We start from the raw sequence: 61,203 nt of genomic DNA on the forward strand, positions 1-61,203 counted from the left end.
CAGTCGCTCGGCTCTCCCATCTCTTCTATTGTCTCCCTCCCTCCTGCTTCTCCCGAAGGTAACTAGCTTCCTGTTTTTAAAAACGTCTGAAAAGGAAGCTGCTTCTGCATGGGTGGAAAATGTTTGAAATCTCAGCAAAGACGCGCGTGCACAATTTTCAGGCTTGAAACCCGAGTCGGCTACAGCTGCACTTGCAGGGCGGATTTTATCCTCAAGCCATCAGGTAGAGAATTAATGATGTGTTACAGCTGACCCGAGTGGAATTAATTCTTCTTAATGCTGTGCAAGGGGTCTGGAGGAGGTGTCACTTTTTAATCCTCAAAGCTGTCGTATATATATATATATATATATATATATATATATATATATATATATATATATTCTGCATTCTGTTTCCCATCCTTCTCACCTACTACCAGGCTCCATTAGCTCTGATTGATCCTCTTGTCAGTGCTTGTGGCTCCTTGATGGTTGCTGCAAGCCGGCCCGCAGCAGCCAGAAGCTCCAGGGCAAATCAGGGGAAAGGCAGATCGCTGCATTCTGCCAATGTAGAAAGTTGGGAGTCACGACACATTTTTTAACACATGTTCAACACTACACACTAAGCAGTCCTCACCTTGGCCCCGCCACTGCACAATTCATCAGGAGAGGCTGCGTGCTGCTCCGAGCGCCGCTACCTGAAATATTCAGGCGCCTGTCAATACGCAGAGTAACACAAAGAGCGGGAACAGGAGGCCACCATTTAATGGCGTGCAAAACATTGAATGCACACGGAGGACAACGTCCTGGGTCTTTGCAGCAGGGAAATGTGTGTAAATTATTAAGCAATCTACGCAAGTGGGCTGGAAGAGCCGCCGCAAAGTAAAATGTATGAATGTAGGTGCAGGCTGAGCGCCTCATTAGACACGGAGACAAGAGGACGAGGATCTGGGAGTATAGCAACCACTGTTGCGAAGTCATATTACCGACTTGCATGGAAACACGTGCAAATTAGGAGCTCTGGGAAAATCTATATGTTTATTTGCATTGCATGTTTACGTGTCTGATGCAAATAGCAGTAATGTTTGGACTACACACAAGGATTTTTCAACATTATCTTTCATGGTGATGGATGTTTGCAGAGAGCTGCTGCGATTTAACAGCTTTCAGAACTTTTTTTTTCTCTCTCTCTCTCTGATGGAAAAGATTTCAAGAGGACCAATAACTTTATTATTTTCTCTTCAATTTGCAGTAAAACCGACGCAGGCAGTCTTGTGTTATTGTTTGATATTATTTCACAGGTTTCACAGTCTGCGGAAATTTATGAGTCATCGGTGCACGGTCCGCTCACAGTGACACCGTGTGGTGGACAGAGGTGTGGCAGCCAGTGGTGAAATCAAATCATACTTCACAGTGCTGCAACTGGGCGTTGAGTGCTTCATAAATCTGGATAGTACACACATGCTTATAGGATGAAGTACTCATCACGCAATCAAATAAGAAGAATGAATTCATTTCTTTTTGATTTGCATTCTGTTGATCAGTCATAAGTTGCTTATATATGGTTCTTTTCAACAAAAAAAAAAAAAACACATTGTAATAACTATTGCCATCGGAGCACTGTCAATAATTGGTTTGGTGTGATTTTAATGGGTAGGCTCCGCCTCCGGTTTGCAGATGATTCTGGCTCCAAATGACGTCATTCGTTGCTTGAGAAACGGATGGTTTGTGTCCGGAAGATGCTGCTCTGCTATTGCTGTTGAAACCAGCACTACAGTGTGTTATCCTGGCATTTACAGAGCACAATGATTGAAATTCAGCTCATAGATTATTTCAGAAACCCTCAAAGAAACATTGCTGAAATCTCTAAAGCATTGGCGCTGAAGCAAATACATAAAAACATTGTTCAGCTCATCCCACATAGTATCTGTCTTCATTATACTGAGATTACAGGCATGAATTTAATTCAAATTCTCTGTGAAAGCTCAGATTCTACAGCAGGTTTCTGCCGGATGAGTTGCTCTTCAGCCATTCTTTCTTTAAATCCACCCTCCTTCCCCCATAAATCTGAATTATTTATTTGTGTTTGTATTGTATCTGTGTTGGTTGGTTTCGATGCGACTGTAACCCTGTAATTATACAGCTTCTGCAGAGCAGAGATTAGTCCCTCAAACACAAAGATCCATTCTAGGGCTCCTTTTCTAGTCGCACCACTGAATATCTTCTGAAAGGGAAAACTCGAGAAAAGGGATAAAGCAAACGTGAAAGGTGATAGTGCGCTTGTATCCACAACTGAGGCGCGAGGTACAAGCGCTCAGGTGCAACTCGAGGCCGCCGTTCTCTCGTGGAATTTGTCACAAGGTGTCACCTTACACGGGTTGGAAATTGAATTTGCTCCTCGTTCTGCGTGCGTCGTCGAACGTGTATAATGGCCGAGAGAAAAATAAAATAATATAATATGATATACACGCCCAACAGACACACAGCAGTAAGAGGTGCAAGAAGCGATTCTACGCCTTCTAAGAGGGGTTTCACATTATCTTGCCACTGATTCGAGCTGCGCGGCTGCTTAATCAGGCTGAAGTGCTGCGAACGGAGAGAAAAGGCGAGAGCACACACTCTGACTGAGCACAGTCCAGGGTATTGAGCTGTGAAAATGATATTCTCTACTCCCCTGTGATCTTGAGACCTCCGAATTCCTGATTGATCTGAAAAGGGGGAAGGGGAAAATTCCCAGAAGCCCCCGGCTCACGGACAAGACAAGTGGACAATTAAACGGTGTCATTGAGCGCCGTTGTAGTCTGGTGGGAATCCAGCTTAGTACATTTAGAAAATTATGCAGTTTTTTTTTTCTTTTTCTTTCGATTTTTGTTTTATCCTCTGTCTTTGCAAGCTCAAACTGAAAGCATTTTCCTAACCCTGTCTACTGGGGTCGAAATCTGGCAATTGGTAATAAAGTCCCACCTTGCCATATTGCTCAGAATCCACTTGACCAGTGGTTTCTCACACGCGTCTGTGTCACCATCCAACGTCATTGGAGGCCATCCTTTGCTTCCTCTGCTTGCTCGACTTCGCCCACCTTTGGATGATCAATCAGGCTATGCTGCTGCACCACTGTAGGAGCCCAATGCAAAACTAAGATCTTTAAATGGGCACAAAAAAGGAACTTTTTTAAGAGAAGAGCAAAGATAGGCGCTAAAAGGCCCTTTTTCTGCTTAAGTTTCTTCCTCAGTGTGTCACGACTCGCCACGGGCCTCTGAATTAAATCTAATTTCGTACCAACGAGAAGCCTCGAGCCGCCTGGATAAACTGGCAGCTTATAATCGAATGTCTGCTTAAACACAAAGGATGGATGGACTTTTATTTAATGGACTTGTTACTAAGTAGCTCCGTGAAATAAAGTGAGTCCCATACATTCCCTCCGGTGTTCCTATAGGGCAAAAAGAATCGCAGCAAGGAAGTTTAAAATGAAGAAGAAACAGAGGGGGGGGAACACTGAAGTATGTAGGCTACGTCGCCCCCTGTAGCCTTGCTGGACACATCTCACTTAGCTGCACTCTAAATGTTCTCGACAAGCGCTACACCTTACACTTGACTGCCCTGCGTGCTGTACGAGCGGCCCTCACACACACACCCGCCATCTGCTTACGCCGCTGAGGAAAGGTTACCGATGCCTCGGAGAGCATGTGCACATTGCGAGGAGGCTGACCAATCGTCGCAATGGGATCGCGGAATGTTTGCGACATCGCAAAGTGATGTCGCAAAGTCCTGCAGTGAAAAAAAAAACACAGCAAAGGTCCTGCGTCCTCATTCTGAATCCCACCCGGTGTGTCGGCATTGATATGCAGACTGCAGCCAAGGGCCACGGAACACTGGCGGAACCCGTCCGAGGATTTCAGCCACAGCCGCAACTTCCATTTCTCTTGAAATTTTGCCCGACGAGGCATTTTTGTACAAAAAAAAAAAAGACATGCTTTAAGATAATGCACTCAAAGTGCACAAGGATCTTGTGAGAATTGCCCCACAGCTTTTGAGCTTCCAGCACATGACACCCATCAGCAGTGCAACACTTGGCATTTAGCGCTTTGCCATTTTTGCTCTCCGAATGATGGATATGGAATATAAATGCTCGGTGGCATGATGACCCAGCAAAATGGCTGCATTTGTCCCCACCTCCTCTCCGCTCTCTCTTTCTTTCTCTCTCTCTTTGCTCTCTCTCTCTCTTTCTTTCACTCTCTCTCCCTTTGCCTCTCTCACACACACACTCGTATATGCACTCACACACACATATACACACATTTTCATTTTCCCCACAGTATAGATCCATTCACGTCAGCTCCATACTGATCACAGACCGTGACGGCAAACAAGCGAATGTAAAACTTTTGTGCTTCTGTATGAAAAATTGAAAAAAGAAAAAATAATAAATGCAAAAAAGAAAAAATTATAACAAAGGCGTCATTGTGATCCTATACCAGAATTAATTAAAAGGCTTCAGCCGAATGCTCAAGGCTAAATTTCATAATTAACCCACAGTTTCTTTTGTTTTGCCAGACGTGGGCAGTAAGCGGCGTTGGATGAATGGCTGTTTGAAACCAAAGGAAAGGTTCATTAAATGCCCAAATGAGGCGTTTCCAGTCGTCGGCTGCACTGTGATATGAATTGAGTTGTTTTTTTTTTGCAGCGCTGACAAAGTAAACCAAAGAAAATCGGTTTTCTGTTGACTTCTGTCTCTGGTCCTCCGCCAAAACAAACAAACAAAGAAAAAACATCTGCACAAAGCCACCAAACTTACTTTTAATTCTGCATCCGGAATCAGTCCAGCACTGTAGGGATAATGGATGAAACGCCCGGATCCCTAAACCCATGTGAACCTGCTGGATTCACTGGAATCCTCTTCCTTTTTTCTCTGCATGGATGGATGCATGGATGGATGGATGGATATATGGATATATAGAATGCTAGCCCTGGTAGGTCGGGATGCAGCTGTTCTTTAGGTCTCCCGGCTCCAAACGGATCCTTTGAGCCGTCAGATTCACCCCTCCGCTGCTCTGTCTGGTGTTCCTCTCCATCTAATTGCACAATTTAGCCGTGGTGCCGCTTTGAGTTTCAGCCTGCAGTAGAGGAACGCATATCTTGGTCAATGACACACCTTCAGCTGTTTGGTTCAGGTTGGTGTGGATTTCATATTTGTATGCAGTGGGGGTTAATAAACCACTGGAAGCTGGACTCAAAGAGTCTGCAAAGGCTGCATGCAACTGAATACAGAGACAGAAAACAATGCTGTGCTTTTGAAGAACAGAAAAGAGAGATGCTAAATATAGAATAAAATTGTTTCAAGTCAAGTCTGAAATATTGAAACATAATTGCTTATGAATGGACGTGTTCATTTAACGGATGGATTAGCAGCAGACTTTCACCAATCGAATGTTGCATATTTACAAATTCCAACCTGCTGGAGTCATCGTGGAGGGTTTGAGGTCCAGTTTTATTTCTTAATGGGGAGCAACTTCACCCTCGACATTGCAATGTTTTCATTTATCATGTGTCATTTCTTGGGCAAAGCCCAACATTCCGCGGCTCACGTCAGTGTTTAAAGGGCAACGGTGAACCAAAAACAAGTTTATTTGTGTACACCCAACCCAAAAGACGCGCGGTCTCTGCATTTGTTGTCATTTATTTATACTCGCGAATCCAACATTTGGGCAACCAACAGTCACTCGAGGTAACTGAGCCCAGATTGATGTTACGCAAACAAGCAGATCGTTCTGGAAGTATATGTGTTCATCATGTGACTCTACTTCGCCATAGTTTATAATGGAAATTATTAAAATATTGAGTATTTGAGTAACATCTCAACCACTTTGTTTTTTAAAAAAAAGAAGAAATGTGTCTTTTCAACACAAGACCACCAGCAGACTTTCAGTCGTCCAACCTGTGACCGTGAACCTCCTGCCAGAAACTGAGGCAGAAACCGAAATTATTCATCAGAGTGCTGGGTGGGAGGGAAGCCTCATTGTTTCATGCACTCCTCCTTTAATGCTGTTCACTGAGACGTGCATTTTTTTTTATCAGTGGGTTCCTGGAGCCGCAGCTCTGCTATTTCAGTGCGAATCAAAGGTACACAGCGCCACCTGCTACCACATGCTGCTTGTCTGAAGTGACCCAATCACAGTCCATTATGCTCCTTGGGATACGACCCATTGATCCTAAAATGGGAGCTTCCCTATTTATCTTTGCACTAAGACAAAAAGACTAGAACAGCCGACACACACACTGCTACTGTACCGCATGTGAAAGCTGCGTCCTCATTATCATGCCACTTGTCTGTAATTGTCTCACTTTGCACTCCCACAAAGTAGGTGAAACCCTTTTCTGCACCTAAGCTGCTAAACCAGCCCGGGCGGAGCTACGCGGCCTTTTGTCCAGCGGCAGATAAGAGATCAGAGGCGGGCGGGTCGATCGGACCATTAGACAAATCAACTCCCCAAGAATTACAGGGGAGAAAAATGCATCGAAAACCTTTTCGCCCTCTTGAGCGCCGGCATGGATGCCAAAGAAAACGGACGGTGCCTCGTCCTGTTGTGTGTCAACAGGTAAGTATTGTGGCTGTCAATATGATACACATCCTGCAGCCTGAAAGCTAAGACTGCAAACTTTTCCGGCACAATGTGGCTGAAAAACAATACCTGACATGATTTACAACGTTTTTTTTTTTTTTTTTTTTTTTTTTTTTTGTATTGTCTTGTCTCGTGGTACATTTCAAGTTTGACTGTGACTGCCTCTCCACCTTGTTTAATAGTTTAATAGTCTCACCACCAACAGTGTAGTGTTGTAGTACTGGAGTACTTGGTCTCAAGACTTGTCTGGAGACCTTTTTTTAAGGTTCTCGGTCTCATCTCAGACTCAGAGGCATTTTTACTGGGTCTTGTCTCGGTCTCGGACTGGGCGGACTCTGGATTTTTGATCCAGACCAGTCGAGACTCAGCCAACACTACGATGATGGATAACAACACAAAAGAATTTGGCTGCTCTGTTTGAGTGACACCCTGCCCATTTATTCCTAGTAAATTTATTTTCTAATTTTATGAAGCAAAGTTGTTTTTTGAAAATGGTTCAAAACAGTTGTAAGTAGCATAATGTTAAAGAAAATTCTTAAAAGACCCCTGCTGAAAAGAGATGTTGCTGTTCCGTTTAGAAACAAACTTGAATTTAAAAAAAGAAACTGGTCTTTTTTCTGTTTCATTGTTATTTTTCTTGGATATACCAAGTCTTGGTCTTGTCTTGGTCTCGATATTCTCTGGTCTTGATAATGTCTTGGTCTCGGTTGGTGGGTCTTGGCTACAACACTCCAACAGTGAGGATGAAGATGATGAGCACTGCGTGGAGCTACCAAACACTGATGCTTGATGATTTTCGTTGGTAAACCTGCACTCTAGGGTGTGCTGGACACATTTCTTGCAATGAAAACTCTGGGACAAGAAAAAACAAACAAAAACAAAATTATGCATGCATCATGCATACATTGTTTGTGGTTGTCTTTGTTGTCAAACAGGCATAACATGATAATAACAACGCAATCAGGCGATAAAAGCAAAAAAAATTAAAATCTGGGTGTCTTCCACGGCTGGTGCCAGTGTTGTTACCAATTAAATGTGCGCCTGTGTGTGTGTGTACAGTAAATAATGGGCATCATGCGGTGTGTTCGTCACCGATCGGCTCCAGACAGGAGTTGCCTTTACACGGGCGGCAACCCTTTTGTCTGCGTGTGTTCATTATTTTTTTTCTTCTACCAAATGTGTGCTGACCGACCCGGAGGAGAGGGCAGTGGATAAGAGGTCAGGGCGGCCCTCGGTGCCAGGCATCCGTGGGCTAAACAACATGTCAGAGCCAAGTCGTGCTTTGTTCTGTGTGCGTGCGTGCGCGTGTGTTTGTGGGCGGAGGGCCGCTCGATGCCTCTGTGGGCGTCAACATCACCTGTCTGTCTGTGGGGAGACCATATAAAAGCTGTCGCAGGTGTGAGCACACGATACAGTGGGAAAAAAAGAAAACCACCACCACCACAGGGGAGGACACACCTGAGAGACAGAGGAGCTCGACACCGGGGATGTTCAGCGGCTGTTTTCACTTTCAATCAAAGAGGTGAGTTCTGTGAGACTGCGTGTTTGTGACGGCAGCGAACGCTTCTGTTATGAACCAAAGGAGAAGGCGAATGCATTTGTCAGTGTCGGTGTTAGATGCTGAGCTGCTCACAGATCCACTTTCTATCTTTTAAAGCTGAACACTTAGGGAGTGTCAGAGGTTGAAGTTATAACATATTAACAAACTTGTTAAAATTTCGAAACATCCAATATGTCTTTGGATTGAATTATTTTCAAAGTTAAAAACAAAACTTCATTATTTTAAAAAGAGAAGGAAAAAAAAAAAGTTGTTTTGGCCCAAACGGGTTCCAGCCTTATTTTTGATTCCCCAGCATCAATTACTTTTATATCTAAAACAGTCAGCTGTGATCAGCATTTGTGATACTGCTGTTTTTTATTCAAATGTGCTGAAATCATGGCAAACTTTATTTGCTGTCTTTCCTCATTACCACCACTGGAAGCTTTTTAAATTGTTTTGTTTGTATTTCTCCTCCCACGTTTCCCCCCCGGGAGGCAAAGTTAATATGACCGCAGATTTTTCTTGGGATAATGAGAGTTTCCCTCAGTAAAGGAATACGAACCCTCGAGTTGAAGTCTTGGATGTCATTTCCATCTTGGCTGAATTTGCCAGTTTGGTTGGCTTAGGCTCACAGTTTTGCCTGGAACCGTGTCTGCAGCGGCAGAACGATACGGGTTCCCTTTTTTTCTCCGACAGCAGGGGAAAACAAAATTTTCCTCTCACATTCCGTTGTATCTGCCTCTATCCTTGCCTTGCAATTTCTTTAAGCTAATGTAGTGTAAAGCTGCAGTCAGCCATGGAGATCAGAGCAATTATCTTGTTTTTAGATTTTCTTTTTGTAAACAGGCAGGTTGTCCTAAATCAAGGTTCTCTCTGCTTTTCAACAAAAGCAAAAGATCTTTTTTCTGCCACGTTGTTACTGTCACAAAGCCTCAGGGTGAGTGCACAGCAGGAGTAACCCAACACCTCTATTCCCATAACTATATGTAAAGAAACGGTGGAGTTGCTCAAGTCAGTAGGGACAGTGTCTCAAAACAGTCAAACGTGTGAGGCATAATTTTGATTTCCGCCTCGTGTCGCGCAACCAGTGGGAACTTAAATCAAAGGCACAAATTAGCCTTGCTTGTGAGAAAATTTCTATTTCCTTCAATTGCATTGCATAATTTGAAGTCGTCGTACGAACTCTGGAGGAAGTCGATGCAAAACAGTCGTTTAAAAGCAACAACACATAATTAAAATGCTGAGTACCTTTTTTTGCCGTTTGCATCTTTATCACTGATGCCACAAGCGCGTTGACCTAATGAATGGGTTGGGGAATGGCCGGGTTTCCTTCCCGGTGCCTAGTAAACAGGCGGTGTGGTGTGATTATCAGATCTCTGCTGGAGAAATGAGTGCGTGCGGGTGTCGCCGGGGGCCTGGGGGGGTCAAAAAAACACCGGCGTAAACTCAGTGCACCGGTGGTTTTGTGCGACTTCACACTCGCTAACAAGCACGCCGGGGCTCCAAATGGGCACTTTGCATGACTTGGCAGGAACAGAGACCATACTTACTTGGAAAGCGGTGTGTGCTGGGGCCAACACTGCCAGTTACCATCCATCACGCCGCAGACTTATGAGAACCTCCGAATAAAGTCAGAGACTGTTATGGCTGCGAGCAGCTGGGCCCCACTGGCCCGGGTGCATGTGCAAATTATTTTAATGCCATGTTTACTTTTGCCGAATTGAAAAGCAGCGAGACAGAGCCAATCCTTGTGTTGAGATACTTGCGCGTGGACCAAAAAGCCCCCCAACTTATTTGCTTTATTTGGGGCGCTCGGCGTTCTTCAACGGAAAAGTTGTGTTTCTCATTAACTGAACCGGTTGTGCGTCAGCCCGCTAACAGAGAGAGTGAGTGGTGGTGACGGGCGCCAAGTGTCCATCCTGGGCACAACAGCTTCCATTCCGCAGATGACAGTGTCATCTTGACAATTTTTATGTCTTTGTCGCATGATTGAGGTAAATTGCAGCATTTTAGGGGCAAAAGGCCCGAGACAACCCGGTTAGATAAAGGACTGGTGCTGTGAGCAAAATTAACCTCGAGACTTCGTCGAGACTTAGTGTCTGCAAGGATTAGTTTGGCAAACAGCATATGCAAAACATTTCATGCCACCAAGACGTTGATAATTCACAGCACTCGCCTAACTATTCTCCTCTTTTATTGTCCTATGTGTTGCAGACTCATCATAGAAAATGTTTGGATTTTTGAACAAACGACTCGGAGACTATTTGGTGGAGCGGAGAAGCCGCAAGACCCGGCTGGTAACCAAAGATGGCCGCTGCAACATTGAGTATGGAAACATCAAGTACAGCAACCACTTTGCCTTCTTGGCCGACTTCTGGACCACCTTCGTGGAGATCCGCTGGCGCTTCGTCCTCTTCCTCTTCATTGCCGCCTTCACACTCAGCTGGTTCATCTTTGGCCTGCTCTGGTACTGGATCGCGCGCAGCAATGGCGACCTCACGTGGCAGGAACAGCCGCAGGACCACACCCCGTGCGTCGACAACGTGGTGGGGCTCACCACTGCCTTCCTTTACTCCCTCGAGACCCAGACGACCATCGGGTACGGCGGTCGGGCCCTAACCCCCGTCTGTCCGGGAGCTGTGGCTCTCCTGGTCATCCAGTCCCTCATCGGAGCCATTATCAACTGCTTCATGTGCGGAGTCATCCTGTCCAAAATCTCTCTGCCTAAAAAGAGGGCAAAGACCATCACGTTCAGCGACATGGCAGTCATAAGTCCCAAAAATGGCTCCCTCTGCCTGTCCATCAGAGTGGCCAATCTGCGCAAGACCCTGATGATCGGGAGCCAGATCTATGGCAAGCTGCTCAGGACCACCAACACGGCCGATGGGGAAACGGTGATCATGGACCAGGTCAACATAGACTTCATGCTGGACGCTGGCAAGGACAACCTCTTCTTTGTGTGTCCGCTCACGCTCTACCACAGGATTGACAAGAGCAGCCCTTTCTTCGAGATGGCGGTGGACACACTCCACAAGCAGGATTTTGAGCTGGTTGTCTTCCTGGACGGCACTGCCGAGTCCACCAGCGCCACCTGCCAGGTCCGGACCTCTTTCATTCCCCAGGAGATAATGTGGGGCTATAACTTCTTGCCCATCATCTCCCGAAGCAAGGACGGAAAGTACCGGGTGGACTTCTCCAACTTCTCCAAGGTGGTGCCGGTGGCCACTTCGCACTGCGCCTACTGCTTCCACAACATCAAGGGTCACCATCACCACTCCAGGGAGGGACACAACAACGAGGGCTTCGAGGTGATTGACGTCATCGAACCCCAAAGTGTCACCAAAATGTGATGGCATGAGGCCAACAAACCTGAAAGGATTGTTGAAGGTTATACCTTTCATTAAAGAACTCCTAAAGACTCTGAAGAACCCAAAAGGTGCTGGAGGCAAACAAGGGGTTACCTCATGGTGCACTGCCTCGCATTTAAATAACAAACAAAAGAACTCTGACTTTCCCCGTTGCTCTATTGTGTTCGACACAGATAAGAAAGCCCTCTTGTTGTCAGGGGAGGTATTGTGAACCTTTTGTATGTAAAAAAAAAAAAAAGAAAAAAAAGAAAGAAAATACAAAAACAAAACCCCACACCTCTGCAGACCAAAAATATTAAACCGGTTCTCAAAACTGGGAGATGCGGTCATGCATAAGTAACAATGCTTCATTTCAGGAGCAGAGCTCTAAAGTACGGCCCATTCAGACAATACATGTGAACTGCAACTCTGAATGAATATGGGTGGCTCTGATTCGCGTCGGGTCCCACACGGCATGCATCGCCTTAAACGATTCTCACAAATACTTGAAGGACTAGTGCTGCATGGGTATGTTTTTCCTTTCTGAAAAATATTTGTTGTGTATCAAGAGACACTTGATCCTGACCCAGTTCAATTAGCACCCAACCTGATTATTGTGATGCTTGACTTGATATATTGTATTTCTACTCAGGGTGAATGAACAGGAGCACATTGAAATGAAGGCAGTTTAAATTTTATTTTTTTTACGTCCACACCACTGTATTGTCGGCCAAACAGAGCTGGAGGAGTGCGATCAAAAAGGTCGAGGTATTGCAGCGACAGGTGTTGGCCCCCATCACCAGGATTTTCATCAGTAAACACAGCGAAGTTGTGACAGCAAACAGCAATTGGCAGCACAACACGCCGCTGGGAAGATAAGAGCGCTCGCCGGCCGCCCCGTTGTTTCGCCTGCAGCGCCTGAACATGAAACCGCAATTCTCCATTTGGGGAAATGACAGCGCACACTGTCCACCAGCATGCAGCTTGACTGGTGGACCCGCCGCCGTGACCTCTCCCACTCAAAGTCTCCTGTCAAAGTCTCCTGTCTCTGCAGGTGCTGCGAGTGATTCATGTTTTCAACTGAGGATGACCAAAAAGCACAGAGACCATGTGTGTGTATATATGTATATTCAAATTCATTTTCAAGGTTCCATATTACCCAAAAATTCACTTTAGCAGTGTTTTCCAACAGTGATGTTTGAGAAAAGTTTTTGTCAGTTTTTCTTTCTTCAGTAGGAGGCTGTAAGCAGAAGGCTAATTATGCTGCTTGTTGCACAGTTTCAGATTTGTCTCCTTGCCCCCCCCCCATTGAGTGTCTGTGTTCCGTTCTTCTTGACTCTGGTTTGGCAAAAATGTGAATCTCGTTTGTTGTCATTCATATCAAGGCGGCGGGGCCTGCAAGTGTTTGTGATGCCATGGAAGTCTCTGTGGCGTCAACATGCACTTGCCAACGACTGAATGTCTATCTGGAAAAGTTGTGAATTGATTTGCACATGTGTTTTGTTGAGGATTATTTTTGTTTGTTCTCAACAGGGCAAATGAAATCAGTGCCATTGTAAAGACCTCACTGTCAGGTCTATGAATGTATATTAATGATGTATCAAGAGATTCTTTTTTTAAAAATAAACGTACACTGAGTACTTGTGGTTCTTTAATTATAGCGGATATATTTTTACTCAAAGTCAAACATTTCAAGGGACAAAACAGGCACCGTGAGAGCAATTGCACAATCCAGACGCGTTAGTAAAACCATTTTTTTTTTAAATAACATTTGATCCTCACAATGCCGGAGAAAAAAAAAATCATTGATGCAACTAATATAAAGTTTTCATTTGTGGAGAAAATGTGATGATGTTCATGACATCAAATAAAGACAGATCCTATTAAAAGTGAAGAGCGCCTTCCTCAGCGGAGTGTCTCCCTCGGCTCACATCTTTGACGCGGGGATGATTAATGTTTAAATTATGCAGCGACTCCTCAGGTACAGCCAGCAGGGAGGTGACACAGTCCGCGTCATTAATATGCAGTAATAAGGGAGAGCAAAAATATTGATTCACTTTGGCTTCTGCAGCCGCAGGATATATTGTAATAAACTGAATGAAGCACAATGAGGCATAACATTTTTTTTTTTTTTTTTTTTTTTAAGAAACGCACAGCATTTTTTTGCATGGTGTTATGGTAAAATGTGTTTGTTTGGGCTATTTCACATTCAAATATTGAGCCCATTAAGATTCATGACTACAAACTGGGAGGGCTGTATTGTCTTTAGGCGGAAGAAAGACTTTGTTTTAGCCGTGAATCAGCCCAAAAGCACAGAAAAATCTACCTACAAGTGGAACCCTTACATTTCACACTGCAGACACAATGAAAGATCCTTAAAGGTGAAAATGGTTTCACTGAAGTCCACGGCTAAGCAGGAAGCAAAGAGACTTTGTGAAGCCTGAACAGAGACGACTCTCAGCTCAAGCTGCTCTCATTGCAAAGACTTGTTTTTAACCGCGAGTGTAAATTGTGTTTATTTTTTTTTGTTCTGTTTTTTTTTGCCTTTTCCAACATCTGCTGCAGCCACGAAGAGGCGAAGGAGGATCTGAGAGGTAAAAACATTTATTTTGTCACATTTCCTATACAAAAGACTTTTTCCAAAAGGTTTTTACTTCATACATTGCAGGAATGACAATAAAAATAATACATTGGGTTACTTGTAAAATTATACACATATATATATTTAATTAATATCCAAAATACATTGCATATACGAAGTAGCACAGATCCCTTTTTTTTTTTTTTAATGATATTGATTGTGAGACACAGATGTTTTAGGGTACATCAGGATATTTTTTTTAATGCTACAAATTAAATGTTCCCTTTTTGGTTCTTTTTTTTTTTTTTTTAATGTTAAAGCTATATTTTTCTCAGGAGAAGCTAGTTGCGGATATAATACTGCCGGTATTATTTTTTATTTTTATTTTATTTTTTTGCATAAAATACCTGAACTTTTACTTCAACGTGCAGGAAAAGCCACCAATCGGAGAGCCGTTTGGCCAAAGGAATGCCGCAGTGGAAACAGAACCTTTTCCTGGCTACTGGATTAGAATTCAAGCAGGCATTTGTGGCTTTTACAGGAAAAAAAAAACAACAAAAAAACACAGTGTGCATAAAGGCACTTGGGATGTTACCACCACATTTCAGAAATTAACAGTTACAAGAAAACAGCATGATAAAATGTTTTCGCCCAAATGTACAGATATATAAAATCGCTTACACAACGCTGAACAAACTACTTTAGCAGAAATGGACTTTAAAGGTTTGCATTTTTGACCGAGGTCAACTCGTATTAATTCTCTTGACTTTTTTCTTTTAATACTGTGTCACATATGAAAATAACTCTGCATAATTTATACAGTAAGTTGCTTTAATGCCTAGTTGTCTGATGCTTATAAAATAATACAAAATAGGTCTGACAAACGCACAGCGTTTGCGAATCTGAGGATTCCTTCGTTCCACCTCGTCATACTTTTAAGCGGTTTTTGTTCTTTGATAAACTTCTCAGTCCCGGCTAATTTAGTTCTCCAAAAGAAGCTTTTTTTTTTTTCTTTCTTTTTTTGCGAGCCCTGTACACCTGAAGATATGGATATGTTTTTTTTCAGCGAATCCCGTCCACGCAACATCCGGTCACGTGACCTGCGCGCCGCTCTCCAGCGAGGACGCAGCCACCTGTGAAACGCCGCCTGGTGGACCCGCAGCCGTCAGAGTGAACCTCAAAATCGAAATTTGTCATCGGACTTCTTGATATGCTGCCTCCCTACAAGCGACAGATGTTTTTCACCCGTTCCAACGATGAGAGGCAGATGTGGGAAAAACGGCATTTAAGGCACTGAGTTTGGCTTCAAGCACAAGAATCAACAGAACTGGGTCTGTAAAACAAGGCACTTCCACGTGTCGGTTACAGACGTGAGCATTAAACCTGCTATTGCTGGAGTTTTTGTTTCCCATTTCCCCCTCACACATAGAGAGTAAAGCAAACATGACAAATTTTGATTTTTGCGCACATCCCTTTTCTGACGTTCTTCACAAACCACAAGACATTCACATTAACGCTGACGCGGCCCGAGCAACCAAACATCTGGAAACAGCTCGGCTGAGAGGCAACGACATGGCGAGCGCTCCGAGTAGCCTGGTGTGTGTCTGTGTGTGTGTGTGTGCGTGTGTGAGTGAGTGAGTGAGTGAGTGAGTGTGTGTGGTCCCCCTGAAAACATCTGACCTGGCACTGGTTCATTGTTGGGCTTCGCTCAGCTCGGTCGAGTCGACTCGTCGCTCACAAACACACGGGACGCGAGGAATCGGAAGGATGTGAGCGAGTCGAGTCAGAAAAACAAACAAACAAACAAACAAAACTTACAAAAAAAATACACATACAGCGCTTCCTTCTCCAGCATTTCACTCTTCTCCAGCCTTCCAGTTTGGAGGATAACTTAAAATTGTGAATGGCATATTCCAGTTGCCAATTTTTTTTCTCTTTTTTCTTTTTTTTTTTAGATTTTCATTCAGTGCTGTGAGAAAAGTCCACCTGTTTAAGAGCTCCCCCTTGTCCAGCCAATTCCAGAAAACTCTCCTAAGATGTGCAGGCACGCACACATACACACACACACACACACACACACACACACACACACACACACACACACAGGCATAAAAAGATGCAGACAGCGTGAGTGGAAACAGAAGGCGATGCGTGTTGGGAGCAGGAAACCCCAAGAAGACTGTAGACCTGCAGAAGTAAAGCCAGTTGCTTTAAGGCATCATGTACATAATGTACTGTGGAGGATGCAGATTGAGACCCATAAATAACAGGCCCATGTCTGGTTACTGCAGCTTGGTGAGGACACACACACAGACACACAGACACACAGACACACACACACACACACTAACACGCTTGAGCTGTTCTGCCTGTCCTTTGGCTTTGTTTTGCAAAGGTACTTTTGCAAAGCGCATCGGTGCAGCTTCCTGGATGATTTGGGAGAGTGGAGGGGGAGGGGGAGGTGGGGGGGGGTAAATGGAAAAAAATAAAAGGAAGGCACAAGAAGCTCAGACGCACATCCAAAGAGCATAAAGTCTCGTAAAGCTAAGTAGTATTCCATTCCTTGGACCGTAGCATCCAGTTTGTTTTTAATAGATTCTTACAAACAAAAGACAACAAAAAAAAAAATCCCAAAAAATATTCAAATTAATGATCCTTCAATCAGGAGTAGAATTCCTTCCGAGGTCAAATCCCCCTTTTTCTTTTTCTTGATGTTTTGGTTCGCCATCATTCGGAGTGCAGCTCACCAACTGTGGACTTAGTAGTGGGTGGGGAGAGGGCGGGGCTGGGGTGGGGTCAGCACCGGCGGCGGGATCGGGGGGAGGAGGCGGGGTTAGGCTCTAATAGTAGCTCCCCAGGTGGGAGGGCACGTGGCTGTTGGGGTGGCGCGGGACGTTGGGGTTGGGGTAGATGCCGGCGGTGGGCGAGCTCCAGTAGGGGGTGGTGGGTCCAAAGAAGTTGGAGGAGGTGACGGGCATGGAGGGCGGGTGCGGCGACACGAAGTTGACCTTCTGCTGGTGGGCGTGGTAGGAAGGCACGTAGGCCAGGTCCGAGGGGTACTTGTACATGGAGGACTCGGTGGGGTGCGGCTGCAGCGCCTGGGCGATGCCGTGGAAGTCGAACTTGTAGGCGTAGCGCTTGCCGTGCACCTTGGTCATGATGTTCTTGTCGTAGTAGTAGCGCAGCGCGCGGCTCAGCTTGTCGTAGTTCATGTTGGGCTTGCTCTTGCGCTCGCCCCAGCGCCGGGCCACCTCGTCCGGGTCCGTCATCTTGAACTCGCCGTTGGTGCCCTCCCAGGTGATGCAGCCGGCGTTGGCGCTGTCGGACAGGAGCTCCAGCAGGAACTGCCACAGCTGGATCTGACCCGAGCCTGGCCACGCAAACACACACACACACACACACACACAGAGTGACCATGTGTCCATCACACTCAGTTTTTAATGCATTTATCTGATCTTTTGCACTGCAAACCATTAACAATAGAACTTTTAATTTCCTACCCCCTTTCAACTATTCTTCAGTTCTGCCAAATACTGCTACACAGATGTCCATATAAACACATTAAATAAAAACACCTATACAAATAAAGAACATACATAAACTACATAAATATCTACATATATATATAATAAACATATAATTAAAAAAATAAAAATATACTACACACATACCCTTATAAATATAAATACATAAGACAATATTACATAATATAACATGATGTACTATAATATATAAGCATATACTATGCAGATATCCATATAAATATATTACCAGTATACATACACATTTATACTACATAACTATCTCCGTAAATATATACCATATACTAAGTTAATTGCAATATAACAATCAACATTATTCTATTTGTAGATTTATCCCTTCATTTGTATTTGAATCCAAGCGATATCTATCAGAACATTCACATTTTGTTTGTATTTTCTACATACAGCCTGTCCAGGCTTTTAGCTCCCACAGCTCATTAGGGCTGCATTCAATGACTCTCATGAGGAACGTTAACAAGAGGAATCTTTTGATCGGCAGGTGCGCTCCACAGAACACGACAGCGTGGAGAATCTTACCAGGATTGGCGAGACGACTGCTTGTGGGTCCCAGAATCTGGTAGGGATCTGCAGGGAGAGAGAGGAAGAAGCTTTGTTGGTAAACAAACCGGTCGCCCGTGGCGATACAGAGGCATGCTACCTGTGGGCTAGCAATTAGCTCAGCAGAGTAAACACGTGGGTGAGCTCCGGTTTGATTATGAATCGTGAAGACAATGCCGTCAGCATCAGGTTCCAGGTCACGGGCAAACAGAGTCAGACATGGACAGCGCTGGGCAAACAACACGCCGGCGTCCCCTTGGTCCGCTCGCCCGATAAATAATGAGCGGCAAAACCTGCGGCGCTTGACAATAGGCGATAGATGTGTGCAGAGGAAAGCTGTGCATGCTAGCAAACAGTCAGCCCAAATAATGCCGTTGAGATCTGTATTTATAAGCCTTCTGAGAGGGACAAGAAAGAATGTGTGTGGAAAGATGCACATGAACTTCAAACTGGTGACGTAGCGAATGGGTGCATTATTATTAGCATGCTAGCTAACGCTAGTCCAGTGTGCAGCGCTTTATAGTTTGGCATTAGAGCTGTAAAAATGGTAGCGCAACACAAACCAATGTCAAAACGAGTACAACAGGCAGTAAGTGTAACTTTGCTCCTGTCCTCCAATGCACCCCTTTCATATCTGTGCTACAGACTGTCTTCTGTGCTAACAAATTAGCCCGAGGCTTTGAAGGTCAGGTGAGGTCAATACCTGGCTGAGCTCTGGGCTGCTCGGCAGACTTGCTCACATTCTGAGTCACAACTGGCGAACCTGTTGAGAGGGAAACACATTTCAGTACATTGAAAAAAAAAAAAAAGAGCATTGTTAAAGAGACACTGAATGAAGGGACGATCGAGTCCAAAAGGCCTCACCTTTGCCGCTATGCATGTTGTTTGACCATCCTGTCCGCCGCACAGCATCATAGGAAGGCTCTAATGAAGAACGAGAACAGAAAGACAAGGTGCAACGTTGCATTAAACCCCCTTTTAAATCTCTATATTTCATCGGGAACGTAAAAAGAGAGGGAACAGAACATTCCAGGGAGGTTGATGGATGGCAGGTCCAGCTCAGGAGGAGACCAGAGCACAGTGCTCGGCTTTATTTTGCGTGCCTGTGGCCAAGAGCACTGCCACAGCAACGGACAAAACAAAAAAAACGGGCAGCGGCGCTGTCAATAATTTCCATGAAAACGTGGCTGGCCTGCTGCTCCTCGCAGGATATCTGGCTGCGGCAATGCGGTTTTGTTTGGCAGCGGGGAGCAGGTGGTTCAGCGGCTCTCACCGCAAAGTCCAGGGACCCATGTGAAATTACGGCTGCGCTCTGACCAGAAACCAGAGGGATTGGTGTAAATTACATCAACACGACAGGGACACACTCTCTCTCTCTCCCTCTCTCTCTCTCTCTCCCTCTCTCTCTCTCTCTCTCTCTCTCTCTCTCTCTCTCTCTCTCTCTCTCTCGCACACACACACACACACACCCAGACAATGTATGCAGGATATTTATACCTCCATTTCCCTTCTGTGCACAGACGGACTGACAGGCGGCCAAACTGGCCAGCTCTCTACCTGCGCCTGCAGCAGCCCAGACGTGACTGACTGACTGACTGGCTGACTGGCTGGCTGACTGACTGGCTGACTGGATGGGCGGCTGGATGGCTTCCAGTGGCAATCAATCACTCTGACACGGGCGGAAGATGAAACAGAGTGTGAATCCTTCGCCTGGCAACCGCTCAAAAAAAACACACAAAAAAAAACAAACAAAAAACAACCTTGCACAGTCAGCGTCCAGGTGCGCCACCCATTGCTGGCAGGGGACAAAAAAAAGAAGAAGAGGAGTTCAAACAATCGCCAGAACACAGGCTGGTACGTGACGGCCGCCGCAGCAGACACACGTGTTGCTGCTGCTGGTTGTGTGCAACAATTTGCAATGCTAACCAAGGTCTCTTTTCTTTTGTTTTTCCAGCAACATTGCCACTAAAAATCTGTAAGGTTGAGGAGGGCTGTGTGTGTGTGTGTGTGGGAGGGGGGCTTCTGCTGAGGTAAGCAACCAGCCGAAAGGTCAAGAGGCCACTGTGTGCCATCTCTCCAGCAGGACAGAGGCAGGATTTCCGAGGACGGCGGCGGCTTTTCCGCAATCCCAGTCGGCCGCTTTGGCTCTTCGGATCCAGCCGTGCAGCGGCAATGTTGATCTTGTGCACCACGCCTTATAAAACTCCGTCAGAGAGAAAAACTACGGTAGCATGTAAAAAAAAAAAAAAAAAAAAAAAAAAATGTGGAAAAATTACAGCTTGGGTATTTTATGTCAACGTTCCATTAATTATCCATGTCGATGATGATGAATATATTTTTGAGATGAGCGACTCTTTCTAACAACACACGCACGCACACACACACACACACACACACACACACACACACACACACACAAAACCCCTTTGTGTGTGTTTATGCCATCATGAATATTTATGGGTGGGATGCTAATTATCCTCCAGTGTGTTTTAGCCAGCGCACTCAAATGGAACTAGCACTGACAAGTTATTATTAGTCACTGAAATATACAATAAATGTACATTGAGGCAACTTCGTTATAATTGGCGTCCTATTAATTCTAATTATTTCCCACAGGTTTAGGGCGGAGGTCGTTAACGACGCGTGTGTTTTAAGGGGGGGAAGGATTAAAGTGTGAACAGTCGTCGTGAGTCAGTGTGCGTGTGTGCGTGTGTGTGTGTGTGTGTGTGTGTGTGTGTGTGTAACCCGCATGCCCTCACACCCAGCGGGAAATCCTGTTCACGTCTAATTTGTCACCGGCTTCCTCTTCTGCCGCCCCTGGAAATGTAAAGTCTTTGCAACACTGCCCTCCAGTGGAAAATGACGGCGTAGCGGCAACTTGGTTGACGGAACGAATAAATAATAATATTAATCATAAAAAAGCAAAACAGGGCACCTATTTTTCCCAACAAAAGAATAAAAAACCTCTGCAGGCATACATGACCTCACTGGCAACCTGCCATGGGGCATCTTGAATTTATTCTATCCATAATCTAGCAATAAATTAAAATCTACATAATCGAGCCTTGGAAGATGTGTCATTGCCATTTTTCTTATTTTCTTCACGTTAAGACGTGATGACAGCATCCAGCTGCACGGGATCTTGTCTCGAACCTCTACCTTCCCCAACGTGCACTAATCTAGCTTTTGTGGCCAATTCCTGTCGGCACACGACAGCAGAAGTTCCCCCCAGGTCTCCCTGGCTGCTGATGGAAAAGCAGTAAAAGTGGAAGTGACGCCGCAAAAAGCTGCAAGCGGAATCCGAATAAAAGTCGATGAATTAGCGGTCGGGGTTGGGTGGGGTGTGGGTGTGGGGGTAACACGGTGGTGGTGGAACACAGAGAGCGAGAGGGACACCGAGAGGTAAGAGGAGGCGTCTCGCTCGCTGCTGTCAGCTCCAATCTGCTGCAGGACGGCAGGACGGCCCGGCGGCAGCAGAGTCCTGGGAGAGCAGCGTTTCCTGCCTGCCTCGCCGCCAGACAACCTCTCTTTGTTTCCCCGGCCCTTTACCCCAGCCGCCACCCCCACTTCTGCTCACCGCCAGCCCGCCGCCCCTCAAAATCCACTGAGGGAGAGAGAGAGAGAGAGAGAGAGACCCTAGAAGAAGCAGAGCTGCCTCCATATGTGCACGACATGGTTACAAACATAAAGAGGAGAAGAAGTTGCGAGGAGTTCAAATAAAAGACAACTGTTGAGGCAGTGATGATGCCACTGCCCCCTGGTGGACTGAGTGGCAGTGTTGTTGATCACCATGTGACAAACAGTCTCCGTTATTAAGGTTTCATCACAATAAAATGAGTCTCAAACTGCCCCCGTAACTGAGGAAGGTGCAGCGTTCACTTCCTCAGAGTTTGTGCTCTGAAAACCAACCCTTTGTGATGTCACAAGAGGGGCAAAACCTCTCCCAGGTCCTGCAGTCAGTTGTTTGCTAAACAGAGTTTTTTGTTTTCTGGGGATATAAATAGTTTATTGGCCAGTAGTTAATCAGGGGGAGCTGCTCCATTGACGATGTGAACACCTGCCCTTTTCAAAAGCCACTAAAAAAACGCACTTCAGGTTGTTGTTCATTTCAAAAAACGATTTCTCAACAGTTCCGTTTTCTCTTTTTCGTGCTAAATTCAGTGAGTGACTGGTGAGAAAGTCAGATTGCAGAAGAAGAAGAAGAAGGGGGTCGGTTACGAGGGGGGGGTAGTGTGTGTGGGTACAGCCAGCAACACAAACACAGACGCAGGAGCCGCCTCCCCCTGCCACCCTCCCCCTCCCCCTGTCCTCCCCCCACCACCCGCCTCCCCCTTCTTTCCAGGCCTGGGCTCCGACTGCGACGTGAGCCAGTTTCCACTCTGGTCTGGGGTGTGGTGCGCAATCCTGGGAGACTCAGACTGCGGGACCAGTTAGTCAAAACAAGGCCAGAGCACGAGACACCGAAGGAGCGAGCGAGGCCCAGACACACAGGGACTGACTGGGAGAGAGAGAGAGAGAGAGAGAGAGAGAGAGAGAGAGAGAGAGAGAGAGAGAGAGAAGGGAGTGAGGGAGCAGACAGAGGGAAGGAGGGAGTGGAGGCATGGACTGTTTTTAACCCGCAGTCTGAGCCAACAGACCCAGACGGCTCAGCTGCTGCTGCTGCTGCTTTCTTCTTCTACTTCTTCTTCTGTTTTTTTTTTTTTGTTTTTTTTTTTGGGGGGGGGCAGTTAAAACTCATACAGGTGCTTTAAAAGCCATCTGTGCACAGGAGGAGCCCAAGAGTGATGACCAAGCGCTTTGGTGAGACACGGAAAGGAGCTCACAAAGCCAGCGACAGGCCCGGGGCCGGCGCTCAGACACTGCTAGATATGAGAAATAAATATTTGTGGTGTGAGTGGGCGGACGGACAAATGGACGACCGCCCTCAACAACATTTCGCCTCTTCCAAATAATTTTGATTCATGGCTTTTTCTGGGAGCGTCAGGTGGTGAATCATCAGTTTGTGGTTGAAGTGAAACGCAGAGAAACAAACAAACAAACAAATCTGGTGTCATGGTCCGTTGTTTGCTGTGTTTCCTGTTTTATTTTGAAAGTCTCTTTTGAGAGTCTTTTTGTTTCTGTTTTCCCGCATTTTTTGTTGCCCAATGATTTTCACCTGTGTGTCGTTGTCAGTCCTGCCATTGACTGTTCTCACCTGTGCTGCTCTGCCCTCTTGTTTAAAAAGTCCTTGTCTCACTTTTTGGGGGTTTGGTCGTTGCTTCATTGTGGTTTACTTGGTTTCTCGTCTTCCCTTACTGTTTCTGTTTAATCTCAGTTGTCTGTCTCTTTGTCCAGGTGTCTCAGTCAGTTTCATATTTAAATCCTTTTTCAGTACAAGTCCCTCATTTCTCTTTTTGTCTATTTTCTTCCCTATTGAGGACACCTTTGTTGTTGTTTTTAATACATTATCCAAATTAGTTTTGCCTTTCCAACACCCTGAGTTGTCTGCATTTGGGTTGTGCCCACAGCGCCCCTCTGACACCTGGGTATCTGAGCTGAAGACTGAACAACAACTACTGAGGTTGGGAGTTAAATGAAGAAGCTGCTCCGCCGTCTATAAACCCCAGAACCACCTTCTGCACATTTCCTCCACATAAATGCAGTCTACTACAGTGATCCACAGTACACACACACACGCACACACACACACACACACACACACACACACGGCTGTCTAAAGGCAGTAGACACAGACACACACACACACACACACACACACACACACACACTTTCACAGAGGCTGCATTCCGTGTTTTATATGCTCTCCTTTATTCATAACATTGCATTTTACACCAGCGAGTCTGGAGCAGATTAGGACTCCTCTCCTGCTGCACAGATCGTGCTTACTCTGCCCCCAAAAGAGCCTGAATGCTATTTCACCCACTCTGAAAAAGGCAATAAGGACTTGAGCATCTGGCAAAGGCTGCTGGGAGAAAATGTCGATAAAGGTTTCAGCCGGAACGACACGTCTGGTACGTTTGGTGCTGTTTTTTTAATTTCCCTTTAAATGTGATTTTTTTCTCTCTCTCTTGCCGATTCATATTGTGGAAGACTAAAGCGATGTTCGGGCGTTGATGACTTGTTGTTTGGCCCCTTTAAGGAGAAACAGGCTGCAGTCCCTGTAAGGAAAGCTCAACTATACATCGCTGAGGGAGAGACGAGCCTTCCCTCTGTATAATTTTGCAATTTTACTCTAAATATGTGCTATACATAGGGAACAATTACGCCACCTTCAGCACTATTTTGCAACACAGCAGCTCCTTTGTGCCTACAGCACGCTGTCTGCCAAAGCATCCAGTCTGCATGCATGAAAAGCACAGTGTTGTAATGCGTCGTACATTCAAACCACCTTTCTGTCTAAAATTCTCCCTGAAGCTCCTGTGTGATGCAAAACGTATTCACCAAAATATCAGATTTAAAGGAGGTCCCGTAAGGACCTGAAACGTTTTACAAATGTCCTCACTCGCAGCAGCAGCGCCTCATCACAGTCACCGACCGAAGCGGGGAAATGCCGCTGGAGGGTGTGACCCCCCCAATCCCTCCACCACCCCCTACCCCCCACACCCCACCCCTCCTCCCGCCCGTCGCTCCTGCCAGTGCAAATACCTGCTGCTGAGAAGCAGGAAGAGTCGGGTCGAGGGGTGACCCAGCAGAATCTTATCTGGCCCCGGCCACCGAGAGGGTGAGGGAGCGCGGCGCTAACCGCTGGCCGGGCAGATATAGAGTGGGGAGAGAGGAGGAGTGGAGGGGGGCAGTGGGGGAGGAGGGGGGGTGGGTTATTCTCTGACGACTTATCAGACGCAGCGTTTCCTCTCCTCCCGCCTTGATATGGCGCCTCATCCTGCGAGCCCGCCTATCTCTGTTATTGCAGTCCTCTCTGCTGGTGACACCGTATGGCCGATGTAAAGGACGTGTACCTCTTTTTTTCTCTCTCTCTCGCGCTCTCGCTTTCGTTGTTATTCTTATTTTTTTCCTCCGCTTCTCAGATACGCGTTACGGCCTCTGCCACCCAGTTCACGTCGTGTCAGCACAATGTAATGTTTGTGGAGCAAAAAGGTATCCAGGGGGAAAGAGACGGTCATCCTGAGCTGCAGTGGGCGGCGTTGTTAAGAAAAAAAAAAAAGGAAAAAAAAAAGAAAGAGAGAAAAAAAACCTCCAGTCAGGCTTTCGCTGGAATGTTTGAAAGTGCAGCTTTGCAGCCGGGTCTCTCAGAATGATTTTTTTTTAATTTTTTTTAATTTGTTTTACTTATTTATCATTTTTTTAACTCTCCGAATGATGGACTTATCCAAATATTAATCCAAAATATCCAAAAAGACAACGTTGACTTTCAAAGGAACACTACAGTTGGTTGGTTGGTTGGTTCAAAACGTCCTCCTTTTGTACATGAGTCTCATCGTTCACCTGCATCCTCACATCCAGATGCTTGTAATTAATATTCCATCTCCTCCTCTGTCCAAGCATCACATGCCATTTTCACTGGTCAGTGAACCGGTCACATGACCCCGTATGTCACATCCGGTGACGTGTAAAAGTGAAAAAGTGTTTCCATGACACTTTTGCCATATACCCTCTATATGGACATGTCTGAAAAACCACCTCATGAGAGCATCAAAACCTTTTAGCCATATTTGAGAGCTTTTTTTTTTCATGTTTAGTTGTTTCCATGACCATTTTTCTACTGCAATATTTAGGTTTTGCGCAATTCTAGAGGTGATGGAAACGCAGCTACACGCATACAGTTCTAACCACTTATGTGTGAAATCACTCTGCGCCTTCAAGCCGAGGAGAGTGAGGGTGGAGCTGTCAATCAGTGATGGTGGTGAGCGGTGCTGATTGCGGGGGAGCGGCTACAGGTGTGCAGATTGACTGAGTTGTTTGCAGGTGTGGAGGGACTGATTGATGTTTAACATACTGCTCTCTGAACATCTTGACAGCTGTTTAATCCAGCCAGGTTGCTTTACTGTGGTTGAAATGTTGGTTCATGATGGCGTTGTTCTAACACGGCGGTGCAACACGAAACAAGCTTCTCCCCTGGAGAAAATTACATATTCATGACCATCATAATAAATGTATTCCAAGAGATTTTACTGAATCTGCAGTTGAAAAGTTTTGACACTGAATCACCTGCACGAGGGGCGGAACAACTTCAAATAAGCCCAACAAACAAACAGATTATCTCCCGCCCCTCGCCTTCAGCCTGCTCTCAGCAGCCAATCAGGCTCTTTGTGTCAACGTCGCCACCTGTCTGCGATGTCGCCTCGTCGGCAGGTGTCTCATTCAAAGCGCCTCGTGCCTGTTTTCCTGCACCTGCAGCTGCCGCCGCGACGACTCAGCCAGCCAGCGTCCCACTTTTGTTCCTGCAAGTTTTTCTCTGCTGCCATTATTTCTGAGACTCACAGCAAGTGCACCTGCACCGGGCAGGTCTACACGACCTGAGACTCATGACAGTGAAAGACTCCTCACACATCGGATGAGCTCATCCATTAGCTCCCTCAGACTCAGAAAGTTCCACTGCTACACACACACACACACACACACACACTCGCACACTCACACTCTCATGTTTTGACCTACCGTCTTTGGCCGCCAGGCGTGGCGAGGGGTCCGTGTGAGTCGGTGTGCTGTAGGATAATGATGAGCTACCTGCCAGGAGAAAAGAGACACACAGGAGTCGCGTCAGACCACAAACAGACCAGTCCAGGGAAAGAATTAACACAAAAAATAGAATTTTGACATTTTTTTTAACATGACACATTTGAGCACAATTACATTCTAATGCTGCCTTTTAATACTTTCCTAAATTCCAGTGAAAAATTCTTTACTCATAGATTCAAAATGAGGGACTTGTAATACGCATATTAATGTATGTTTGAGTTCAATGCTCTTTGAAGATGTGAAGAGAAATACAGAAGAAAATGTCCCAGCCACAACATAATAGAAGGGAGGAGAGTGACTGGGCCTCCAGTCGCCAGCAGGTGGCAGTAGCTGTTTCGACTCAATCAATGTCACGCAGCCTTGGAAAGATGTCTTTTCCTTCTTTTCCATTTTTGCCTCAAAGGCTCAACGTTCATAATGCAAACAAGTCCTAATTTATTACTGATTAACAAACACAATCTGGTCATGTGACCGACGCTCCAAGACTCCTTCTGTCTTTTTTGGGACGAGGGGAAGAATAAAACAGCCGTCTGTCAGCAGTATAGCAGCAAAGTCGAACCCCCACAGCCCCCGCAAAACCCCCCCACCTCCCTGAATAATAAAGCCAGAGCGCGGGGACTCTGCATATGGCCGCCTATTCATTTCACCTTATGGTGCAGAACTGTTGCGGCGCATTCCTGCACTTACGCAGGCACCCTGGGCGGCACCAAAACGCTCTCTTAATTTTAGCTGCCCCCAGGCATAAATCAGCGAGTGGAAAAACAGACCCAAAAATGCACAGAGAAAACACAGGAGCTGCTGCGACGCGGCCAGCGCTAAGATTTAGCGCTTGGACGTTCTGCAGGGAGCTGCTGAGTCGGGGAGATACCCGCGTTTCCTAAACGGAACAACGACAAGAAGGAAAAAGTCTTCAAAGGGTGAAAACTTTCAAATGCTGGAGTTTGTTTTTCACGTCGCTGGGATCCGATGGCGGAACCTCCACCGACGTCCCTCTGCTGGGGCTCGTTGAGGGGAGGAGGGGTGAAGGGGCCCACGGTCGCTGACTGGGGGGGCTGTTTTTTTTGGTGTGTGGGGGGGGGGCTGGTTGGCGAGTGTATTCTAACCTCCACGACACCCCCACTCACCCCCACCCCCCCGCTCCTCCTCCTCCTCCTCCTCCTCCTTTCTCGACCCCTACTCCACGGCACCCCCAAGGCTCTGGGTCTAGTTTAGAAACCTGGGGGCCTCAGAACAGGGGAGCCATTGTATGGAGCAGGGTCCCTGCACGGCAATCAAAAACACACGCACACAGACACACACACACACACACAGGCACGCACGCACCCCCGTACAAAAATAATTCCACACGTGGAGAGTGCAAGCGCACAAAGGGGGTGGGGGTGGGGTGGGGGGGTTGCCAAAGCGCAGCCTTCAGAAGGCGATGGGAGGGTGGGCAGGCGGGCGGAGTCGGAGGGGTTTTTCAGAAAGTGTTTGAGAAGGATGAACAGGCAGAAAAGCCAACAGAGAGAAAAAAGGGGAGAAGGAAAAGGCGCCGTTAACCTTTTTCCCGCTTGCGTGCTGCATACGTGGGCCGACCCAGACGACCCAAGCAGGAGGCAGCGCTGCTGGGAAAAACCTCAAAGCTTCCCGCAGAGACACTTGGGATCTGCAGCAGCAGCAACAGCAGCAGCAGCAGCAGCAGCAGCAGCAGAGTGAGCCGGGGGGAGGGGGCAACCCAGCTGACGACGCGGTTCGGGGATCCTTGGCCGCGCCTCCTATTTATTTGAACGTCTTCTTCTTCCTCCCTCAGAAAACAAACACGTTCCTGCTTGATGTGAAGGCGTCGCGGGACGACCGCCCCGCCGCTGGAAGCCCCTCGCTCGGTCTCCCCGCTTTACTTCCCATCTTCCTCTCGCATCTGCTCACTGTCTGGCCCAGATTACGTAACGTCCACAAGCAACTCTTCCATTTTTATCGTCTTTCCTGAGACTGATGGCTTTTTATCGAATCGAGTCTCCCTGCCGCCGCCGCCATCGTCCGATGGGTGAAGCACTTCCCCCAGCGTGTTGCTGCTGACCCCCCCGGCAGCTGCTGTTTGAGCTGTCCATTCCAGACGTGTGGTCAAAGCTCTGTCAACAAACTGAGGGTCCCGGTCACCCGCTTTCTCGGGCAGGCCGCCACCACGCCAGCAGTAAGTCATCGTGTGGCTGCAGTCGTCAGGATGACGTGATGTGAAATTTAAAAAAACAATAAAAAATAGAATTCTTATCATTCTCCTCAATGGAGGTTGCTGCTAGGATGGCCCAACCTGGAATGCCAGATGGCACGTCAGAAGAACCCATTGAAAATGTTTCTTTAGGGGAAGCCCATTCAAAGGTGATTCACGGCACCATCTGTCTGTTCGAAGTGGACCGACATGATTTTTTTTATTGCTGGGTTGAGGCAGTTGAGGTAGCTGCAGAAGGAGGCTTCCAGTTGGAGCGACGGGTTTGATGCAACACGGCTTTTCAATCACACTCTTGGTTTGGAGTAAAGCGAAAACAGAAAACCTTCTTTACTCTTTGAGTCAAGAATAATTCTGATATGAATGAGGAATTGCCATCCATCCCTAAAAGCTGCCACGATTGTAGCAGCCATGCTAACCTCATTAGCTCAACAGCTAGACCCATGGTTCTTTCCTCTATTCCTTTATTGTTTTCTTCTGCTGTCTCAACTGGATCTTAAAACCAAGTTAAAACGATTTCGACTGGAGCTCGGTGTGATGGACGTGCGAGGCTTCTCTCTTGAAATCACAGCTACGTGACAGGATTAGACTAAAAGGACAGAGCGAACGCGTTTCAAAAACTCTAACTCATCTGACGTTAATTAAAAGAAGATTTCAATCTTTTCTTTTAAACTCTCTCCTCTCCGCAACGTCTTTGTCCAAAGGGGAAACAAATGCCTCCAATGTTTCCACAGACTGTCTGCAAGCTTTCAACAACGAAAACCCCACCGGAATATTTTCATGTCAAACTACTTCATTCTTGAATCGGCAGATCGGTCAGCGTGCTGATACAAACAGCAGGGTTTTACTACGCAGGAACACATCCGCATTCCAGCCAGACAGTAAACAACGAAGAGGTCACAAAAATATCTGCGGACATCCATAAGCAGCAGCCGGATAATGACAGAACTGGAATTGCAGCGTCGCGGTTGTGCGGTCGGTTGCCTCCACGCACCGGAGAAGCTACGACCGGCCTCCATGTCTGTCCAGACTCCATACGTGTTGTGACTTATGAAGAGCTTCGCCGCATGTTAGCAAAAGACGACCGGCTCGAGCTAAACACGAGCAGAGAATCAAAGCGTTTGTGGTGAGCGTAGTAAATCCTTTAACTGCAGACGAGGCTGCAGACGAGCCTTACATTCAGAATTCCTGGCACGCGTGTTCAAACCGGATGTCACGGAGGATGAGTGTGATCACAACAGTTTGTTTGATTATTCTGTAAGAACTTCTCTGCAACAACCGCTGGGAATTAACGAGCCGAAAGGTCTGGTGATTTATACTCTAGAGTGCAACGGTGACGACGTGTCGTTGGGAGGAGCTTAAAGACGTCCGTCTGCTCATTCATAAAAGTCCTGGAAGCATGTCAAAAAAGCTACCGTGACGTTCTGAATTAACATCGCATTTGTTGTAAATGATTCTGATCAGATCAGAGAAACACACTGTACTCGCAAAATTCCAGGGGTACAAAAAAAACGCTTTTCAATTCACAGTGTCACAACACAACATTGCTAGTTTGTTATGTGAACAAATTCCACTTCAAGCAACAACAATGAGAAAGAAAGAAAAATAAAATAGAATAAAATTAACTTAAAAAAAAACAAAAAAAAACAAAAAAAAACAGTTCTGACTGAGGTCCAAGGTTTTGCAGCATGGCCCCAAATCACAATTCTAAAGTGGCAATTTAGCCCAGAGCACGATTATAATGGACATCTCAGCAGCTACTTTAAATTACAGCTGAGCGCATCGCAGTGTTTACGTGAATAGCAACTGCTCGTTATCCACCTCCACTTACGCTACCGTGATACGTGCGTCAATTTCCCCCCCAGCTGTGCACAAAGTGTCTGGAGGCTAGCGGCTAGCGGCGGACGGCTAGCGGGCGCCGATCCAGGCCGCTGGGCTCGACTCCGCAGCCGGCGATAATCTGCCAATAGAAGGAACTGAGACCGGGGTGTTGGGGGCGGAGGGGTGTAATAAAAATGTTGCGAGGGGAGAAAAGAGGAGCGAGCGAAGACTAGCGCTCTCCAGCCAGACCTCCTTTTTCCCCTACTCAGCCTTCGAGCCCAGATGTTTACGGTCTGTATAAACTATCGAGGGCTCGAGAATGTCCCCCACTCTCCGGGGTGAGCGGCGGCGGCGGCGGCGGCGGTAACGCAGAAGCCCAGACTTATCACCCGCCCCCCCACTCCTCCACACACTCCCCCCTCGACCCCCCTCCATCCCAAACTCCCCATCGCTCTCCGTCTCGGCTCGCTGGCCGTAAATCCATCCAGACGCAAGCGGCGGCGGCGACAGCTGGGACACAGAACCATTGCTCCCCTCCAACGCTCCTGCGTCACGGCCACATCAGGGCCATCGCTCTTTTAAATAAAAATAGTTCACCCCCCCCACCTTCTCCCGCCCCTGCCTGATTTGGATTTTTTTTCTTCTATCTACTTTGCAGACGGTTTCAGTAAGTGCTCCTTGCCCTCCGTCCACTCCTGCTCTTGTCCTTAAATAACTACTGCAGAATTCATCCGTCCAACTTTCTACCGTTCTGGGCTCCTTTCGGGCCCAGAACTTGATTTGTTTCATTCCTGGCTGTCCGCACTCCCTCAGCACTCTCTCTCTCTCTCTCTCCTTCCCTCCGAGGATCCGTCTGTCTTTGCTGTGTCTGAGGTTTCCTCTCGCTCTGCTCCGTTACCAGCACATGTGGTATCAAACCGACCTACATGGGCGCGATAAAGAAAACAGTCCTCGGCCCCTCCCCCGACAGACTAATTTGAGCAAATTCTCAAATTGCACCCCCCTAAAATTGGAAGCACATTGGGGGCGCGGGCGGCCATCACTTATAAAAATCTGGATAAGTGACCAACGACGGGGGCCGCCAAAATAATGCACGGGCAACTGCACTTGTTAGCGCGAGCAGCTGTGCAGCCAGACAGATGTTGCAGTTTGTGCCAAGCAGTCGCACCCGCACCGCCGCTCGGTCGGTCGGTCTGGTGGTTTCCGCCAGAGAGCTCGTGCACATGACGTGGCAGGAATGTTTTGTTATGGTATGGCTGCAGGGTGGGGAAGTGTGTCCTTGCCCCGTGCCGAGCGTACATACGAGGCTTAATGACTCTGAGGAATGTTAATCAGTGGTTCAATAAACAGAACCCGAGGCGCACACGATGCGCACAGATGTGTATGAAATGATTGCAGTTGCCCCCCTTCGTTTGGTTTTTTTGTTTTTCGAAAGAGGGCGGGGTTTGGTGCGGGGGGTAATATCGGACCAAGTGGTGAAAGTGGTTGGAGGAGAAAAAAAAACCCTGCCGTGACCTGCGGCCGCTAATACTTCCACTGACTGGGTTTTCCCAATGTTTTCTCTCTCTCTCTCTCTCTCTCCTCCGGTAGGCCTGGGCAAACTTCCAGTTCTCGTGAGTGTAGCTGTGTTCTCTGTAAAGGTTACTCCTGGTGTGTGTGTGTGTGTGTGTGTGTGTGTGATTGTGTTTGTTTGTACTGCTGGGCGAAAAAAGAAAAAACAGATTTGGTTTCCAAATCATCAGGCCCTGCAGGGTCTGTGAAAGCCTCAGCCCCCCCCCCTCCTCCACCGTCTCCTGCTCCTCCTCCTCCTTCTCAGCCTTTCTCAGATGTTCATTTGCTAACATGGCTCCTCTCGCCCTCGGGCTGCCGGCATCAATAATGCTGCGGCGGCCCCTAAACGGGTCAGCCGGTCCAGGCACGGGACGGCAGCATTCGTCTTTCTTTCGTCTTTTTTTTTTGATTGTCGGGAATGGATCCAAAGCAATTTCAACTGGCAAGTGCAGAGGATTCCCGAGACATTTCTTCTGTCTCCAAAACACACAAGGTCTAAATCAAAAAAAAAAAAAAAAAAAGACGAGGGGCAGCAATGGGCAGAGTGGCGGCGCAGCACGCCTAAGCCATGCCTTAAGTCCCGCGGCCAGTGGCCATAATGAAAAGTGCTCGGCGGAGTGTGCCCAGTGGCGGTCAGACGGATCCACCCGCCGCTGCCGCTGCCGCTGCAGCGGAGCGGCACAATGAGGCTGTTATGCTCATGACAAGGATCTCTCTCTGCCCAGACGGCGTGCGAAGAGAAAACTGTTGACACCCTCAAAAATACACTTCCCATTACATCACGCCGAGGGCCCATCACAGTTTTTTTCTTTTTTTTGCACGGGTGGGGGTAGTGGGGAGTAAAGTTAAATTCAGTCAAGCCATCAGTCACTCCACCCGAAGCAAAAGCAGTGTCATGATATTCTGCAGAGGAGGAGGAGGCGGCGGCGGCGGCGCTGTTTTTAAACCGACTGTTTTCAATGGTGGGACAAACTGTTCCCTCAGTCCTGCCCCTCCAACACGGGAAAAGAATTTTTTAAAAAAAGGCTTCGTGATCTACTTATATTAAAAGGTAATTTGCATAGTGCCTCGGAATATTGGCTCTGTCTCTCCCGATGAAATATATTATAAAGGAGGATTGCGCCGAGGAGCCCTTCAAAGGCGAAGAGGCTCAGTTTTAGTTGCCTCCGTTGCAAATTGCAGATCAACTCTCTTTGCTGAGCGCACATGAATCCTCGCGTGAATCCTGAGGCGATGCACCTGGGCTTCATCTCTCCGGACTGCTGCGGAATAAAGCGCAGCAAAGTCGAGAGTTGGGGGTTGGGGAGGAGAGGGGGGGGGGGGGGGGTGCGGCCGATGGTTATCGGGAGAAGGGGGGATGGGGTGAGGGTGGGAGGGGCGGGAGGAGGGAACCCTCCCGCTTTCCACAGCTCCGCTTAATACCGGGTTGCCATTACGGAGAAATGACTTTCCAGTAAAAGCAATTTCATTGTTTGCGAAACGGTAATGTGAGTATCGTGTGGCGACAGAAAGCAAAAAAAAAAAAAAGTGTCATGTTGTTTGCCCAGGTCTGGCGTGATTTTTTTTTGGTTTATGAAAAGGGGGCTTGTTGTGTCGAGTGAGACGTCAGTCCTGGCCGCCGTTCTTTGGCCGCCGCTGCCGCCGCTGACTCGGACGAAAGCGCTCGCCATGGGATGCACGGCGGCAAGAGAATATGGACTTTGTGAAATTTGCAGATGACACTCATGTCATGTCGCCTTAACGTCGGTGAAGTCACTTAAAAATTCGACTTACTTTCCCTGAGGTAATTGAGATGAGACAGAAGCACTTCGGCGTTGTACATGGTGGTGAGCCGCAGGAAGTCGTCCTTGCCCATCTTGCACAGGTCTTTGCCGTCCGTGTTCTGGAACATGGCCGTGTCGATCTCCAGCAGGCCGTACTCCTTGATGGCCCACTCCAGCCACTGGCGCACGTGGTCCTGGGACCACAGCGACGGGTCTGCACAGGAGAGAAGAAGACCAAGAACAAGAGGGTAGCGTTCAGTTCATTGAGGTCATTATTCTTGCCGTCAACGGACCAAAGGTGAAGCGAAAACAGTAGAACAATAAAAATTCATATCTCGTCAAAAATCTTGCGCCTACATGATGATTATTTCCATTCAAGCAACAGTTGGGGTGTGTTTTCTCATTTTCAAGGTAATGGAGAAGAAAGGATTTAAAGATATTGTGAATTTCCGACTGTGTCTGTCTGGACAATCTCAGTGGAAAAACCGAAAGAGCAGCTTCCTGTAGGAGCTTCTTTTGGCTCAACTGATGAGTGTGTACGTTTGCAGCCAATTTGTTCTCACGCTTGAGTGGGCCATTAAAAACAGAAAGCACTCCCCGGACTCTCGCCAGTTTTAATGAAACCACAAATCACGGGGCTTAAACTCGGCAAACGCAGACTATTTAGCACGTTTAAAAACGATCGCCCCTCTCCGGGCAGTCACAGCGAAAGCGCACTTGTTGCCACCTGAGCTGCGTAATTTCACACGCTTGGAGTGCATTGGGGATTGTGAGCCTGAAGGCTGAAGAAGTGTTCCGCACAGGTCTGGCCGACGGAGAGCCGAGCGCTCCCCTGAGCTGGAACAATGCTAATGGAGCAGCCGAATGGTAATAGGACTCATAAAACATTTACAGCATTGGCAAAATTATGGCTAACGAGAAGAGCGACTCTGTCGGGAATGGGGTGTGTGGGGTCAGCGGGGAGAAAAATTCCATCCATTTGGGATTATTTGTATCAATATTCGCCTGGGGAATGCAACGTGCAGGTTTTATGAGGTGGAAAGCTTCTCCTCACCAGCAGGTACGATGACTCTACGCTCATTGGTGGTCATGTTGGGGGGAGGGGCGTTCTTCTCGTCCATGTAGTTTCCATAGTTCATCTGAGACGCGTCGCCGCCCCCCACCAACTTGTTACATTTGCCCACGCTGCAGTCGACCGGAGACTCCCTGCACACGCACAAAAGGACATCATCAGCAAACAATCAGAGTGTCGGGGTCAGACGAGGCCTCGGTTCCGCCGTACCTGGAGCCGTTCAGGTGCTCATACTCTCTCTTGACGTTGACCCGCACCGGCTGGTTGATCCACTCCTGCGGCGGTGGCAAGGGGTTGATTTTGTGTGTCTGGCCGTAGTCCTGTGTGCCAGATGCAGTCATGTCTGTCTTGGGAAGAGGGGCGGCAGCGGCGTACGGAGGCTCGAACAGGGACTGGTCTTCACTCACCACTGACAGCGCCTCCTGCGGGTGAAAAGAAGCGTCGATACTTGATGAGACACTCTCTCTTGCTCCCTTTCAACTCCTTCGAGGAAGCTCTTTACGGCCCTTATCGTCGTACCCGTTTAATAATGACAGAGACTGATGTCAGTGAAGCTAAATAAGATACTGGCGGTATGCTTTGATATATACTTCAAGAGGAAGTGGCTAGTTAGCTTAGCACGGGAGCGGGAAATGCTAGTGGGACTACAGTCCTCCAAACTTTTGAAGTAGACGTTTACACACGTTTGGCTCATGCCAAGCAAACTTAGCCAAGCATCAAAAGGATAAAATAGTGGCATCATTTCTCTCTCTACTCCCTCTCTCTAAAAATAAGACTGGAAAATATTAGGCGGAAAATATCATCCCCAGTCTTTGATGCCGTGCTGGAATGTGTGACGTCATGTTTTTTTTTTTGTTTTTTTTAATCTCTTGTGTATTTTTTCGTTTTCGACAATTAAGCGCCGTAATCGGCCATCGCACAATCTGGCATCCTCAGCCGTTTGTGTTTACAGCTCAGTGTAGCATCTGTAGTTTCCTGTTGACGTTAGAGGGTAACTCTAGTCATGCCCACAGGAGACAGACAGGCAGGCAGGCAGGCAGGCAGTAGACAGACAGACAGACAGAGCGTTGAGAACTCTGACAAAAAACAAAATATAGCAAAAAAAAAAATTGGCTTTCAGACAAAATCACATGAATTCCCAACAAGTATAAAGATCTAAAATATCTTCAATGAAACTTCCCAGATCCCCGGCTGAGTATATTTACTGGCTGGCAATCAGTGACCTCCTTCATTGGAGCAAAACTCCCCTATCCTGTCCCAATGTGTCTGTCCCGTCTGAGTGTCGGGCCTCCCGCCACAGACCGAGACTCAACAGAAGCAGAAGGAGGAGGGGTCGCGGCTGCACTGACCCCTCCGCCGTGGCTCAGCTGGAGCAATGTAAGTTTATTAAAGAAAACAAACGCAGAAACTCGGGGGCCTGCCAACATATTACGTGGTTTCCAGCGCGCTCCTCGTGTAACGTCTAGGAAATAAAGCTGGGATTATTACGGCTGAGTTGATGGGTCACATTTTAAGTCGCGGATGTCACTGTTTGCTGTCTGACGTGGGGAGAGTGGAGGAGATGTCAGCGGGAAGGACCGAGTAGCTTCTTTAGCTCACACAAAAGTGCGACACCTTCGTGAGTCCCCACTTTTTTTGCTGTTTCTTTTACTCCAGCTAAGAAGTGATCCAACTGCCATCGACAAAAAAAAAAACAATAAGTCAGAATATAAAGTGAAACCATTACTGTCATATGCTTCTGCTGAGGATTAGGCTCGGGCCTGATGCACATCTGGATCTGATAGGATCTGATGGCACAGCTTAGACGGAGAGACGTGTCTAAATCCCGAGGGCTGAATTATTTCATTCTGAAATGCCACATATCTGCCTCGAGGGGTGAAAGGCGCTATTTGATATTCACTGATCAATATTTCCAGCGTGCAGCCGTTTGCGTTCTCCCAAACATTACTTTTATTAAAGTCTAATCCCCCCTGATCTCGCCAAGCTTTCGGTGCCATTCCAATCTAAGACGTTTAATGCCAGCACAAAAGTTTTCACTTATCCCCATTCTGATGATAAATGTCTGTTATTGCAGCAAAGCGTCTTGATTGCTTCAAGTGATGACAACATGTTTGATGCAGCAGAACGTTGCAGTAACCAAAAACGGCTAGAGGTCTACTCAGACAACTCCTGACTGACCCCACTAATCTCTAAAATAGGCCATACTTATTCATTTGTTTTTTTTTTTGAACAGCCGCATTTATAATTAAAACATGTCAGCAACTGGTTTCACTAAAGGAAAAAAAAAAAACATGCAAGTCATAGATCAGTGCATTTAGAACAGTCCTGCTTCCACAGAGAGCCGTTGGAAAGCACCTTGCAGGACAATTGATCTATTACGTTTCAGCCAAGTGCTTCATTTTTGCAAGCTTTTGCGACTGTAATGGGTTTTAAAAGGAGAAACCGTTTAACTACAACTACAGCTTGCCATGTCACAAACCAGCAGTACAACAAAGCCTCGACAATCTCTTGGGTGAATTTTGACAACAAAAAAAAGTGAATTTATCCTGTTTAACCACAGAGAAACTGACTCATGGCCAAAAAAAGGCCTTCGTTGAATTTCACAGTGTCTGTCTTGAGAAAAAAAGGACCTTTGGAATCATCCGTGGATTAAAAAAAAAAAAAAAAAAAAAAAAAAAAAAACGAGCCAAAACTCCCCAGAGTATTTTAACTATCTCTCCAGAATTAGATTTTCCAGTGATTTCATCAGAGGATCCATCACAGGCTGAGCTGCTGGCAGCAGCGCCGGCTATCTGAGCGCCGCACACCCGCCAGTCTGCCCATGATAAAGTGGAGAAGAGTGAGGGAACGTCTCATTACGGCCCCGATAAGGACCCAAGCTGCAATTGTGAGCGCCGCACGTTAAATTTACAGTGACATATCAGCCAGGCCTTGATTGGCAAGTGGTGCGTGTGCCTATCAAGATGTGGACGGCGGCTTTTTTTAGCGAGAAAAGAGACAGAAAAAAATATGAGACGCAAGAACAACTTTCCTCCCCCCTCAACTCCCCCCCCCCCCCAATCAGGGAAAGTGACAGACCACCACCGCCTGTGTTTTTCTTTCCGACTATCTCCAGGCGGTTGCAGTCAGTTTTCTGTCTGTCTCTGCAAAGTGCCCGCGCTGATAATTCTCTCTGGTGGCGGAGTGCCACTCATCAGTGTGAAATGGTTTAACCCATGAAGTGTCCGCCAGAAGTCCAACAACATCCAAATACTATGGTTAGAGGGCATTCATGTAGATATATGGTGGATAGGTGAGGGTGGGGTTGATGTCACAGACGTCAGCTGTACAACTGAAGCCCCCCTCTAGCCCGACCCCCTCCCTCCATCCGCACCTTCCACTGGAAGCATTGTGTGAGTGTGACACCTGCTGGGAGCCTCCACTGGTTCTGTTTACATCTGCCACACATCCACCGCTCCGAGTGCGTCACGATGCGTCTGGATGGATGCAAACACGTGAGGCTTTCACACACAAGCGCACACACACGAGCATCTAACGGGAGCCACCCTGCTTTGGACAGTGTGTGTGTGTGTGTGTGTGTGTGTGTGTGTGTGTGTGTGTGTGTGTGTGTGTGTGTGTGTGTTGGGTGGTGGTGGTGGTGGGGGGCGGGGGTGCATTCCTGCCTTTTGTTTCAGGAGGAAGAGGAAACCTGTCAGGAAAAGATTGTGTGGGACAGGAAGCTCTCATGGTTAGAGAGCTCTTCCTCTCTTGAATGCAGCACGCAGCCGTTCGTTTACGAAGCCGCGGATTCAATTACGATCAGAATGATTGCAGCCTCTCCCTCTCTCTCTCTCTCTCTCTCTCTTACCCTCTCCCCCCCTCTCTCTCCCTATGTCCTAAACATCATCCAGGCTGTGGACGCACCGCATCCACCGCCCGAACCCACAGCGAAATATAAAAAAAAAATAATGAAATAAAGCCAGAGCAGCGTGGCGTTCATCCCCGGCCCGTAATAAAACCATCAGTGGAAGGATGACGGGACCCAACAGTGACGATATGCAGCCCGACATATTTTCTGCCCGGCCAAGGTTTACACTCTCCCAGAAGTCACACCACACCCAACCACCGCAAACCCACCGCTTTACATTTCCAAGAACATTTTCCCTTAAAAAATAAATAAATAAATAAAATATCCCAAATAAGAAAAAAACAAAAAAAAACGAAACGAAAAGAAAAGAAAAAAGAGGCGCCGTCCAATACGAGCTTACACTTGTTGAGGTGGACAGAAGGGAGCCATGAACGCATCACAAGGCTAAACTCATCGGGACTTGCCATTCAAAACATCTGGCGGCTGCAGCCATTATGCATCTGGAATTTTGAAGCGTCGGCGGACCAGTAGCTAATGTTAATGTAAACCAGCGCGCTCAGCACGCCGTTTCAAAATAGTTGTGCAAGGACATAAAAAAAAAAAAAAAAAAACCGAGGAGAGGAGAGAGAGACGTGTGGTTTTCAAGTGTCGCAAAGTGAGCAGTTTACCGCATGGAGAAGTTACCAAATGACAGCTTTGCCTGTAAACGATATGAAGGGGTGGAAAGAGGGTAACGAAGGTATAGAGAGTTCTAAGACTCAGTTTACAAAAAAAAAATCTATAGTGTGGAGAAACTAAAATAATTCCTGATTAAAAATAATCACGAGAAGCCATCGGTGTTTCTAAGCACAGCACAGCCGAAATCCAGAGACCGAGCCGGGCTACGTGCCACACCGCTGTTGCGCAGCTCGACACATCACATCCAGCGGTGGATCCAGTCGGGGCTGTTGCTCAACTGGCCAGGCTGAACCGAGAAAGACGGTTAGACTGGCGGCTCGGGCTGCCTACAGCCTCCTGGATGTCGACAGCTTGTTGCCCCGAGATAACAATTTTTAAAGAAGAAAAAAAAAATCACTCCTTTCCATTCCCTTTCCGGACGTGCGTAATTGTGCGCCGGTTCCCCCTCGAAATCCAAAAGCGGGGATTGTGATTTATCCTTGAATCCACAACGTCGCGTATCCTCAAAAAAAGAAAAGAAGAGGGGGAAAAAAACCCGGGCGACGTCTTAGTTTTTTGCCGAGAGAAAAAAGGAAAGTGGATACTTTTTTTTCAAATAAAGAGGAAAAGGGAAGGAAATCTGGTTACCGCTCATCGTCGTCAGATCGCAGGTCCCCAGCTCACGGAACGAGACAGTGGGGCATTTCAGCCCCGCTGCTTCTCAGAAAAAAAGGAGGCGCAACACCGAGAAGGAAAAAAAAAAAAACAGTCTCCCACAAAACTCATACACCCCGTTCTCCACCCTTACCTTAATAGTTCCGTCCATTTTGCGCAATTTTGTGCGGACCTCGACAACATCCCAAACATGACACGCTCCTGAATTAATTCCAGCCCCCGGTATGTGGCGAGGAGAAAGAGACACTTTACCGGATTGACTTTTCTCTTTCCTCTAAATTTGGGAAGTGAAGTCACCGCTGTTCAGAAGGTTGAGAAGGAAGCTGTGTGTCACCGAAAAAGCCCAGCCTTCAAAAAAGCAGGATACTGTCCCGGGGAGATAAGCAGGGAAAACAATTGAGTGCTCGCTCCGCTGTTATGTTTTTCTGCTCGGAAATATTTACAGGATGACTGCCTGCCTTGTGCGCAGCCATTGCCGTGTAGCCGGCAGTAGAATGGTGCTGTGTTGGGCTCTTTTTTTCCCCCACCCCTGCTTGCTTGTCCCCCCCACCCCACTAATCTCACAGCCAGCACCGAGAGCTCGACTCTGCAGTCCGATTTATAAATTTTGCGCACATGTAGCTGAGTGGAGCGGGGTTTATTGTCGCGGGACGCTCACGGTCATGCGACCCCATGTTTCAGAGCCCTTTTTTCTGAGGTTCACGCCTACACCAGAGACTCGCATCTGGCCATGCCTCCATCCCCGTGCGCAAACCAGCCCGCCGCGCTCCGCGCGGGGTTTATCCTGCGTTTTACATGGAGAAAGTGAGACGAGGAATAAAGTTTGTGTGAGGATGCGGGCAGATGTTTCTCCTGCGGGGTGGAGGGGGGGAACCTGGACACCTACGGGGCGTTGTTACAACATCGCTTCCTTTTTTTTTTCTTTTTTCTTTTCCTTTAGGGTCGCACTTCTCTGTTGAGTTTTTGTTCCCCCCCCCCCCTCCCTCTTTCCCCCCTTAGACAACATTTAAAAAAAAAAGAAAGAAAAAAGAAAAGCAAGCGTTTAGATCCAAACCGCACTACAGTCTGCGGGTCTGTTCTACACGTGTGCGTCTGGGCTGAATGGGTGAAAACAGCATGAATCGACTTAAAAAAGGAGGGGATATGTCAGCTCCAAGTAGGGAGTGTAATGTTTTTTCAACAATATCCAGTCCCACGTCTTCATTTTATTTTTTCCCCCCATTGTCTGTTTTTATTATGAAACTCCTTGTATATTGAGGCAGAACTTTTTAGAACACACTCCTCTGTAAAGTACGGGATGGACCTTGAGGTGATATACCTGAGCAACTGCTGGGGGGAAATTGGAATTAGACCATTCCGGACAATCTGCCAAAGTTAAAACAATAAGTCTGCCGCTGCATCTGGTCCTGACGCCAAGCGAATGCAAATTTGCTGTAAATTCTTTGAGCATGGTTTTCAGTGCCGACAAAAGACTGAGACTAACATTACAGCGAAAGAGAGGGGGAAAAAAAGTTAAATTTTCACGGCTTGAGTCGTGTTTCCGTTCAAACAATGGAAGGCTCACATCAAGGGAAATACCGTTGGCCAGGATGTACTGTTGTGGTTTTCAGATTTCTAGAAAACGTATTTCTCAAGCAACCATCTTGGCTGAGAGAGAAAGAAAAAAAAGGAGAAAACTTTTAAAAGCGAAACTTAACGGAATGAAAGTCGAGACGTTTTTTCTTTTTTTGCGTGGTTTTTTTGGGGTGCCTGAAGTTCAGTGAGGGACTGTTGTTTTTGTGCAGTGTTGGGGTTCTGCCTTCAGGCGAGGCGGTCAAACGCGGCGGCTGTAGGCAGGGCCCGTCTGTCTGCGCACAACTTGGGGGTCTGCCGGGGCTGATGGGCCCCTGCCCCTGGGACCACCACATCTGGATCCTGCTAAGGGTCAAGGCTTCTCCTGCCTGGGGCCAGTCCAGGCTCGTGTAATTAAGGGAGACACCTTGTTTAACTCTTGGGTGACTGGCTGGCCTTTTTTTTTTTTAATCCCCTCCTCCCCCTCCTGTCTCCCCCCCGGGTTTTTCTCTGCGCCCCTGCTCCGGCATTCCAGCGAGCGTCTACAGATTTCATATGAATTTTATTACGAGGGAGACGAGTGATAAAGTCAGAAAATAAAGAGGTGATTACGATGGTACTTCGCACTGGTGATCCTCTAGCGGGGACATAAGAGCGGTGACAGAAACACGCCCGCTGACGTCTGTTTCCACGCTCAGATGTGTCTCGTTGGTTTTACCTCAAGTCGTTCTGACGCCCGATGCTTCCACTTTGGGTTACATCATGAAAACCATTGAGACGTTGAGCCGTTCGCCTATGACTCAAAACAAAAGCCGCTACACGATCACTCACTCACTCTCTCTGACAGCCTGCCTGCAATAAAATACCAGCCCAGTCCAGGTCCCAGGGCTTATTAGCAGGAGTTGGGGGTCCAGGACCTACCAAGACCATAATGGATACAGTGGTAACAAACATTTTGGGAGGCCAATAAACAGATGCAAGTTGGTTTACACAGCAAAACCACAGAACATCTGGCTCGACGCTGGAAGTAGACAGCCAGACATTTCTTCCCTCGCACCACTGGGGCACCGGGCCAGCAGCGGCAGGACGGCACATGCACGCTTCACGCTTGGACCTCTCAGCTACTACTCGGACGCAACGTCGCGATTTTGAGGGCCCCATGCTGTGCCCATCATCTTCCGGTCTTTTTTTTTGTAAGGCCACCAGCGGACCAGCCTCACACTGAAAAACTGAAACTGATTTCTTTTTTTTTTTTTTGGCACTTGAGCAATGTTCAAATGTGGATTAAGACAAAGTGTCCTTTAGCTGAGCCAGTGTGGAATATCAATGAGGCATAAGTGCCCTTTGTGACATCACCAAAGGGTGATTTTCAAACCTGAACTTTGAATATTGCTCAACATAGAACCTTTCAAATTTGCACACAAGGTTCTCTTTCTCTTTCTCTCTCTCTCTCTCTCTCTCTCTCTCTACATATATATATATATATATATATATACATATATATATACGTATGAGTGTGTGTGTGTGTGTGTGTGTTTATAGTGCGTTAGTTCGTTTTTTTAGTCTTTTACTGCTCAGACTTGACCACATGAGTCACGTGACTGAGACAAGAAATGTCACACGACAGTTTCCAACTGATGTTTAGAAAAAAAAAAAGAAAAGAAAAGAAAAGTCAACAACGCTGCTTGTGGCCAGCGATAAATCATTTGATCACGACCACAAGTGAGCCCACACTTTACTTTCTTTGGGCGGAGGGTTTCTCTGACAAACAAATAGTCCCTGTCAGCGTGAGACAGCCCAGCTTTCGCCCGCCGTCACTCTCGCATTCAGATCATTCGTCTCGAGTCAAAACACTGAAGGCAAAACGTCTGCAGCGCATACAGCGCAAGCACGAACCGTCTGGCCCCTTGCTCCGGGCCATAATTAATTTGAGATTTATTTTTATTGGAGAGTTCCGTCTCGCCTGGCCTTAACCAAACAAAACCAAATGCTGGGCCAGCGGAATGAGGGAATGAGTTCTTCTTTACATTTTCTATTGAGGCGTGCCACATCAGGACCAATATCTCCTGCTGCATGTGGACCGAGCGTGTGAGTGGACCAGCACGCAATGAGTAAATACTGAAACCCTGGAAGCAGGCGCGATATTGAAAAAGAGAGCCCGGATAAAAGTGGAAAACAACATTATTGGATTCAGACGAATGACAAGTGTTAAATCTACGGATGCAAAAAGCGCACGAAAATGTAACGCCAATCTCTGGGAAGCCTTTAAAAGGTGGAGTGTTTGGCGCTTAAAAAAAAAAAAATCTTTGGACAAACAATTTGGAAACTGTGCCGTGTCTCTGAAAGTCCCCAAGTCTGCTGTGCTGGGGCTGGATGAAAAGAGCCCTTATTCCAAAGTGGAAGTCAAGCCTTCAAAACATTCACACGACGCCCTTTGGAGTAAAAAAAAAAAAGAAAAAAGAAACCTTGATTATAAAGATAATTCTTCTTCTCAATGACACGCTTTAATGAGCCACAGTCCCCGCACTCGGCCAGCGCAGATTATTAAGATGGATTTAGGCGGGGGGAAGGAAAAAAAAGTCATGAGTGCACGCTCAACTTGTATGCGGCCATTGTATGCGCTCAAATATTATTTCATGCTCGGAATAAAGGCCTGTGTTTTGCTGGGCCTCTGCTCGGGCTGCAGGTATTCACTGCCGCCGCTGCGCCACCTGAGACGCAGCTTTAAAAAATGTGAAAACCAGATGTGGGCTGTTGCTATTTACATTGTCAGGACACAGAGAGAGAGATTCATGACGTCAGAGCCGAAGCAGCAGCAGCAGCAGCAGCAGCAGCAGCAGCAGCAGCAGCAGCAGCAGCACTGCACACTTTGTTTTAATGTAAAGGTGTTAATGGTTCTCTGAAAAATTCCAACGTTCATTCATTTCACTGCTTGGCAGAGCGTCAACAGACCGGGAAAAGTCAGTTTGATTCCACTTCCGGATTCACACAGAGCGAAATTTCCGTTCCTTTTTTTTTTCCATCCTTCTGATTTATTCAGTGAACCATTTTCTCTTCAGCAGCATAACTCACAGCAAAACATTGCAGCAATTTATGGCAAGAGCAGAAAAGAAGAGCACTCCGAGCGTGTCCCTCCAACTTTACCTGATGGAAGAGACGGTGATGTCTTACCTTGACGTAAGACGAGGTGTCAGGGACAGTTTGAAACATGTCTACGTGACAGACAGGCCCCGGAGTGCTCAGTGTTCCAGTGAGCCCTGCAGAGAGGAATTCATTATAATTATTATCATTATTATTATTATTGTTATTATTATTATTATTATTATTATTATTATTATTATTATTATTATTATTATTGTTATTATCATTATTATTATTATTATTATTATTATTATTATTATGACTTGGCCTGGGGTGTTTTCTATCATAAAATCCCTTGTCAGTGAACACCAGGCCCTCTTCCTCTCAGCCTGACATCACTTCCTGCACCTGACATGACAGCAGGTATAGACAACTTCCACGCGCATGGCCGCAGTAGGGGGTGGGGGCGGGGGTGGGGGGAGCAGAGGGTCGCGGGGGTCGGTTGCACCAGGGTGGTGGTTTTTTACCACTTCCACCAAAATAAAAGTGTTGTGAGATTTTGCCTAATGGCCTCCTGCACGTCTGACCGCACACACAAACACAAACAGTGCGCAGACAGAGACGCCGTGTGTCTCCTGTGCGGCGAGGGCAGCTTTAGATGCTTTAGAGCCCCCCCGCCCCCAACTACACCTCTCCTCCCCCAACCCACGCACATTAACAACACCAATGAAGGAAAGAAAGCGAAGAAAAGGGACAACCAACTAGTAACGCTGATGAATCGGATCCAAGTCGACCAATAGTAGCTGGGCAGCCAGGATGAAGAGGGCCCCAAACCCCAACCCCCAACTTTTTTCTTTTTTTAAAAAAAAGTCTCTCTCGCTCCCCCCTTAAAGCTAACCACATATTGAAACACTTTTCGCTTTAATAAGTGCAGCTTACAAAGTCTGGGGTGAAAGGGCACCGAGAGGACGGTGTCTCCAGCCCTCCCTCTCCAAGTGCGCAATCATTAGGAAGCCAGTGGCGCATACCGCAACTCACAAACGGCTGCTGCACAGCAAACCAAACGTGAACCGAGCGGCGCGCGCTGGCTCCCCGGGACGCAGCGGTTGCAGCCGGGACACCGGTGAGGGGGGGGGGGGGGGGGGGGCTTTATTTGCAGGCTTTATTTATTTTTTTTCTCTCGAGGCTGCTGATCATGTCGATTTTCTGGTTGGGTGGGGCAGGAGGGTGAGGAGAGGAGGGGGGGGGGGGTCAGAGAACGTGGCAGGGTATGAAGAGAGCATGCCTCGTTTTCTTCTTCTTCTTCTTCTTCTTCTTCTTCTTCTTCTTCTTCTTCTTCTTCTTCTTCTTCCTTTTCTTTTCTGGCTCTCGCAGCCCGACGCATGGACTCGCCTCATAAAGTCCCCCGAATGCATCCAATTTCTGCGCGCTGAAAAAGAAGCACGGGACGCGGCATCTGCAGCCAATTAGGCGGAGGAGGACTGGTGAATAACGGCGCGAACCTCCCTCTGAGACGGCCCCGTGGGCCGGGACCCCTCTAGTGTTACATTTTAAGCATCTTACCTTGCTGCTATCCATCACAAACGAGAACCAACTGATTTCCAGCTAGAAAAAAAAAAAAAAAAGAAAAAGGAGAAAGAAAAAAAAAACTCGCACTCAGCCCCCTCCTCCACCCAGCTTCTCCTGGTGGACCCACTCCCTCGTATTCTTTTATAATTACGAAATTGTTTTATTTCTACTCAAACCGGGAATAAAGTTTTTATTATTTCCCCCCCCCGGCTCAAGTCAAACTCATTAAACATCAAGATGAGAGCCGTGCCGCCGCTGCCACCGCGAGGTGTTAATTATTTTCTGACGGTGTGCGCATACGCAGCGCCGCGGCTTGACAACACCCCTCTGCTCGTCAGTTACAGCCGACAAATCGAGTCAAACGTGATTCGTGCGTGTTTTTGCCCGGGCAGGACGCAAACAGACGCGAGTCTCCTCGTTCTCCGCCACTTTTCCCCGCACTCACCTGTCGTTTCTGTGTCGTTCCGCCCGCGCTGCTTTCCTCCAAAGTCGACCCCGATCGCTTCCTCCGACAGTTTATTTACTTTTCCCGAGGAGAGATTAATCAATTAGAATCCTCCGATCTGGGCAGAGGCGTGCGTCTCCCCCCTCTTCCAGATGGCGGTGGTGATGATGATGATGGTGATGATGACAGTGAGTTATTTAGAGAGGGGCTGAAAAGGAGCGCCGGGTGCATGAATGGAAATGCTGCTGAGACGGTGGAGAGTCGCGACCAATGAGCGGCGAGAGAAAACCTCCCCTCGCCTGCCGTGAGAGGCCACTGAACCATGAAATAAGGGGAAAAGCAGAGAGAGGGAAACGGGGCGCCGTAAATCCGCACGTTTCGCCGCAGAAAAGCGCGTTAAAGCACGCGATTCATTTGTTTCGTTTTGTGTGATAAACTTTGTCGTTGAAAGTCCACAAGTCTGTGCCGTCAAAACATGCCTTTAAATGATAATGAAATAATAATAATAATAATAATAATAATAATAATAATAATAATAATAATAATAATAATACAGTCCGATCTATTCAAATGTTGCTGGTAAATAGTATTGAATTAAAAGGGAACTATGTTCCATTAAACAGTAGCATTTAATTCAAAATACAAACCACGACAAATCATTTTAATAACATAGTAGTGTGAAGTGCTATAAAAGTTTGAAAACCATTACCCACAAACAGACACTTTTAAAGGGAAAATATTGTAAAATGTGTATACTTTAATTCCTACACACCTCAACTGATGAATACCTTCACACGACTTTAAATGTCTTTATTGTGACACTGAGCCGTCAGCAGACACCCATCCATCTCCCTGCTGCCGGCGCCTCCCGCAGGATTTGACGCAAGCGGCACGAGTTCCTCTGCTGCAGCTGAGGGGTTCCCGTCTCTTCCTGCCCGCCTGACCCCCGCTCACTTCACTGACTCTATTTCCTTCACGCCGCTGGCCTCGTCTCGGACCGGGAGCCTCTTCCCCCTCGCCCCCTCCTCACCTTCAGAGGATGTGGAGCCGAGTCACCCAACCGACTTTTATGGCCTCATCAAGGTCGCCTGTCACACGGCGGCAGCGCAACAATGGCTGAAAACTTGGAAATTCGGCACAATGATTGAGTCACGGGTGCAAATCTCTCTTTTGGGGCACAATTTCAAGCCTCCACGAGACGAGCCACCATTGATAAAGTTGTATTTCAATGGGTTACTTCCAAACATGTGACTTTCTTGTAGCAGTTGTTTGGCTCTCGATCTCAAAAAGTAAGGACAGACTTGATTTTCTACACTGTGGGGGCATCATGAGGTTTAAGAAAAAGAAAAAAGTCTGTCTTTCATCGCAGCCTGGACTTTCTGTTTGTTGCGCCGTTTCCTAATGCAGTGATTAAAAACAACAACGCTGATAATGGAGTTCCCAGCACCAAACAATGGCAGGAAAGGCCAACATCCGTTTGACTGAGAAATGGCATTCATGCGCCTGCTGTGTGGCCTTCCTCAGGATACAGTACAAGACGTTTTCTAACACGTTTTGGACGGCAACAGATCCCATTCTGCAACACAACACGGAGGGTTCGGGACACTTTGGAAAGAGGCAGTGTCGCCGTGCGGCCACCACAGGATGGGAATCAGAGTATCTGTAGGAGAAAAAGTCCTCAACGTTTTGTCTTGATCCACTTCTCGACATTTAAGGTCCCGTATTGCGCAAAATACATAATTTCTATGAATATTCCACATCTCCATCCTGTCTGTGTACTCCCCTGAAATGAGAAACGAGCCCCCTGAAACACCAAACCCTGTATTGCCTGCTGGACTAGTGCGTCACTGTGGATTTTTTCCTTGGCTGTGCGTGAACAACATACATGTGTCAACCAAAAAGAGCCAAACTCAAGTGTTTGGGTGCAGCCATAGGAACCTGAATTATTGAGGAAGAAGCTCTTCCAGGTTAGTGGCAACACTCCCAGCTGAGGCTGTAGCAGGACGCTAAATTAGTGGAAGGCTGTAAACAGAGGGTTAAATACGCTAATCTTCTTGAAATGTAGAGACTATGAAACTCAGTTGTGAAACTTTAGCCTGGAAACGTGTGTAAAACTGGATCTTTAGGGGAAAAAGGCAACATATTTCAAGAAGCTTTCTGTCGGTTTGTTTCATCTGTGTTTTCTTCTTCTGACGTGAAATACACTTTGTGTTTGCAAGCCGATTGTGTGCATTTCTGACGTGGCAAAAACCTCCAGACAGTCTTTCTTATTTACCACAAGCTTGTTTTGATATCACACGCAAGGAAGAAAAAAAAAGTCCCGCTGGCGAGCGAGGCCCCACAGTCTGCCGTTCGACAACCGTTTCCCACGTGGAGTGGCTGCCAGCCTCGCCTCGCTGCCTTGTTAACATCTCAGAACTCCTTCTCCTGGGATTCCACCAACAACACTCGTATTTTTGGGCGACTTACAGACATCTGCGATTACATCTTGCAGAGTAAATGAAGTCTCCGTACTCAGAAGTGTAATGAGTTATTTATTTAGCTGAAGGGGCTACCGAGAGATGATCAGCAGATGGAGATCAGTGGGCTTTTTTCTTTTTCTTCTCCTCCTCTGGGCTCCTCGGGGAGAGGGAAAATGGCAGCGTGGCACCAGGGAAGGCAGGGCAGTGCAATATCAAATCTTCCAAGAGCCGGACGTGGAGCAGTGTGCAAACAGAGGGATCGTGTTCAAAAGGAAGTCTCTCTCACCTTAAAGTCTCTTTTGTGCAATGGGTCAGAGTTTCCAGAGAGGCCTGGACCGACACACACACACACACACACACACACACACACACACACACACACACACACACACAAAATATATGGTGAAAACCTCATGACGCCTCCCTCTCTGACTCCATGACATCCATCTTGCCAAACTCTGGGCTAAATAATGGTAATAGATAAAAGCCAGCCCTTCTTCGTATTTACGGCGATAATGGCCTGTGAAAAAAAAGGGGAAGGGGAAGCAAGTTGAGCCAAACTGTTGCCAACCAAAAAAAGAGAAAAGGGGAAATACCATGGATGCTGCATCAGGATTGTTTGGCTTTTTTCAGAGAAGAAGAAGAATAAAACTGACCAGGAGGGCTTTTCTATTAGCTAGCTATATATATTTATACTTAGTCAAGACTTGACGTTGGTGTATGAGTTTATTAAGAGTTTATTTGAGACACACATCCCGTGTTGCTGATTGCACCGAACGCTCGAAACCGCCGACTGTTCCCAGCTTCCGCAGTCTTTTACATTTAGACGGTTCTTGCACAGGCTTCTTTAAACAAGGACGTTCAGAAAGCTTTCCATCCGGTTCGCCGTGCAGGTGACCCGCTGTGACAGGCTTATGCACATTTAATAACCACGACATCAAAAGCTGCAACCTTTTCTTGCTGTTTGTTTGCCTTGAAACCAAAAGAGAACACAGAACAGCCTCTCCCGTTTGAAAGCTGCTCACACATGCAGGGCGCCCACTTGTGTGTGTGTGTGTGTGTGTGTGTGTGTGTGTGTGTGTGTGTGCTGATCATTAGCAAGGGGAAGTATTAAATTAAAGCGAGGCAGTCACTTTATGAGCCAAGCATTTATGAAGGTAATAGCATCCCTATAAATTAACGACCTCCCTGATGTGTTGCCACTCATCAGGTTGGCGGCGGCGGGAGGACGAGGAGAAGGAGGAGGAGGTGAAGCAGGAGGAGGAGGCGGAGGAGTCCTGATCCGAGCCCGACGCGACCTCATGTGCTGGGCCGCGGTATTCCTGCCCCCGGGGGATGTTTGTGGAAGGACATGTGGTGTCGAGACAGAATGCATGCAATGGCCACGAACGACATGTTGTGGTATGCATTTAATCAAAACGGATGGGTGGAGGGGGGAGGTCAGGAGGGGGGTTGGGGGGAGGGGGTGGTTGTGCATGTTGTCGTTGCTATCGAAGAACTTTAACGCGTGCGCCCCATTGTTTTAGTCCCACTGGCAACACAAACTACAGTAAACGCTGCAGAATTCCTGTCCTCTGAGGTTTTCACCGTTTATCCACTGTCAGCCGCCTCCGGACCAGGCTGGGCACCAGGAGGAAACAAGGTGCTTGCTTACCAGTTAAAAAAAAAAAAAAAAAAATCATTTACCAGGAGGGGAGTCATCCTGGCCAATGGAGTGCAAAGGTAAAATAAACCCCAAGAAAACGAGGGCATGTGGAAGAAGGCCAGCCAGCGAGAGCTGCTGTGCCATTTTGAAGAGTCTAAATCACTGGCTGCCCCATAAATCCCGTGACCGCTCATCATTCAGCTGCGTTTTTAAAAAGCCCTTCAAGAAAAACAGCGAGTGAAATGAATATGCTGTCACCTCTAATTTGGGTCTGGCCCGCCGGCTCAATAAGAAAAGTGTTGTTCCCTGGAAAGGCTGCCGGCCCGGGCCGAGCTCTCAGGTTTAAGGTTTACCCCGAGTCCCTGCATTCTCTCCTGGTCTTTTACTTTGAGGCCCGAGTCTCCCTCCCCCCTGTCCCTCCCTCAACCCCCACCAGCCCCCACCCCCCCACCCCCCCACCCCAGACACGTCTGACAGGCTGAACTCAATGTGGGCTGCTCCACAGACTACAAAAATCATTCATCTGTGCCTCAAGACGGTCAAATCTGGATCTAATAAAGGGGGACTTGCCAATTGATCCTATTCATGAGTCGTGTCAGTGCCGGCTTCCACCACTGGAGGGCTCTCTGGCTCAAGCAAGAAGCAGCTGACAGGGGTCTCTGGCAGGCTTTTAGTTCAGGCCAGTGGGAAGGCAGTAAAGATTTTAAAAATGTAAACCATGAATAAAACATTCTCTGTGAAATGAATTTTTTATCCGACACCCTGTCATGACATCAGGACGCGTCGGCAGGTTTGTTTCCTGTCGGGGACTGTTTAAACTGTTGTTTAAAATAAATCTAAAAAAAAAAAAGGTGGGTGATGTTAAAGGATAAAAAAAGCCCAAAAGACAACAACAACAACAACAACAACAACAACAACAACAACAACAACAACAACGACAACGACACACTGTTCACCTGCGGCACAAACGTGTCCTGCCAGATGAGGGCAGGACATTGTTTTTCTTTCCTTCTTTCTTTTTTTTTCCTACCAAAATAGAGTCCCAGCGAGGACGAAGAGGCATGTAAGAATGAGGGAGGAGGAGGTGGAGGAGGCTGACTCACAGTCACTTTCAGCCTGGTGTTTTGCGTGCGGGTGAAGGCACCCAAACGGCTGGGCAAACCGCAGCATTCCACCGAGCCTCTTAAAGAGACACGGCGACGCTGTCACTGCCGGCATTTTCGGGGAGCAAAGTGTTAACACATGCCGACGGGTTATTTGAGACGCTACAGGAGCCGAGGAGGTGGCCACGCCCGCTCCCAGGCCTCCAGGTCTCTCTGGCGGAGGGCCGCTGTGACAGGTAGCTTTGGCTGGAGGAGGGTGGCCAGGCTTTATCACTTCATCACTGATTTAAAACGATAAAATCCATGTAGAAATGAGAAAAGTCTTCATCCCTTCTTTTTTTTGCACCACTTTTCGGAAGGTGTGCGGAGACAATGCCCAGTGTGATGTCACAAAGGGCACAGCTGAGGTCACGGGTCGGCTGTGTCCTGCCTCATTTTTTTGTCAACCACATGCAGAAAGTCCAACGCAGGAGGCAGTAAACGGAGCTAAATGCAACGCTTTTATAGGTGCCTTTTTTTTTTTTTTTTTTTAGACAGTTCGGGGTCTGAAAATCAGCCACGACGTGAAAAAAAATCCCTAAGAGAGTTTTAGTCGTTGTTTGACAAAATTTAACCGGCGAGTCGTAAAACCTCCGACAACATCTGAATTTTACAGCAGAGCTTCTGAGCGCAGCTGCTGGAGCAGCACCGCCAAGCTACTTTACATGGATCCACTGCTAGAGGGCAGAGTTGAGCTGTGGAATGAGTGCGGACAGTTCTGACACGCCTGTTTATTATTTTTTTTAATTTTAATTTCTTTTTTTTTTGTTCTTTTTCGTTTTTTCTCAAACTGTGACAAAGCTTTCAGTGGACAATTCTTTATTGAAAAAAAAAACAACAGTGTTTGTTTCACCCTCATACAAGTTTATGATATATTAATAAGTAATTTCATAAAAATTTGCCTTTCCACTGTGTTTAAAACATAAATCGGTGAATGTAAGAAACAAAACTGTTTCTGAAATTGATTTTTCACTCTGTGTTTCAGTTTTTGGTGCTCAACGTCTCACAGGCATTGGTACACTTTGGAATAGTACAACCTTTAAATACACAACAGTACTGTGTGCTGCAGTGAAAGCCTCTTACGTCAATCGACAGCAGAAGCAGAGTGGGTGAGCACCACTGCACATTGGTGGCAAAACCCCAAGTTGCTTTCCGAAGAAGATGAAAAGAAAGAAGAAGAAGTGGAAGAAGATTTTTTGATTTTTAGAAGAAGAAGAAGAAGAAGAAGAAGAAGATGAAGAAGAAGAAGAAGAAGAAGAAAGGGAGGGGACAAAAGTCGCTTCTAGGAAGAAGACAGAGCAAAGACAAGAAATGGAATGTGAAAATGACAGACAGTGTGTAGGTGTGAGGAGGGAGGTGAGATGGCGGTGGCGCCGTAGTATCGAGTGAGAGAAAGAGAGAGGGCCAACTAAAAGAGAGAGAAGAGGTGGGGGTGGTGGGGGTGGGGGGGAAGGGAGGCTGAGAAGAAGGAAATGAAATGGAGTTTAGGGGGGCACGAGAGGAGAAATCTCCCGTTTCCCCCCCGAAAGTCCGTGGCACTATCTGAACTTAACATCCTTAAACCATCAAGTGAGCTCTAAAAATAACCTCCATCTCTCTCTGCGTGGCGACGAGGGGCGGGAGCGGGGGGTGGGAGGTGGGGCGTGGTGGGGGTCGGAGGGAGGGGAGCAGAGAGCAGGGACGACGGGGGGCCGGCCGGTGGATGGAAATAGGAAGAAAGCAGAGCTGGAGAGCCAGGGAGCCATGAAAGATGGAGTCATCTCGAGAACCAGCACCAGTCAGACAATATCGCAATAAAAAACTGGTCATGGAAACACCTCAACTTGGAAAAACCTCTCAAATATGGGCAAAAGGTTGTGACGCTCTCATGAGGTGGTTTTACAGACGTGTCCATATTGAGGCATATCGCAAAAGTGAAACACTTTTTTGGCATTTACATGTCACCGGACGTGACATATGGGGTCACGTGACCAGTTCACTTTAAGTGAAAATGACGCATTATGTTTGGACGGAGGAGGAGACTGAATATTTTTTTTTACAAGTAATCAAAGAGAAAAATATCACAACCATTCTTGACAGCAAACAACATCGAAATGCAGACTTACACAAGAAATGTTTTACCTCCATCCTCCCCAGAGTGGGGTCTCGCAGGACGAGATTTTACCAGAATTACGGCTTATGCGCTTCACACCATTCAATGGAAACACCTGCAAAACGCATTTGTACTTTGTCGAAATCTTAGAAATATCGCAGCTATAGACAGACAGAGAGACGCACAGGCAGGCAGGCAGATGGATGGGGAGTCGAAACAAAGCCAAAAAGCCTCAAACTCGACTCCAGCATGCAGCGTTTAATCCACCGGCACGTTTAATCTTCAACGTCCAGCCTAAAGCGAGCAGCAGCGGGCCGACGTTCACCTGCTGACCTCACGGGAGGATGCGGGTCCTAATTACCGCTCTTAACCACACCTGCATCCTGATGGCATTGTGTTTTTAAACCGTTCATGCTATTTATAAGGAATAAAATGCCCCAGGGGTGCACTTTAATCAGCTCTGTCCTCTTTTGGGCCTCCAGCGGGTGGAGATTATTGCAAAAGTCTCAACTCGACCTAAAAAACCCAGCAAATGTGGTCGCCTGATGTGAACCTGAAATTCTTAGGTCAGAGTTTTATGGATGGACGGAGCCGAGGCCGTGGGACTGCAGCGCCTGGAACCCCAGCATGAATCATCACTGATTTCCAACAGTTCCTCAAGGAAAACAACACTGGTGCCACTTTTTGGTGAACATTTCTGTCACAGAAAAATCACATTTTTTTATGTGGAGGTTTTATGGATCACCCTTTGCTAACCTTTTGTGGTGGGCATAGACGATAGATCATATGTAGCAGTTGGTATTGATCAATACCAGTGCAATAAGATTGACACTCAAATCTATTCGCATTGCTACAGTTTCACCAGAGAGACGACCAGGTTGTCCGGATGAGTGATGAGAGCATACTTGTCGTACTACACTCATAAAGATGTAATACATATTGTATATATCCATGTGTTTATTTTTCTCATGAATTGATTGTGACAATTCAAAAACAATTGAAGACTGATGCTCTGAGGTGAGAGAGGCCTTGAAAGATGTTGACAAGTTTTGTTTTTAATTGATAATCCACAAGAAAAAAAGATCACATCAACACATAATAGGTGATGAAAGTTCATTCAGATTTGGCAATTTGGTGATACGTCCACCTTAATTATTAAAGAGTATCTGTGGCACTGGTGCCTTGGATGCTTGGCACTGGACCAGTTCCAAATCTTACAGTATTGCACAATGTTGTGTGTACCAAACCGTCGGTCCAATCATCTTTGAGCTTTTTCCCTCTTCTCCGTGGGATGTCTCGCAGATGGACGGGTGCAACCCATCCCATTGTCTTGTCTTGAATGCGAAACTCTCCATCTGGTGCCAAAGGGAGGCCTGGTGCTGGTCAAGGCGGCGCTGTCCAAATGTTATTATGTAAGACGGAGACCAGACACGGGCCGGGGTTGCCTGACAGGCAGCACCTTCTTCCCGCTCATCGCCCTGATAAGGCCCCGAGCCCGTACACGACTCCTCGTGAGGCCAGCAGCACTGAGCGGAGCCGACAGGTCGCTGAGAGGCTCTGATAGCGGCTATCAGTGTGAACACAGCGGCTATCCACGGGAGCTAATGATACCTTGTTGGCTTGACGAGGGAGGAAGGAGACGTTGAAACCGCACACGGCTTTTCAGCTTCATGTCAGGCTTTTTCGTTCATTTAAAAACCTAGTTTCAGCTTTAGGCTGCAAGAACCGCTCCCTAATGGTTCCTACACAAACATACCCATTTTTAAAAAACTTTTTGGAAACATTTATTTCCTCATGAACAATCAGACATTAGTCATGAGGAACTTAAGGCACTTGTCAAAATATCACGCGTGCACATGATACAGTGCAAAAGAACTCTAGCACGCAACCGGGGAACAGTCAGAGTGATTCCAAACTCTAACCTTGGCGTCCCAATGGAGGACTGAACAAACCTAAATAGAACAAACTAAAGGGGAAACACGAGGCAAACTGAGGATAGCGACAATTCCTGCTTGTTACTCTCTAAATTGCACATACAACCATGTTGTGGGCTGAAGAGTCGACTGGACTGGCTGAACTGGTGTCCACTCTCACTCTTTTTGCAAACAACACATTGAGGTTCTCTGTTTGGCCATCGCTTTAATGAAACTCTGTGAGCTAAGCTAACTAGCAACAACACACCTCCCTCGGCATAGTTACATTTGCTTACATAGGAGGCTTCCTTCAACATCTCTCTGCAGTTTTCTTTTGATTAAACGCTTACAACAGGCCAGCTAAAAATTAGCTTTAGATTAATTTTTCCTGTATGACTTTTACTGACTTAAGATATAAAGTATGGTGCTGACGTGTGGATGGGCAGACCAGAAACCAGTCGGTTGTAGGTCTGCTGTAACTGTTTGCCTGACAATCGGAGTTATCTGTGTATGTGTGTGTCTGTTTGAGTGTGAGAGTGATTCCAGTGGGAGTTCCCAAATACGGTTCCTCAAATTAAACCGTTACAGTGAAAAAAAAAAGGCATCGGCCAATCACAATGGCACTTCACATCCATCTCCCAACGCTCGGTGTCTGTGTGTCCCATTGTCCGTCTGCCAAACCATGTGAGAACCATCAAAGCGAGACATGACTAAGTGCGGCCGCTGGTGAGGTGGCTGCGGCTCCGCTCCGAGTTCGGAGGAGGCGGCCGCATCTGTGAAAGTACCTCAGACCATTTACCGTCCCACCGTCCTGCTGAGATATGTCCGGAACTGGCGGCGCTTCAGTTTCCACTCTTCAGGGTCTGACCGTAACCCTTCACCGCGTCCTGTCCAACCTTTTTCGCCGCGTATTTCTGTCGCAAGCTTTGAATCCCAAGGTGTCACATTTTCCGTTCTTCTTTTGGCGCCTTGGACAGCTGGTTGTGTAACTTTTGTGTCTCTCTCACTGCTCATATAACACTTGACTTGTCCTCGTCGTTCTCGCCGCCTCGCTCTTCCTCTCCATCGCGTCTCCCAGGCCTTCGCCTTTGCCTCCATCTCCGGCCGGCAGTCCTCCCTCCCACGTCCCTAATGAGAGTGTGTGTTCCTCTGGCACTCTGAGAACCTCCTGGCCTAATTACATGACAAGCATCTCGTTTTGGGCCACTAATGAAGAAGAATAGCAAGTTCTCGACGCCACTCAAGTGCTGCGTATGTGCGTGTGTGTATGTTTTGTGGCGACGGGGTCAAGCTGGCCACTGGGTGGAGTGTTGTTTTCTGTGTGTGTGTGTGTGTGTGTGTGTGTGTGTGTGTGTGGGGGGGGGAGTATTCTGGCGCCAGCCCAGCAGCTTATCAAGCAGCGCGAGTTGGACTCAGCATCTCGTCCGCTTCCCTCGCTCGCTCACTCGCTCTACTCGCTCGCCCCTCGTCTCGCCTCACGTCTTTTCACTCTCACGAGGTTACGGCCAGGGCGCCGTTTCCAACGCACGCAACAATAACTACACGCTCAAAAGGGTGCCGATACAAAGCAGCCGCTCTTGACTTTTAGCTTCGATCGACCGTGCACGGCCCAGGCGGCATACTGCCCTCTGGTGGTTACACTCATTTCAACCGTCTTACTTTTTTTTTTTGCAGATTTGCTGGTTGAATTGACCTTGCGCGGCTGCTGCATCGCGCGGATAAAAGCAAGAGTGAACAAAAGCCGACAGTGCAGTTATAATGAGTGTTTTGCCTCTCACTCTTCTTCTTATATGGGTTTGATAATAAGCTTTTGTGCCCAACACTTTATTTCAAACATCAGATTTTCAGGTGTTAAGGACGCTGTTGCGTTTTTTTTGTTTTTGTGAAACACGTGTACTGTGTGTGCGTGTGCGAAATCAGTGGATTGATTTAACACAAGCGACCGACTGACAAAAGCTCCAGTGTGCCTTGCACACGAATGGACAACAGAGTGTAAAACCCACACACAGAGGAGAACCGGAGGGAGAAAGAGAGAGAGGGAGTGGGGGAGAGAGAGAGAGAGGGAGAGGGGGGGGGGAGGGAGAGAGAGAGAGAGGGAGAGGGAGAGGGGGGAGTGAGGGAGGCCCAGGCAGCACTCCAGCAAGTCAGCGTGAGGTTTTGGAGGGAGCCGGCCCCGTCAGAGACAGAGGATCGCTGTCCTGTACCATCATCCCCTGTGAACGGCCGCAGAAACACAAACCATCTGGAGGCTCGGCGCTGCACTCGGGATAATATCAAATATTGAGGATGTTTGTCTGATTTACGAGGCCTATTTAGGACTGTTTGGACAACTCGGCTGAGGGATTGGCGCTTTAATTAAAGATAATATCGAGGGCTAATATCGGGCCCACGCACCACCCACCACCCTCCCACCACCTTCTGCCTCACAGTCAACAGTGCAACAAAGTGGCGGTTCTGCGGGCCGAGACTCTGGCCCGGTGAAAGGCCCCAGTCAGGGCCGATACAAAGCCTCCTCCGTCCTCTGTCTTCCACCCGGGCCGCTGGCGTCCCCCTGCGCTCCCCCTCTCTCGGCCTCTCGCCTTTCTGCCCGTGCCAACAGCAACGCTGTCTCGCTCAGGAGCCGAGCCCACCGCGGCCGCGGCGTATTGATACTGCCGTAAAATATTACATCCTCACTTTATTCATTAGAGCCGGAGCCCTTTAATCTAAAAATAACGCGGGCAGGGAATAAAACAGAGTTTTCATCGGCAGAGGGACGAGGGCCTGTGCTTCACTCGCCCAGCGCCGCCGCCGCCGCTCGGAAACGCTGAGGCCCAAAATAGATGTTCTCCTCATAAAGGGCTCCTTCTTTGTAGTCAGAGTACAGAAACAACATCTGCAGGGCAGTTTCTACGGGGGGAACGGATTCGGGCAGGCTTTCAAAGAGAGAGGCGATCTCCTGTGAGAAGTGGTGGGCGGAGGACTTCCATATTCTCTTTATCTCACCCCCCCCCCCTCCCCCATAATCTCCCCCTTTCCTGCTCTTTCCTTCTGTCTTTCGCTTCCAAAAAATCTGTAGCAATCAGGACGATGCTAATAAAAGACCATTAATATCACCTGTCAGCGCTATCTTTGGAAGATCCAAAATGAGAAAGAGACAAAAAAGTGCAGGCAAGACTGGAGCTGCTGCTCCAAGACGCAGGGGAAGCTGGAGTTAGCGTTCTGCTGCTGCTGCTGCTGATGATGATGATGATGATGATGAGGATTTGGATGGAAGCGTCAGGGGCCACAGGAATCAATTAACGTCTCGGCAACAAACAAACACAAAACGAGCTGGATGGAACCATCTATAATGGCCCATGCTTTGCCCAAACATTTTGCTGAAAGTCTTTGTTTGTGAGATCTGCCGTCTCAGAATGTGGTTTCCTCATCGTGCCGAGACTGAAAGAAAACTGCAAGTTTCCATTTTTCATCTTTCAGTCATTTTCTGAACAGATGTTAGGGCACAAAAACGTTTGACCCCAATAACTTAGTTCAGATAGACGTGCGACATAAGAAAAACAAAAAAAAAGTTTTGTCTCTCTCAGATTTGGGTCGACCAGAAAGCACAAATACGTCAACGTTTCTCCAGAAAGAATCAGTTTCATCTTTGAGGTCGTCCAAGTTTCACAGTTTGTTTCACCCTTGTTAGAACTGAGTTTTATTTATTTTTTTATCCCTCATAGACTAAATCTTGTTCAGTTTTTCACTTTTCTGTCCAATATTAAAAAGAGAACAAAAGTTGCCAAGACAAACAAACTGAACTGCACTATTTTACTTTCTAATCCTGCGATGTTAAAGGGCAAGAGGAGCACATGTTCAAAGTTGTCTACATCTGGGATTCTAAAGATTATAGTTCACAATTGATCCGATTTTTTGGTAGTTTTTTTTAAGCCCTAGCTGTATCATCTTTTACCCTCAGGGCCTCACCCAGAAAGACCGACCGGATAAATCAGACAAAATTATTCTACGCGAAATCTGTTGTTAATGTTTAAATGGACAAAACTTGAAAGGGTAACTGGGTTAGGATGGAGATAAAACATTGCACTGCCTGGCAACATGAAATTACTGATACTTTACTGAACTTTGCTGAAAACGATGCTGATGTCATTCCAAATGTGGTTCAATAATGAAAATAAATTATAGGAACTCCTGTAGGCAAGTGGCTCTGTACTTTGGTTCCCAGCTGGCACCATAAAACTTGAGCGGCGGAGCAGGCGATGAGGTCCGTGAAGACCCCTGCAGGCCCGGCGTGATGGACAGCGCCGACGGCTATCTGCTTAATGCAAAACATGAGCGCGGCCAGCAGCGCTCAGGCCCTGACTGACGGGGAGAAAAGGCGGCACTCGGAGGCGAGGCGAGGCAAGGTGATGCGGGCAGCGCTGCGATAGTCATGGCGTCATGCGGAGCGAAAGAGTATCGCAGGGCGTCGCCTTTGAACCGGCCAGCCGGCTAATTGAAACAGCATTGGCGAGGCCATCGCGTGAAGATCTGCATCGCATTCATCGCCGCCGCGGTTTAATTTGCTGTCGAGGCAGCGGCGCGGCCCGTGCTCTTTGCACTCCCCGCAGGGCAATAAGTCACCCCCACCCCCCGACCCGAAGAGAGAAAACCCCCAACATGTAGGGAAGACCTGAACCTGCAGGGGCCCATGAAATGGTTTGGACAAGGTCTTGAAAAGGTGCAGGCTGCTCCTCTGCCACTGAACTCCTTACTCTTCTTCTTCACGCCCCTCACCTTAAACTTGACCCCGCCACCCCGCCCTCCCCCCCCCCCAACTCTCTCTCCAGCACACACACACACACAAACTCAGCCCTTTTAAGATTTACGGC

At 47.3% G+C, this 61,203-nt stretch overlaps 2 protein-coding genes across 6 annotated transcripts; one reads left to right on the forward strand and one right to left on the reverse strand.

Annotated features, from left to right (window-relative positions):
* Positions 1-7,996: 7,996 nt before the first annotated feature.
* On the forward strand, positions 7,997-13,126 carry LOC142903853 (ATP-sensitive inward rectifier potassium channel 1-like). 2 transcript variants are annotated; one of them, XM_076049705.1, is made up of 2 exons: positions 7,997-8,121; positions 10,354-13,126. In XM_076049705.1, exon 2 carries the CDS (start codon positions 10,368-10,370, stop codon positions 11,487-11,489), a length of 1,122 nt encoding a protein of 373 aa, XP_075905820.1. In that variant the 5' UTR covers positions 7,997-8,121; positions 10,354-10,367; the 3' UTR covers positions 11,490-13,126. The 2 variants fall into 2 exon arrangements, with proteins under 2 accessions (XP_075905820.1, XP_075905819.1); XM_076049704.1 differs by having other exon boundaries at positions 8,002-8,121; positions 10,365-13,126.
* A 948-nt stretch (positions 13,127-14,074) lies between these two features.
* Positions 14,075-47,308, reverse strand: fli1 (Fli-1 proto-oncogene, ETS transcription factor). Of its 4 annotated transcripts, none has more exons than XM_076049700.1 (10): positions 47,100-47,308; positions 45,149-45,261; positions 35,485-35,696; positions 35,257-35,408; positions 34,213-34,416; positions 26,784-26,852; positions 19,032-19,091; positions 18,871-18,930; positions 18,147-18,194; positions 14,075-17,437 (listed from the first exon to the last, which is right to left on the reverse strand). In XM_076049700.1, the coding sequence occupies exons 2-10, from the start codon at positions 45,212-45,214 to the stop codon at positions 16,908-16,910; spliced, it is 1,401 nt and encodes a 466-aa protein (XP_075905815.1). In that variant the 5' UTR covers positions 45,215-45,261; positions 47,100-47,308; the 3' UTR covers positions 14,075-16,907. The 4 variants fall into 4 exon arrangements, with proteins under 4 accessions (XP_075905815.1, XP_075905816.1, XP_075905817.1 ...); XM_076049701.1 differs by having other exon boundaries at positions 45,176-45,261; positions 47,100-47,306; XM_076049702.1 differs by lacking the exons at positions 45,149-45,261; positions 47,100-47,308 and adding an exon at positions 40,587-41,094.
* Between the last annotated feature and the right edge of the window lie 13,895 nt (positions 47,309-61,203).

This window comes from Nelusetta ayraudi, unplaced genomic scaffold (genome assembly GCF_046127955.1).
Source record: "Nelusetta ayraudi isolate G7.1 ecotype Tasmania unplaced genomic scaffold, CSIRO-AGI_Nayr_v1 ptg000120l, whole genome shotgun sequence".
Lineage (NCBI taxonomy): Eukaryota > Metazoa > Chordata > Actinopteri > Tetraodontiformes > Monacanthidae > Nelusetta > Nelusetta ayraudi.

Coding starts and splice junctions, on each gene's coding strand:
- fli1 (XM_076049700.1), bottom strand. CDS start 45,214: ATGTTTCAAACTGTCCCTGACACCTCGTCTTACGTCAAGGTAAGACAT. Junction 35,697..45,148: donor ATCACCGTCTCTTCCATCAG/GTAAAGTTGGAG, acceptor TTTCACCCGCAG/GAGGCGCTGTCAGTGGTGAG. Junction 17,438..18,146: donor CAGTCGTCTCGCCAATCCTG/GTAAGATTCTCC, acceptor TTGCGTGGCCAG/GCTCGGGTCAGATCCAGCTG.
- LOC142903853 (XM_076049705.1), top strand. CDS start 10,368: ATGTTTGGATTTTTGAACAAACGACTCGGAGACTATTTGGTGGAGCGG.